Source organism: Mytilus californianus, unplaced genomic scaffold (assembly GCF_021869535.1).
Source record: "Mytilus californianus isolate M0D057914Y unplaced genomic scaffold, xbMytCali1.0.p SCAF_14, whole genome shotgun sequence".
NCBI lineage: Eukaryota > Metazoa > Mollusca > Bivalvia > Mytilida > Mytilidae > Mytilus > Mytilus californianus.
This window is the reverse complement of record NW_026262626.1, coordinates 22,707,076-22,779,164: the sequence shown is the minus strand read 5'-3', so window position 1 is coordinate 22,779,164 and position 72,089 is coordinate 22,707,076. Positions and strand designations below refer to the sequence as shown.

Below are 72,089 nucleotides of genomic sequence, written 5' to 3'. Positions count from 1 at the left end.
TTAGAACGTATTCTGACAGTTCTAATGTTTGACTGTCTGGTATAAAAAAAATCGTGAAACATTTAGTAAAACAATAATAATTCTTAAGAAATGTTTATATATATGTTTATGATAAAGTTTAGATACATTCAATTTGTAAGATTCAATTACAAGTTTCTATAGTCTCTTCAGTTATTTTACATCACAGGAAACAACTTTTTTCTGCTCTTTGTAAGTTTCCAAATTGTGATTTATCACTTTAACAAGCTACAATACAAAATAAAACATTCTATATTACGTCGCAAACATGAAGTTTCCAATGCAACACAATACAAACCACAAGATACATGACTATTTGCAATGTGCAAAACAAATTGTAGATACTTTAAACAGTAAGACAATTAAGTATCTTTATGTTTTAATTACTTAAATATATATCATTTTCTCGCTTTAGTAGAACGAGCTGTATACTTTAAAGACGACGATGATTGTTGGCTGTTTAACGTCCAGCGGCAAATCAAATCAGGACGAGAAGTTCGACACGTAAAGGTAATGACATAAAAAAAAAAAAACGTTTTGTGCTGTACCGACACGCTGATCCGGATTCATAACGTGCAGGTCTAGTAACCGCTTGACTATATCCGTCCGTCCGTCTATCCTTTCTGTAGTAGTTCCGTCCTTCCGTTCGTCCGAAATAATTTTTTCGTCAAGGTTTTCTTGCCTTCTAGGAAAGGAAATGATTCAATTTTTGGTCTTCATCTTGCCATTAGTCAGTACTTTGGTGCTAACATGATTAATAACAAACCTTTCTAAAATTGTCCGGAAATTATTAGAAACTAAGGTTTCAACTCCCTCAGGCAAAGTTAACCTTAGATGAATTTTGCTTTTGTTTTAAGGTCCTTTTTGGTAGTATAGCTCTTCTACTGTTTCGGTTCTTATACATCTTTGATTTTCAAATATTCGGCTTTGAGCGTTTTGTTTTAAGTAAATCAAGAAAAGCGCTTCGGACGCATTCAATTTATAACGTGTTGTTTTCTTTTTTTGATAATGATGAGATGAAGTGAGTAAGCATGTTTTTACATATGCCGTGTAGCCACAGTGACTTCTTGTTTTTTCGATTTTTTTTTAAATGTTTAAATACTCATTGTACAAGTAAACTTGATTCAAACTTTTCTTGGCTCCTATTGAAGTGAATGTTTTTTAATATTTAGACTGGGAATGATAATTCATGTTTCGGTTCACATGTTACCTCAATCAATTGCATGAAGCGACGCAGGTCAAAACCCGGCTTTGATCTTGTTAATAATGTTGATTACCACACGTGTCCCAACTTTGTTAACAAGCGCATATTATCTAGAGTAAATAATGTGGACGGATATTAACAGATTGAACTTGTTTTTACATTACATGTATGAGGTTGACTTGGGCTTATGTCGTATGAGCCATGCGATGGGGCAAGTTTTGTTTTTGCATAGTTATACGGTCACAATTTTATTCTTCCGACTGCGATAAAACCCGTCCCAAAGTGTGGTGTCTGTTTGCATTTTGGGATGATTATTTCGAATGGGGACGTTTAATCCGATGCCTTATGCATATAGAATTTCACCCTTTCTGCGCGATAAAGAGCTTTGCATCAACCTTTCGAGTGATTACAACTAGACTGTTGCGAAGCAAAATTCTGCTCCTATTAATTGTTTTACAGTGGGCTGGCACTTACAATAATACATCCTTCCATCCTGTTGTCCCATTTGGCAAAACCTACTTATTGTATGAATCATGGGTAATGTCCGTCCGGAATGTGCATGACTGAAATCATTGCCAGTGGATGGGAGGCACGTAACGATCAATCAATCAATTTGAATATATTTACAAACTCATGTTGCCTGACGTAAATAATGTCAATTAATTTAAAAGATATGCATGTCTTTTTATAAGATTCTCATCTATCTGGAACGACCTGTGCAACTATCTAGTCTTTCATCCTGGGATATATCTGGTGCGACAATATACCTTAAGAGGTGCTACAAATGTGTAAGTACTTAAAATAGCTACATAAAAGCTACCTCCGTCTCCATCAGCTATAATCGTAAGTTGGTATTGAGAGGTAAATACTATAATTTACAGGAGAGTTGCAATTTCGAATTCCAGAATTTATTGGTGTTCGAATTCTTCGATGATTCAATTTTCCCCCTGAACATAACCTTTTTGTCAAAGTTATTTCATTTTAAAGTATACAAAAAAAATAACAATATCTTGTGTTTGTGTTTTACGCCCGAATTATAGCAAGGACGTCATACTATATATATATGTAATGTTTGCAAAAGACAAGAACAACGTTTCTCTATTGTTTTCACTATTTTCACATTTCCCAACCGATTGTGAAAAAACTGTTCTCCTCACTACTGAAATAACTGTTCTCGGCAAATGATTGGTCGAAATTATGACGTCAAATTTTCTTGATTTCTTTTGAATTTCCTATTGTGACGTCATGATAAAAGGCGACCATGCCTCATGACGTCACATATAAAGAACACAACATTCTGCAAATCTTTGAAATGGAAGGATAAAAATCATAAGAGAAACAGATTCCACCACTATAACTCGTGTATTACGATATTTCTCCACTCTAAACAGTTAAATTTTAATTATTTTAAAAGCTCGACAAGCCTCGCGTTTTAATATTAAAATTTAACTGTCTCGAGTGGAGAAATATCGTAAAACACTCGTTTCAGTGGTGAAATCTATATTTCGCGTAATTTTCAATTCATGCAAATTTTACCCCGAAATGATAACTAAGATGCTCAGTTTTGTAGTTTTCTTTAGACTGTAGAGAACTGTATTGTATTTAAATCCTCAACTACGTAAATCTTTGTTTTCTTAGCGTACATACTCGTAATTCACTAGTTGCGAAGGTAAAACCTACGTTCTGTGTAGGCGAAGATAAAGATACTATATTGCTATTTCCAACAACCGATTAGAGCAAAACAGATGAAGAAGAGAAAAATGATAACAATAATAATCTTGTCATTCTAACATTTAATGATAATGAAATGATTTACCACTTGTAAGATTTGTAAGAACTTACTTGATCCAGATGTATTGAAGACATGTCTTGCCATTAGTCAGTACTTTGGTGCTGACATGATTAATAACAAACCTTTCTAAAATTGTCCGTTAATAAATTTGAAATTATTAGAAACTAAGGTTTCAACTCCCTCAGGCAAAGTTAACCTTAGATGAATTTTGCTTTTGTTTTAAGGTCCTTTTTGGTAGTATAGCTCTTCTACTGTTTCGGTTCTTATACATCTTTGATTTTCAAATATTCGACTTTGAGCGTTTTGTTTTAGGTAAATCAAGAAAAGCGCTTCGGACGCATTCGATTTATAACGTGTTGTTTTCTTTTTTTGATAATGATGAGATGAAGTGAGTAAGCATGTTTTTACATATGCCGTGTAGCCACAGTGACTTCTTGTTTTTTCGATTTTTTTTTAAATGTTTAAATACTCATTGTACAAGTAAACTTGATTCAAACTTTTCTTGGCTCCTATTGAAGTGAATGTTTTTTAATATTTAGACTGGGAATGATAATTCATGTTTCGGTTCACATGTTACCTCAATCAATTGCATGAAGCGACGCAGGTCAAAACCCGGCTTTGATCTTGTTAATAATGTTGATTACCACACGTGTCCCAACTTTGTTAACAAGCGCATATTATCTAGAGTAAATAATGTGGACGGATATTAACAGATTGAACTTGTTTTTACACTACATGTATGAGGTCGACTTGGGCTTATGTCGTATGAGCCATGCGATGGGGCAAGTTTTGTTTTTGCATAGTTATACGGTCACAATTTTATTCTTCCGACTGCGATAAAACCCGTCCCAAAGTGTGGTGTCTGTTTGCATTTTGGGATGATTATTTCGAATGGGGACGTTTAATCCGATGCCTTATGCATATAGAATTTCACCCTTTCTGCGCGATAAAGAGCTTTGCATCAACCTTTCGAGTGATTACAACTAGACTGTTGCGAAGCAAAATTCTGCTCCTATTAATTGTTTTACAGTGGGCTGGCACTTACAATAATACATCCTTCCATCCTGTTGTCCCATTTGGCAAAACCTACTTATTGTATGAATCATGGGTAATGTCCGTCCGGAATGTGCATGACTGAAATCATTGCCAGTGGATGGGAGGCACGTAACGATCAATCAATCAATTTGAATATATTTACAAACTCATGTTGCCTGACGTAAATAATGTCAATTAATTTAAAAGATATGCATGTCTTTTTATAAGATTCTCATCTATCTGGAACGACCTGTGCAACTATCTAGTCTTTCATCCTGGGATATATCTGGTGCGACAATATGCCTTAAGAGGTGCTACAAATGTGTAAGTACTTAAAATAGCTACATAAAAGCTACCTCCGTCTCCATCAGCTATAATCGTAAGTTGGTATTGAGAGATAAATACTATAATTTACAGGAGAGTTGCAATTTCGAATTCCAGAATTTATTGGTGTTCGAATTCTTCGATGATTCAATTTTCCCCCTGAAAATAACCTTTTTGTCAAAGTTATTTCATTTTAAAGTATACAAAAAAGAATAACAATATCTTGTGTTTGTGTTTTACGCCCGAATTATAGCAAGGACGTCAGACTATATATATATGTAATGTTTGCAAAAGACAAGAACAACGATTCTCTATTGTTTTCACTATTTTCACATTTCCCAACCGATTGTGAAAAAACTGTTCTCCTCACTACTGAAATAACTGTTCTCGGCAAATGATTGGTCGAAATTATGACGTCAAATTTTCTTGATTTCTTTTGAATTTCCTATTGTGACGTCATGATAAAAGTCGACCATGCCTTATGACGTCACATATAAAGAACACAACATTCTGCAAATCTTTGAAATGGAAGGATAAAAATCATAAGAGAAACAGATTCCACCACTATAACTCGTGTATTACGATATTTCTCCACTCTAAACAGTTAAATTTTAATTATCTAAAAAGCTCGACTAGCCTCGCGTTTTAATATTAAAATTTAACTGTCTCGAGTGGAGAAATATCGTAACACACTTGTTTCAGTGGTGAAATCTATATTTCGCGTAATTTTCAATTCATGCAAATTTTACCCCGAAATGATAACTAAGATGCTCAGTTTTGTAGTTTTCTTTAGACTGTAGAGAACTGTATTGTATTTAAATCCTCAACTACGTAAATCTTTATTTTCTTAGCGTAAATACTCGTAATTCACTAGTTGCGAAGGTAAAACCTACGTTCTGTGTAGGCGAAGATAAAGATACTATATTGCTATTTCCAACAACCGATTAGAGCAAAACAGATGAAGAAGAGAAAAATGATAACAATAATAATCTTGTCATTCTAACATTTAATGATAATGAAATGATTTACCACTTGTAAGATTTGTAAGAACTTACTTGATCCAGATTTATTGAAGACATGTCTGGCAACCGTCGTTGATAGATAACACCACCATCTGCTTTTACAGTAAAATGATCTTAAAACATAAACAGATCTTAATCAAGAAAAACTTGCTTTAATATGGAAATCCGCAGTGAACCCCCCAATAAATTTTATTTTCCCCATAAAAAATGCATTAAAAAAAATTATCGGCGGACTTAAAAAAATTAAACAATTGTTTGCTATCTGGTGGTAATTAGCAGAGCGCCCTTCGATTCGACATTTTCCCCCAGGAGTAATCGAATTTTTACCAATTATTTTTCCGCATTGTTACAATAACACCTTGTGAACGCACGTTCTCTATGACTGTTCTATTGGAAGTTATACTTGATAGGATTATTTGTCATCATGTGTAGTTGACCATATCTTACCGACATATTGCTTTGGATATTTTATTAGAGTAATGGGACTTTTACCATATTTTGACTATCGCAATTCAATGACACCTAATAACAGCTCTTCATGTATACAGTGCGAAGAATAGTTCGCTACTTATCTTGTTGATGTTTCCGATAAATTTAAGTGTGCATACCAATGTTTTTGCTGGGATCGTTGTTCTTCCATTATTTCTGCTGGAAGGGAGAACAACAATTGTCTTCTCTTATAGGTTTAATCTATTGTACTAGATATAATTTTCTAAAGTTTATATTTACCTGGGTTATACCAAGGGATATCGTTTCTTATATCAACATCTGGAAACTTATCACATATCAACTTGCTAAGATGTTGGATCTCTTCTTTATACTTTACAACTAACTTAAAGCTAAAATAAATATTACTAGTTACTAGCGAAGCTCGAATCCCCATATGGAATTTACTGACCCCATATATACCGTATTAGGTCACTAGCACACTATGTAACGAATTTATCTTAACGACTATCTTAACGTGTGAAATTAAGACTAGTGACCTATCAAAATGAGCAAGTCTTCAATACCGTTAGCATTAAGAAACTACTTCCATTGATCCTACAAAAACAGATGCCAACAATAACAACTTGTTAGGTTTAAATGTGTTTTATGAATTTATTTCAATCTTCATCATCAATTTTCTTCGTCTGTTGAAACCTTTAAGATTTTTTCTCAGTACCGTTTTGTTTTTATAAAGGGACGTAACACCACTACTAACCGTGTATGAAATAAGCCCCGCCTCCCTACTAACCTAATATGGAATATACACGGTCTCCACGCGGACGCTTTTAACCAATCATATTCCTAGAAATGTATAGGAGGTAAGATAAAATGTAATATCACGAGCCGTAATTATCATTTTGGGTGATGCATATATAACAAGAGACGCTTACCCCGTTTACAGGCACGATCTCGCTACAATTGGAATTTATGCGATTCCCTTATTTTTTTCGAATTGACCGTGGTTTGCTCCTTAATGGGTTTATCTACTATTGTGTTTCATTTCAAATTAAATACCCTTTTTTTCTTTATCCTATTTTTTTTCAATAAATTTAAAGAACATATAAGTTAAATATGAGGGGGATACCCTTTTCTGTTAACCCTTTTGGGCTATACCAAGGTGTTGTTAACTGATATTTGAAATCTATCAATATATATAAACTGTTAACTGTTTTCAACCCACTGTCTATTATCTGTTCTGTTAAAATTGGCAAATGTTGTTAACTGTTTTATATGAAAATGGGATTCCTGTTATCTGTTACTTCACACTAAAAGTGTTCACTGTTTTTGACATAATTTATCTCTGTTAACTGTTATTTACAAGAATTTTCAAGATTCACACTAATCACATTAAATTTGCTGTTAAATAAATTCTTTTTTTACGGTGCTCCCTCGTAGGAGTAACACAAACAGCATATATGTAGTAACTATGTGACAGATCAGAACGCCAAAGATGTATAAAGACAATGGGACTATACTCAAAGGCTCATTAAAAATCAATATCGTTTTCATTTTAAATTTGCTTTATCACGATTTTTTCACCACTTTGTTTGATTTGGTTTTTGATTTTTGGTGTTTTAACGCCACTTTTAATCACCGCTTTTGGGCTATTTCGTGGCGGTCAGTTTTTATTGGTAGAGGAAGCCGGAGGGCCCGGACAAAAATACCAACCTTCGATAGGAAAACTGACGATCCTATTCAATTAAGATTGGAGTCGAGTGCACCAGCACGAGCGGGGTTCGAACTCACAACCTCAGTGTTGACTGGCAAGTGATTACAGTAGTAACTACTTAGACCACTCGGCCACCGAGGCCCCTTCACCACTTTGTAGGTTGGCTGATAATATGAAGGTTAAGGTTATTACATGTGTAACCTACAAACATAAGGGGAAAACAGACAAAATCGCGTTATATACAAACAAAGTGAGATCAGATGAGTATAGCATGTATAGAGAGGATCGGTATTTGTTGTCTTTTTTACTCTTCTTGAGATTCTAATGTCATATTCAGTAGCAACCATAATGGTCTCGATGGTGTTCACAGATTAATGGGCAAAAAAAATAAAGATTCGAAGAAATGGTAATAAAGATCAAGAATAGAGAAGAATGGATTATTAAAAAAAAGAATAGAGAATGATGGACAAAAAATATAAAGATATGAGAAAAATGTTTTTAAAATTGATAATAAAAAAAAAAAGAAAAAAAAAAAAAAAAACAAAAAAAACAAATAAAGACCTCCCATCGAGACCTTTAACTATCACGAATGCAAATACAAATTTAAAAAGGTACCTACCGAGGGTGCAATCAAAAACAGTAGTATAAATGAAATATATACAACACCTTGGCCAAAATGGAAGCAACAAGAGTTTTCTATGTTCAAATAAAAAAAGTAAAAATCCATTTAAATTAAAGGTACCAATTAAGGGATAAAATTGAAGGAAAAGCAGGATCTTCAGAAGTAGTGCAGTCGCCTCTTTAATATTACGGGACCATACATTACATGTTGATTTACCGTAAATATTCACATACTAGTAGAAACATAAAATAAAAACCTACAACTTACAAGAAGCTGTTAAACCAAGAGTTCCGAGTGGTGAAGTTGAAATCATCCCTTTGTAAAATTTACGGACCCAATCACGAGTTGATAGAACTATGGGATATCTGTTTCATAGATTTTGACGTTTATGTTTCAATTGTCTTAATTAAAATCCTGTTCTCTCTACCCCGAATGTGACCTACCGAATAAGACTTACCACCGTGTTTGTACTTACATGAGCAACACAACGGCTACCACATGAGGAGCAGGATTTGCTTACCCTTCCGGAAAACCTGAGATCATCCTCAGTTTTGGTGGGGTTCTTGTTGCTCAGTCTTTTGTTTTCTATGTTGTGTTCTGTGTACTGTTGTTTGTTTGTTGGTCTATTTCTATTTAAGCCTAGGTGTTGTAATTATTTTCGACTTATGATTTTGAATATGACGTCCCTTTGGTGTCTTGCGCCTTTCTTTAAGATGTATTTCATATAACATAAAACTAATCTTACCCATATTCTATAATCACATCTACCTTTGTGAACGTTTCATCTTGATCCATTTTGTTCCGTAACATGTATAGTTGTAAAGAAGACAAATCGCAATATTTATATAATTAGCCAAAAGTATTGAATTTGAGCTTTCCGAATATTTTATACTAGCTGCTACTACGAAAATGTATATGCGTACAACATTTCTGAGAACGAATAAGTAAGGAATGCTTTTGTCATTGTGTTTTTTTAATTTTTTATCTCGGAAATAAAATTAATGTTTGTTATTTTTTCTTTTGTTTTGAAGAAGTATCATATGAAACTATTTTTAGAAAACTATTTACCTTTTCGGTTGTTATATTGCACGTTATTTGTAGAAATAAATAATGAAATAAATAGAGCAAAACAAAAAATGTTGTCATATGAATGACACCGACATATCCTTTTTATATAATAAAATGTCTAAACAAATCGTGAAAGTCATAATTGTAATATAAACTTTATCAAACTGTATGTCGTCATCACGAACTGTTTAACGGTACAGGTTGTCCGTATCCCGAATATCAACAGACCGTGTCACTATGACAACGACTACTGTCCTCCGATTCCGAACATGACCTCCACGAGAAACACGTCTACTGTCCCGCGGGACGCATGAGCTGCTTAAACTTCTGAATCACTTCCATCCTGACGAGGTTCGGGTTTCTAATTTATTCTAGTTTTCTATGTGAAATTATCTTTGTGAATTTTTTATGTTCTTATTCTCGGGTTGACACTTCGGTTTTCTTTTCTATTCTATACGTTCTTGTGTTGTTTTCTTTTTCATTTCATCTCTGACTATACATCAGGTGTCATATTTTGTGTCTTTCTAACTTCCGGAATATGTTGGTGATTGATATGTCCTTAACGCGATATATTTTTTTTTAGTATACACATTCATACACTACAAAAGTCAAAAAGTCTGAAAAGACCAGTTTTTGTCTGAATTTGCATGAATTTTTACTCGACATTCTTAATTTGTCTGAATAATTTTTAAAAATTCTTGACATAGTATGAATTTGTCTAATAAGGTTCTTGATTTTTCTTGACAAGTGTCTTGACAGTATGAACATTGTCTTAAAATTTCTCGACACTTCCTGTATCATCTGATAAGAGTCTGGATTAGTCTCGACCAATTCTTGACTGTCTTAAATTTGTCTCGATCTGTCTTGACATATTCTTGACATTCTTAATAATGTCTGAATATGTCTCGACATATTCTTGACATTCTAAATAATGTCTGAATATGTCTCGACACATTCTTGACAGTCTTAAATATGTCTTGACACTATCTCAACAGTATAAATTTCGCCTGAAATGTGAACAGACTTATTCTGCACTGTTAATGACATTCTATTGCTGTTATATACTCCTTTTTATTATGGCTAAACTAAACTTTGAAAAATCAAGGATTAATTTGGTATATAAAGTAAGATACCCTTTTGGTGCAACTAAGTTGTAATACCCTGAATAATCCCCCATGTAGTTTAATTTTGATTTATTTTTATTAAACATTTAAGTAATTGTTTTCACTTGGAATATAAGTAGAAGGTATTGACAAACAGCATTTAGATTTTTGCCGTTCGCAAAACTGCCAGTCAAATTTGCTTTACTAAAATAGGTGTCTTGTATCTCTTTTGGACCCCACAATTCATCTTTTGGGTTTGTGTAGCTAAAAAAAGAGGGAGGGGGGGGGGGCTTTCATTTAGGTCAAAGAATTTGTTCCAATCTTGATTCAAAAACCTTATTCATTTTTTAGAACAACCCAAAAACATTTTTTATTCAAATTTGAGTGTTGAATTTTATAATTTTTTATCAAAAATAAATATTAATAAATAATAAAAAAACTCCTTCCTGAAAAGAAAAAATGTTTAGATATATATTATGCATGTCTGTTTGAGAACCATTTCTATAGAAATCATTGATGGGACCCATTATAAATACATTTTTTTTATTATTCCTGGAGTAGATAATAATTTTCTTTTAATCTTTGGGAATTATTCAATTTTTATTTATGTTAAAATAATTACCTTCATAATTTTGATGAAGAAAATCCATTTCAATACAATTTTTTTTCATCAAAATGATGATTTTCATTTTCATCTATCAACAAACTTTTTAAATTGTAGTGGCATGGTCGGTCAACTGATAAGTTGTATGGCTGATTACAGGTAAAGCAATAACTTCTATTTGACAGTTGCGTGTACTCTGGGGTGTGGAATACCTTAATTTTATGGGGAACATCCTGTCCATGTGTAATACTTAATATATTCCAACAGATGACATTACACAAAGTTTTCTTCTGTTAAATGAATGATTTGTATATCATCATAATTTGCTATTCATATAAACCACATTTTGGTATATTATTATTTACCATATCAACATTGAATATTATGAATGTAGAATGAAATATGTCTACAGTATGATTGGTTTGAATCATTTAATTTATAAGATTTAGGAATCAAAATTTGTAATTATTTAAAAACCCACATTGAAATTGTTTTATATCAACACAACCACATTTGAATTATTTTATACTTTAGATTTCATAGCCATATTTGCATTTGTAAAAATATTGATATACTCAAATTTTCAATTATTTTACATGCCCAACTTTTATTTTTGTTGTAAATAAGTGTAACTTGAAACAACAGTATATCATATAAAGAGAAATAAAGATTAAAGTTATATCATGAATATTGGTCATGATTTGTAAAACTCAGAACTGTCAAGTAAATTTAAGACACGATTCAAAATGTTCAGAATATGTCAAGCCATACTGAGAAAAAATAAGAATGTCGAGAATATGTCGAGAAATTTCAAGACAGTATTGAAATGTCAAGAATTTGTCAAGAAATTTTAAGACCATATTCAGAATGTCGAGAATATGTCGAGTAAATTTCATACAAATTTAATATAAATGAGAATTTGTCAAGAAAAATTAAGACACAAGTCATACTTTTGGAGAATGTCGAGTAAAAGTTCATGCAAATTAAGACAAAAACTGGTCTTTTCAGACTTTTAGACTTTTGTAGTGATATTATGACATTATGCTACGCCCTTGGATTGGATATCTTGGTTTGTCGGATCTGTTCTGAGCTCGTAGTCTGTTGTTGTGTTCTAGCCGTATTAAAGATCAAGCTGTTACTCTGATTTTTTTCATGAGTGATATTGTGTGATGCTATGGTGTTTGTTCTTTTCCTTCTTATTGACAAAGTCCATTTTGTTGTTACTTTTGGAACCAAAAAAAAAAAAAAGAAAGAGATCAAAATATGAAGTATAGCGTGTAAGGGTGCAAACCATTTAACTTAAAAAAGTGATGGGAGTTATGGTTTTTTGTCTGAGTCAGAAAATTCAAATAATTTTATTTAGTTTTTCAACAATATCAATCAGTGTCACATCATTTTTTCAAAATTTAATACTATAAGGTATTGGAAAATCTGGATTCATAATTTGTTTTGTCATCTGCTTGAACAGAATATTTTATTTCATCAAATTGGGGTTCAGACTATTTTTTTAGGAAAAAAACCATACCCCCCTTTTTTTGAAGTTGAATGGTCGTTCCCGAAAATAGACACGTTAGTGCATGACCTTACTTTATTGGCGCTAAAGTCGACTTGAAGGAACATCAAATGAGATCTGTTGTTTGCAAATCGAGTCACAAAACTATATTATACGGTCACCGGCATTATAATGTCACACTCAGGTAGTTGTAGACAACACAAGGTATCTATTTGTTATGTAGAGTTCGATTTTTTGGGGTCAACCCAATGATATCCAACAATTCATGTTAAAAAAGTGATAAATTGGTAGAGTTGGTTTGCTATATTTCACAGAAATCTGTGTCCTGCTTGAAGATCAAACATCATAATTGCCGTCTGTAGAGACTTCTGTTTGCCTTTTCAATAGACATTAACAAATTGTTCGATTAACCATTTATGACTGAAGACAGTTTTCCCCCTTTATTTTCTTATTATTGTCCCCCTCCTTTTCCCAAATTTATCAAAGAAATAAAAATTTCAACGTCTCAATTATGAAATAAGATATAGAGGCTCTCATTACTCAATTTAAGTAACAAATCATTTACAATCAATTAAAATAAAGAGGCTCGTATTACTAAATTCAAAAATAAACTTTATTTTAAGTAACACATGATTTACAATCAATTCAAAGCAAATATCGTTGTTGTCAAACCATTAAACTACTAGTTATACTCATCATATACATTCTTTACTGTTTTTGAGCCGACTACTATCTGTCAGTGTAGGTGTAGATAGTTATTGGAAAAATCTAAAACATTTTTGAGTGGTAAACTACCAACAACAATTACAGTATGCACCAGTAATCATGTCTATGCTGTTTCTCATTCCTTCATCGACCCTTGAAACTTTGTTTCATTTTCCGACAACAATATCTTTCCTTTTTTATGCAGACTGTGAATATATACTTGACGTAGTACCCCAGTACCTAAGGATTTAGAGGGGAAAAATTGTATGCTTTTTATAAATTTAACTTTAAAGTATTCTTTAACGCGAACAAAATGTTGAACTCTTAATACAAGGAGCTTTTTCGGGTTTAAAATTCCAAGTCGACCGGTGGTCTTCTTAACTATTCGACCATTAATAATATTAATTATTTGATAATGCTTAACTTCATTGCATGTTTTCAATTAGAGAAAACAATTGCGAATGCTTTACAGCAAAGATAACACAGTCATGTAATACTGAATTAAACATTTGTACTTTCTTCAGGTTGTAGTGGCAATCTTCTACTTACACATCAACTGTATCGGCTAAACTGGACCAATGCGCATTTCGACAACCAAGTGAATGCTTTCATATCATGCACTTTTAAAAGTTTTACAATTGTTTTCGATAAGTCCAATTTGGTACTCGTATAGACTTTACTTTGATCTGCTATTCAAATATTGAGCAACAGTTAGTCTTAGCTTAATTGCACTTATGCTGCATATTTAAACAAGTTAAATATGCTTCATAGCTGATGTAATACCGACACAACTATAACATATATAAACATGACATGTGTGCTACAGGATATGCTTAAATTTGGTTGGATTAAGTGAAAATTTGTAAGGCATATCAATATGTTGTTTTGTCCTTTTTGTCAAAAAGTAATGGTTTTTGTGTGTTCCAGGTTGTAATTATCATGTGTTATTCATATCATGTTTTTTTAAACTATTTTGTTTTATTTGACAATTTTGATGGTCTATAGAAACTACTTTGATAAGTCTCACCTTTGTATTTAATATGTTTAATTAATTAAAACACATACATCATTTTCATAGGTATAAGAAGATCATGTTCATATTGACAACCTAATTTCCACATGTTCATTAACCGCCTACTTAATAAAAACGTTGATTTACTTTTCAATTTCTAAGAAATACCAATACAAACTCTCACCCATTTTCGACTCTGACATCTACTTTCCTTTTTCTTCATTTCCGAGAAAAGATAGCTTCAGTATTATATTTTATTTATAGAAATACATGTATATTTATTTAGAACATTGATTTGTTAAAATGTCATGTTTCTCGGTAACTTAAAAATTCCAGGAATATATATTATATTCAACATGTTGAACCTTAGGCCTATGCCTATGTGTATTATTTCTGACATGTGTTGACATATTTTTGTCGTTTACTTTGTGAGAAAAATCTGATACGTGTATTTGATATCTTCCGAAGGTTGCACAACGGTAACACAAAGATTGAATAAATTAAATCTAGATCGAAAATTGGTTAAAAAGGATCCATCCTAACAAAATGATTAAAAAATGCTCGTTATATATGTATGTTTGAAACCTATATGCCAAAAATCGGAAACAAGGTTTATATATGTTACATTTACAATGTTTCAATGAACGAATGATTTATTCTTTGTTTTACATGAGTGATTTATCGATTAAATCCTAAATTATGTTTTCAATATAACCGTTAACACTCCTGCCCTTTTTTCACTTTCAGTTCATGTACACAACGGACCCTACGATTTTTTTTCTCCAGCTATCATGATTATACTCCACATTATGAAGGGTCACTTTATCAAACATTTCGATAATTTAACTGCCAAGCCATCAAGAAGTTTTGTGTAGTTATAAATTTAAATAGGTATCTTGTTTTTGTATCCTATCTTGCGTAATTGACTAAACTTACTATCGCGAATTTTATCTAGTATGCAAGTTTGCAATGTATCCATGAGACCTAGCTTTGAAAAAAGTAAAAGGTATCATAATTTTAAATTTGAACAAAGTAGAACAGACAAAACTCTGACAGATAAACATTTTACTGTATGCCTCTTTATCAATAAAAGTTCACCATTTCTGCATTAAATGGCCAGCTTCGAAATCGTGTCACAACACTATCAACTCTACCATATTTCTAACATAATTTAGCTAATAAATGAACTAAAAGTGTTAAAACAAAGCCATATTTGCAAAAGTTGTATGTATGAAGTTACCAGTGCATTCACTAAACAATTTATAAATTGACTGCTAACATCTGTTTTTGCATACTTTCAAAACATCACAGTTATTGTTTTCTTTACAAAAGACAGTTATAATAATAAAATCAGCATTTATAGGTTAAAATATCTGTTTTAGGACTAAGATATTTCCATCAGAGACTAAATGATGTTGAAGGAATCATTTATAGATCACTGTACGAAATTCAACAATGAGCAGTCCAATACCGCACAACAAGCCATAAAAAGCCCTGAAATGACAAATGTTAAAAAATCAAACTAGAAAAGTAACGGCCTGATGTATGTACAGAAAAAAAACAATTAACAACAAATATGATATTCGACAAGAAACAACAACCACTAAACTGAAGGTAGAAATCTCAATTCTTGAAGCATTTTTAATGTCAATATTCCATAAAGATTTGATATATGATCAAGCCAATAAAAATATGGTCTTATGAATTAAATATCATATTCTACTAAAAAGGAAATTATTAGAACCTTCAAGTCAGTTAAAATGTCAAACAGGAATACATAAAAAAAAAAACATGACATTTCATGATTTTCAGAGATCAAATTTGCACTGAACACAGTTGTATACACACAATACTGAAATCAGCAACCTGATTTGCGAATTTATTTGCATAAAACATAGCCTATAGGAACTATAAAAAAGCTTTTTTTTCTTAGCATAGGATCAAAATTACCTTTGGTTCGAAACATAATTATATACAATGTATCATGTAAATGGAGTTATTCAGGTTCTATTATTCACAAAAAAGTCTACAAATATCCATATTGGACCTTTTGATCAACAAATTCTACCAGGTATTAGAGAAACCAAATTTTAAACATTTGTCAAATGCTGAAACTCGGGCAAATGTATCTTCATAGTAAAAGGTAGGCACATAATGCAACCATTTACTGGATAGTTTTTCCAAGAAAGCACAGTTTAACAAATACGTGAATTTTCTATAAGCCTTAATGTGCAAATTTCAGCTTTGTTTATACTTTCAGTGACATAAAAAATATGTACCATAAATACAGTTAGTTCGTAAGAATTACTTAGGAAGAGGAGAAATAATCCTTAAAAACTAACTGATGTCAAATGAAGAATCATATCAACATGATCAATGTATGAATTGAATTTGTCTTAAGATATTCAGTAAATCAGTACATGAATGCTAACCCCCGACCTTATTTTCGCGGAATTATAGTTAAAGTATCACGAAATGTTCGTACTATTAATGTGAATACCCTGGTAAGTAGGTCACTGAATTTATAATAAAAAACATGTTTAGATTGTTTCCATGAAAGCACAATTTTATTCTATTAATACTTTAAATTTAAAAAAAATTCAATGTAGATCAAAATCGGAGATTTTAACTAGTTAAATGTATTGTTAGGTTTAAATATGATATGTTTACACTACAGCGAAAAAATAACTGATGTCATAAGAAGAATCATATATTAAATGAATGAAAAGAATTTCAATTGCGAAATTAATTAAATCAGTACATGAACGCAAACCACAACTTTTTTTTCGTGGAATTATAGTTTGAATATCACGAAATTTTCGTCCTATTGGCCTGGAAACCAGGCCGATTAATCTTAAAATTACAAAGATGTTTAAAAGATGTTTTCCACGAAGGCACAATTTCATATTATAAATACTTTCAATTTAGAAAATTTCAATGTAGATCGAAATCGAAGATTTAAATAAGTTAATTGTATTGTAAGTTCAAATATGATATGTTTACACTACATCGAATGTTTATAATGGTATTTTTGACGTCACAAATATCGAATAACTATTTTTTTTGTGTTGCACTTTAAGAGAAAATCTTAATAGGTTGGATATTTTTTTTTTTTTTTTTTTTTTTTTTACTAATGTTCCTTTTTCAAAATGGCCTAGTGAGCTTTTCTCATCACTTGTCGTCCGTCGTCCGTCGTGCTTTAACTTTTACGAAAAGCTTCACCTCTGAAACTACTTGGCCAAATAAAACCAAACTTGGCCGAAATCATCCTTAGATATCTAGTTTAAAAAATGTATCCAATGACCCCGCCAATCAACACAGATGGCCGCCATGGCCAAAATAGAACATTTGGGTAAAATGCAGTTTTTGACTTATATCTCTGAAACTAAAGCATTTAGAGCAAATCTAAAACGGCGTAAAAATGTTCATCGGGTTAAGAACTATCTGTCCTGACATTTTCAGACAAATCAGACAACCCGTAGTTGGGTTGCTGCCCCTGAATTGGTAAATTTAAGGAAATTTTACAGTTTTTGATTATTATCCTGTATATTATAATAGATAGAGATAAATTGTACACAGCAAAAATGTTCAGCATAGTTAGCTCTACAAATAAGTCAACATGACAAAAATTGTCAATTAACTCCAAAGGAGTTATTGCCGTTTAAAGTCAATTTTTCACTATTTTTCGTAATTTTTTGTAATCTTTTACACAAATCTTATCCTCTGAAACAACAGGGCCAAATTAAACTTAACTTGACCTAAATCATCATTAGGGTAATTTGTTTTAAAAATGTATCCGACGATCCTGCCCATCAAGGAAGATGGCCGCCATGGCTAAAAATAGAACATGAAAAAGGGGGGGGGGGGTTGTAAAATGCAGTTGGGCTTATATCTTTGAAACTAAAGCATTCAGAGCAAATCTAGTCATCAGGTCAAGATCTTCCTGCCCTGAAATTTTCAGACTCATCAGACAACCCGTTGTTGGGTTGCTGCCCCTGAATCGGTAAATTTAAGGAAAATTTGAAGTGGAAAAAATTCATCGGAAGATACCAAGACCTTGTTGAAAAATATTCAGTATCAACATCACAAATAATACACGATGGTCTTTAATAATAGATTGTAGGTACTGACGTTGTTAATCATCTTAATAACGTGTTATAATATTCTTTTATCTGTCTTTGTAAATTATTACTATTACTGTTTAGTCTATTTTTTGCAATATCCATTTGACGTGGCTCGGTACTTATACATCCCGTCATTGTGTTATTGTGCTATGGTAAATTTTTCTGGTCTTGTTTTTCATTTTTGGTAATCTGCTTTGTATATATGCCTTTTGTTTATCTTTGACATATTTGCTTGTTTTTATAGTGATTAAGATTATAACATAATGTTGTCTGCTGTACCCCTATTTTTAACATTTTACCTATTATGTCTGTTTGTTTTGTTCACACATCGTTTTCAATATAAAGGAATTTAATGGACTGTCATACAAGTGAAAGGTTTAGCTAGCTATAAAACCAGTTTTAATCCACCATTTTTATCATAAGAAAATGGCAATACCAAGTCATAAATATGACAGTTCTGCCATTTGCTGTGGGAATCTCCGTTTAGAATTTTTCTCCGAGTTCGGTATTTTTGTTATTTTACTTTCGTAATTTTTCGGTATTTTATTTTTTGAGATAATATCTCGCAATGGTGATATAATTTTAACCACTTCGTTTAACCGAACACATATAGATGATGCAGGAGAAAGTGAATTGTATCATTGACATCTAAAAGAACAAATAATGTGAATTTTAGACGCGGTTCCTATCAGGATTTCAACCTAAATCATTAATTTTACGTAAAGACTCTACTTGATTTGTAAATCTCAATATAAAATTATAATTTCCTTAACATGCTCAAGTCAAATAAAAAAAGGAAACTTTCTTTTACCGCATGAAAAAATTGGACATTCAATAACAGATGATCCGATTACGCTACGTGACTTTAGATCGACGTTTTCTTATTATGACGTTTACCGCCATAAGCCTGGAAAGGTCATTGCGGGTCACATATGCAGTTAATTCGTAAAAAAAAAGCTTAGGAAGAGGAGAAATGTTTCTTAAAAACTAACTGATGTCATATGATGAATCAAATAAATATATGAAAAGAATTTCGCTTAAGATATGAAGTAAATCAGTACATGAATGCTAACCATGACTTTATTTTCGTGGAACTATAGTTTGAATATCACGACATTTTCGTACTATTAATTTGAATACCCTGGAAAACAGGTCACTGAATTTAGAAAATAACAAAGATGTTTAGATTTTTTCCACGGAAGCACAATTTTTACTTTATTAATACTTTAAATTGATAAATTTGAATGCAGATCGAAATCAGAGATTTAAACTAGATAAATGTATTGTTAGGTTTAAATATGATATGTTTACACTACAGCGAATGTTTATAATTGTATTTGTGACTACACTAAGATCGATATTTTTTGGCACAATAGTCAATGCAGGTTAAAGTCATGTACTTAACTTATATATATAACATCGCTGATCTTTTCAATTTAATAGGATAAGAGAAAACGTTTTAACCGTTTTCAGAGCGGTATCTAGAAATATTTCGTCACCAGCCAACACTGCACAACTAGATTTCCTATAGCAAATGTTGTTTCTTATTTAAGTTTTTATTTTATTTATAAGGGCTGCTGCGTACAACATGTACAAGAAAGATACTAAACCAAGAGTCCTAAGTACATGTAGCAAGGTTGAAGTCATCGTTTCGAAAATTTTACGGACACCATCATTGATTGACCTTTATGAAATATTTGTTTCACATATGACGACGGATATTTTCCAATTGTCAAACCACGATTCCGCCCTCTTTTTCTCGAATGTTACCTACTGATCTAAACATATCACCAAATGTGTACTTACATCCGGAACACGAGGGATGAAAAATATGAAGCATAGTCACCTAACATCACAACCATTTTTGTCTGAGGGTTCACAAAAAACCTACAAATTTCCATATTGAACAACCAACGATTGATCAACAAATTTTACCAGGTACAAAAAAGAAAAAAAAACAACTTTAAAATTTCAAATGCTGAAACTCGGTCAAATGTTTCTTCGAAATTAGAGGTAGGCACATAATGCTTACATTTACTGAATAGTTTTTCCTAGAAAGCACAGTTTAAGAAATACGTGCATTTTCTATAAATGAATAAACTTCTTAAGCCGTAAGACGTGATGTAGAAATTTCTGATTTGTTCATACTGTCAGTGACAAACAAATCTGTTCCATCTTTGTAGTTTATTCGAAAGATATACTAAGAAAGAGGAGAAATGATTCTTAAAAAATAACTGATGGCATATGAACATGATGAAGAATCATATATATGTATGAATTGAATTTCGATTAAGATATAAAGTAAATCAGTACATGAATGCTAACCACGACTTTATTTTCGTGGAATTATAGTTTGAATATCACGAAATTTTCGTCCTATTAATTTGAATAATCTGGAAAACAGGCCGATGAATTTAGAAATAACAAAGATGTTAAGATGTTTTCCACGAAAGCACAATTTTATATTATCAATACTTTCAATTTAAAAGATTTCAATGTAGATCGAAATCGGAGATTTAAACTAGTTGAATGTATTCTAAGTTTAAATATGATATGTTTACACTACAGCGAATGTTTATAATTGTATTTCTAACGACACAAATATAGAATAACTATTCATTGCTATTTGCTTGTGTTGCTCTTTATAAGAAAAGATTAACAAGTTGGATTTTTTCCTTTTTTCACAAATCTTCCTTTTTCAAAAGGGCCAAGTGAGCTTTTCTCATCAATTGGCGTCCGTCGCCCGTTAACTTTTACAAAAATCTTCTCCTCTGAAAATACTGGGCCAAATAAAACCAAACTTGGCCTAAATCATCCTTAGGTTATCTAGTTTTTAAAATGTATATATCCGATGACCCCGCCCATCAACCAAGATGGCCGCCATGGCTAAAAATAGAACATGGGGGTAAAAGACAGTTTCTGGCTTAAAAATTTTCATCAGGTTTAAATCTATCTACCCTGAAATTTTCAGACGCATCAGAAAACCCCGTTGTTGGGTTGCTGCCCCTGAATTAGTAATTTTAAGGAAAGTTTGCAGTTGTTGGTTAATATATTGAATTTCATAATAGATAGAGGTAAATTGTAAACAGCAAAATTGTTCAGCAAAGTCAGCTCTACAAATAAGTCAAAGAAAATCAAAATTGTCAATTGACATTTTCAGGAGTAATTGCCCTTTAAAGTAATTTAATCACAATTTTTCGTAACTTTTGTAATCTTTTACAAAAATCTTCTCCACTTAATTTACTGGGCCAAATAGATATAAACTAAGCCACAATTCTTAAAAGGATATCTTGATCGAAAAATGTATCCGATGGCCGCCATGGCTAAAAATAAAACATAGGGGTTTACTATAGAAGTCTATGAGAAAATTGTAAAAAATAATTTCAAATGGTCACAACTTGAAAACTAATTTAAATAATGATAAGGGGTCTTAAGTAACTATTGTAATACTACAATTGGATGACCTCCTTTAAATTTAACTATTGGGCCGAATTAAACCAAACTTGGCCACAATTATTATTAGGGTATCTAATACTATTTATTATGATTATAACCTTATTTTACATGATTTCCAAAACCACAGTAGATACAGGTGAGCGACACAGGCTCTTGAGAGCCTCTAGTTTTATTTTTCACCTGTATGTTCATCTATTATACTTTTCTTTGAAAATTGTCTCATATTGTTTGGGATCGTTTGGAAGAGGGTGTTATAGTCTCTTTTTAATTAATGAAAAAGTGATTGTTGCTTTAATAACTAAAAACCATTTCTTTTAGTGACTTAAAGTGAAAAATATTTTGTTTACTTTCTTTTCAAAATTAAAAATAATATGACCTAACATGCTAAGTGATTACCTTTGACGAAAACTTACCGCTTAAAACTGCTTCGGGGAAGGAAATAAATATATGCATCGTTTATGTATCATTGTAGGACCTTGATTTAGAACAATACCTAACCAACACTTAGACTCATGACTGTTCCCACTCGCCTTACATTGACAGCCCCTCTGGCCATGTTATTACTGGACCTAAACATAATTCAACATGAACATCTCCGAAAGGTGATATCTCATGGTCGTAAGTTTTTGAGAACATCAACACATCATTTGGAACCATAACTTCAAAATAATTATGGATTCCATTGAGGACTACGCAAGAGCATGGGCTAAACGAGAAGAAGTTGAACTGGACACTTTGTCAGAATGGGTCAAAACAATCAGGTTTCTGATAAAACGTCGCATTCAAAAGTTGAAAAACTGTGTAATGATCGACCAAAGTCCATTTTCAGAGACCAAGAGGCTGTGAATTGTCTATCGTCTCTTCACGATAAGTATGTTGTTGTTACTGCGGACAAAGCTTCAAATAATATTGTCTTTGTATGTAAATCGTACTACTACGATTTTCTTGTAAAAGAATTAGGAATAAATGAGCACTCAGGTAATCCCACATACAAAAACATATCATATGACAAGGATGAGATTTTGACAAATCATAAGTCCTTCACGGCTTCAATGAACATTACATTGAACAGCAAATCGGATGACTTACCTTGCCTGTATTGGATACCTAAGTTTCACAAAACTTCGTACAAACGACGGTACATTGCCGGCTTGACTGCATGTTCTATCAAGACTTTTGATTTTTCAACCCTGTATACCACCATTCAAAATGTGAAATTGAAAAATCGCCTGAAAAAATTAATCTACAATGCTTTTCAACATAAAAATGGTATCATACGCTATACATCTATTACTTTGGGATAACAGACGGCATATTTTGTTAATAATGAACAAAAAGATTAAACATGCTACACAAAGGAACGAGTGATCAGTATGCTTGAGTTTCTTATTGACAGCATATTTGTTGAATTTGGAGGTAGACTTTTTCAACAAATTGTCGGCATTCCTGTGGGAACGAACTGTGCGCCTCTCCTTACCGACCTCTTCTTATTTTCATATGAGTCGGAGTTCCTTCGGACACGTGTCAAAAACAAGAAGATCAAACAAGCCAGATCATTTAATTTCACATTCAGATATATTGATGATGTTCTTTCCATTACCAATCCAAACTTTTCTGATTGGGTTCCAAAACTTGAAATTAAAGAAATAACAGACACGGCTTCCTCTGCCTCATTTTTAGACTTATACCACGAATTTGACATAAGCGGTTATCTCAGTACCAGAATCTATGACAAACGAGACGATTTTGATTTTGAAATTATCAATTTCCTTCACCTTAGTAGCAATATACTAACTTCACCTGAATATGTTATCTACATTTCCAAACTCAGTCGGCATTCAAGAGCTTGCAGCTGCTACTCAGACTTTGTAAAACTTTGGTAAACGTCACCAGTGTCTGAACAGAAAATTAATGAACCAGGGGTGTGTCAAAGAACGTCTCGTCCTTTTTCTAAAATAGTCCATCGGAAGATAACAAGACCTTGTTGATAAATACTCCGTATCAACTTCACAAATAATACACGATGGTCTTGAAGTATAGATTCTAGGTACTGACTTTGCTTTTTATCTAAATAACGTGTTAGAATATTAATGTTTTGCCTGGTAAATTATTACTTATTAGTCATTGTATCATTGTGCAATGGTAAATTTGTGTGTTCTTATCTTTCGTTTTTGCTAATCTGCTTTGTCTATATGTCTTTTTGTTTATCTTTGTTGACATATTTGCTAGTATTAAAGTGATTAAGATTATAACACAATTTCGACTGCTGTACCCCTATTTTTGACATTTTTACCTATTATGTCTGTTTGTTTTGTTCACACATTGTAGCTTTTGAGAGGTTTAGCTAGCTATAAAACCAGTTTTAATACACCATTTTCTAAATAAGAAAATGTCTTTAACAAGTCAGGATTTTTGACAGTTGTTATCTATTCGTTTGATGTGTTTGAGATTTTAGTTTTGCCATTTGCTTAGGGACTTTCAGTTTAGAATTTTCATCGGAGTTCGGTATTTTTGTTATTTTACTTTTTATAATTTTTCGGTATTTTATCTTTTAAAATAATATCTTGCAATGGTGATATCATTTTAACCATTTTGTCGTTTAACCAAAAATATATAGATGATGTAGGAGAAAGTGAATTATGCCATTGAAATTTTAAAGTTATTAAACCAAATCATGTGAATTTTGAACGCGATTCTTAACAGGATTTCAACCTAAATCATTATTTTTACGTTAATACTTTACTTGATTTGTAAATCTCAATATACAATTATAATTTCCTCAAGTCAAGTGAAAAAAAGGAAACACAGATCAATGAATTTAAAAATAACAAAGATGTTTAGATTGTTTCCAAGAAAGCATAATTCTATTTTATTAATACCTTAAATTTTAAAATTTTCAATATAGTTCGAAATCGAAGATTTAAACTAGATAAATGTATTGTTAGGTATCAATATGATATGTTAAAACTACAGCTAATCTTTATAATGGTACATATTTGTGACGACACAAATATCGAATAACAAGTTGCTTGTGTTGCTCTTTATGAGATAATCTTAACAGGTTGGATTTTTTTCACACCAGTCAATGTATGTTAAAGCCATGTACTTTATATAATATATATAAAACGTATAAATCTCTGATCTTTTCGATTTAATAGGATCAGATGAAACGTTTTAACCGTTTTCAGAGCGGTACCTGGCAATATTTCTTCACTAGCCAACATTGTACAACTAGATTTCTTTCTTATATCAAATGTTATTTCTTATCTTAGTTTTTGTTTTATTTATAAGGGTTGATGCTTATAAGAAAGATACTAAACCAAGAGTTTGAAATAGCAAGGTTGAAGTCATCGTTTCGAAAATTTTACGGACACCATCATTGATTGACCTTTATGGAATATCTGTTGCACATATGACGACAGATATTTTCCAATTGTCAAACCACGATTCCGCCTTCTTTTTCTCGAATGTGACCTACTGATCTTGACTTATCACCAAATGTGTACTTACATCCGGAACACGAGGGATGCAAAGTATGAAGCACATTTCTGCTTTTGTTTAGGATGTTAGTGACATGATAATAATCTGTACAATGTTGTAAGAATTACTTAAGAAGAGGAGAAACAATTCATAGAAACTAACTGATGTCATATGAAGAATCAAATAAATCAGTACATGAATGCTAACCACGACTTTATTTGTGTGGAATTATAGTAAGAGTATCATGAAATTTTCGTCCTGTTAGTTAGATTACCCTGGAAAACAGGACAACGAATTTTTAAAGAACAAAGATGTTAAGATGGTTTCCAAGAAAGTACAATTTATTTTATTTATGTTTTTGAATCGAAGATTTAAAGTAGTTAAATGTATTTTAAGTATAAAATATGATAGGTTTAAATAGGAAAAACAGTAGTATTGCATTTTCACGACTTTAGGTTGGACGTTCGTGTACCCAAGGCAGGTGAATGAAGTCAACTTAGGAGCGTTGTTATTGGATGTATAGGTACAATAAATTATTTTTAATTTACTCATAAATAACTACTGCAGTGTGTATATGCACATTTTGAATCATATTGAAATATTTCTAGAGAATTATTCGAAAAGACTTCCAAATTTTCATATATTTGATCTAAAATGACGGTGGGCACGGATACAGTAAACAAGCTCCGTTCGAAGATGGTCATGATACCATTTGACTTCAATTACTAGAACAGAATGATAAAGCACTAGTTTCACACTTAACTATTTTTTCTAGGTTTTCATTATAAAAAGTTGTACATTTAGAACATGTGAGTATTGTCGCCTATAGAGGAATAAATACTACCGTTTTCACTATACTGAAGATAGCAAGCGAAATCAAAATCAGAGTACAGTTACATTGCAATGTTTTAAAGCTTTTGATTAGTCCATTTAAATTTTATCACCAAGACTAGAAATAATTCACCGATACCAATACTGTGCTGCGAAGAGTGCTAAGTCATCACGATAAGTCAAAATGATGAGTACTGATATAATATGTTAGTCTATGATTCCGATACTAGTTATACGGAACCAAGCTCGAGTAAATTTGTATTTATTTTAACCTTTCCCAATGATTGATTCAATTGGAAACAGCAGAATTCAAGTCGCGACAAATATTTTTTATTGACATATTTGCCTTCTTAGCTGTTAAATGCCCTAAATGTATCACTAAGGTATTTCCCAAGGCATACAATCCCAGTCATGTAATCTATTAAAATTGGAATTAATCAGTTTTAGTTTATACTGTTAATGGAGTAAGGCAATATTTGAGAAAAATGGAAGCATTTTCAGTGTTAAAGTTGTCCATCTCAGGAAAAAAAGTGGCCCTCTTGAGGCTAAACTTAAATAGAATTTATACTCTCCTGTGTAAAGAATTGTTCATATTCTTGGCTGTTCATGCAGCAAGTATTTCAATAGTGTTTCATTTTGTAGTTTGTATTTTTTATTATATCACACATATCTAATTTTTTCTTTCCTGCGTTTCGAAGGACTTAGGGACATAATCCTGCTTTTCTATAGAGTAATACAGGCAACAGAGGCAACTTTACAGCTGTGTTTGTTGCATATTTATGATTTAAGTGTCCAACATCTTTGTGTTTATAGTCTCAAGACAGACTAATTGACAAGCTCTAAATTTTAGAACACAATATGGCATTTACTAAAGCATAGAATGGAGATTAGTATGAATAGTCTTGAGCTTGTGCTTATGTTGTACATTTTCGGATAAAACGTATACAAAATTACAATTGAACAGTCATTTTCAGCTGTTTAATTGAAACTATTTTCTATTCTTTTTAAATAAGATAAGAGATGAAATTGAATACAGGTAGTTTATCATGTTTTATCTGAAAAAAAGTACAGAGAGAGGTAATCCAGCATTTAGGGGTGGTGACATAAACAGACAGTCGGTGAAGGAAGTCGACTTAGGAGCGCTGTGATTGGATGTAAGGGTACAAGATTTTTTGTGTGTATATTCAAAATATAACTTTTAAAACACACTGAAATATTTTCTCCAGAATTCTTCGAAAAGGCTGTCAAATTTTAACAAATTTGATGTAAAATGACGGTATGGATATGCTGGCTTGACTTTCAATTTTATATAATAAATTTCTAAACTTGCGATGTAACCTATAGCTACCTAATATATACTCGAAGTTGTCCTTTTCTATTTTCTTTATTCGTAGTTCTTGACATCATGCTCTTTCTTTTTCTTCGCATTCCCTTTCATTTTGTATTTCTAATTAATATTTAAATCTAAATGCTCATTCTTTATGTTTGGTATGAATTTCTTTCAATATTTTATCTTATTTTATATCTGTCTTTATTTATACTTCCGTATCTTTGTTTTTGTTCGATTTTGCGTTCACTGGTTATTGTTGCTTATCTTTGCCTTCGCGCGATCTTTTTTTCTAGTTATGATATTTGAAATTACCTACTAGTATTTTAAGTTGAATCTCTGATCGTGTAAATTTAATAGGATCAGAGCAAAACATTTTAACCGTTTAACGGACCCTTGCAATATTTCATAAATATGAAATATCTGTTTCATAAATATGAAATATCTGTTTCACAGATGACGATGGATATATCCAATTGTCGTAATCAGAATTCCGCCCTTTGTTCCTCGAATGTGCCGCACCAAATGTGGACTTTGTACTTACATGAGTCACAAGACGGTGGCAAATGTGAAACAAGAGCACCTGCCATCACAACCGGCGTTTTGTTGGAGTTCGTGTTGCGCAGGTTTTAGTTTTCAATGATGTGTTTTGTAGACTGTTTTCTGTCATTTTGGCATTTTCGTTTTTTGCAATAGCATTTACAATATAAAACCAAAAGCATGTGTGATTGCCAATGAGACATTTCTCCACCAGACCCCAAATAAACTATAAAAGGCCCCGAAATGACAAATGTAAAACAATTCAAACTAGAAAACTAACGGTCTGATTTATGTACAAAACATAAACGAAAATCAAATAAGATAACCGACAACTAAGGACAACCACTGAACTGCAGGCTCCTGACTAAGGACAGGCAAATAAAGAAGTAAGTTGGCGGGTTAAAAATGTTTGCGGAAGCCTTGACTAGCCTTGGACAGTGCTGTAACAGCAAATTTAATATTAAACTATTAAATTAAGTTGAAAGGGCTTACTTCATTAGACCGATATAAAGCTCAAAAATAACTAACAAAAGACACACAGAGTTTGGATGTCCTTTTAATACCTTTCGCCTCTCTTTAACGGGCTCGGTTAACAATAATGCCGTAAAAGATGTGCTATACCATTTTACAGATTTGTCAAATTTCCAGATCTTTGTATAACATGTATAAATGAAGGAATTAGTAAGGTTTGTACTAATTTGTGGTAACGAAATTCTTGATTTGATCCCAATTGTGAACTTTCCTTTTCTATGTAGCATCATTCCAGCAACGCCGGCATATGGAGTTTATATCTCCTAGATGATAAGATATTCCAGAGCTTGCTTTTCCTTTCATGACTACCTGATTAAGGGGGGGGGGGGGGGGGGCGGTTGCTGATCACTAAGAAGCTATTTAACCAAGATTTCAAGTGGTGAAGTAGAATCATTCCTTTGAAAATTTTACGGACGCCATCACGAGTTGGTTGACCGTTTTGGAATTTCGGTTTCAAATATGAAGACGGATATGTCGTAATCACAATCCCGTCCTCTTCCCTCTAATGTGACCTATCGAATGAGACTTGTCATCTGGTTTTTACTTTCATGATTATATGAGCAGAACGACTGGTGCCACTAGTAGTGTAGGATATGCTTACCGTTACGGAGCACCTGACATGAGTTTTTTAGGGGTTCGTGTTGCTCAGTCTTAAGTTGTCTGTGTTGTGTTTTGTATACGGTCGTTTTACTTTCGTCTTTTTTTGTGACGGCCTTTTCAGTTTATTTTTTTTACTTATTGACTTATTGACTATAGACACGGGCATAGCGAATCAGTGTGTATATATAAAAACCGTTAGATGTTGCCGAGGGACATCATCGTCCAAAAAAAGAAAAATAACAATTGGGAATGAAAAGTCGTCTCTATTGTCGCAATTTCTTGTATATATTTTCCCGTGTCAGACTCAAATATGTGAATCTACGGTAGAACCGATAATGCGGTTTATATATTTGATATATTTAAGATATGAAAGAGGGACGAAAGATACCAGAGGGACATTCAAACTCATAGATCGAAAACAAACTGACAACGTCATGGCCAAAAATAAAAAGACAAACAGACAAATAATAGTACAGATGACACAACATAGAAAACTAAAGACTAAACAATACGAACCCCACCAAAAACTGGGGGTGATCTCAGGTGCTCCGGAAAGTTGCTTTGGAAAAATATATGCGGTATATCTATGAATCAATACAAGAACAAGTCTGCTATTAAATGGGTGCAACTGATGCCCATAGGAATACATACAACCTGTCGGTAATTTTTATTGTCAAAACGTACATGTTGTCACGGAGAACATTTTGAGCTTTGATTATTTCCTCGCACCTCCAGTAAGTATATCTAACACATAATCTTTATGAGTTGCAATCATATTTTTCAAACGACCATTTAATTGAAAGGAAAACTTTTATTTGGTTGAAATGTGTGGAAGAATAGTGTAGAAAGTCAAAAAGTCAAAATTGTCTTGAACGATGTTAAGGTCCCTGTGATAAAATGGTGATAGGGATCATATCTAAAATTCGATGATTATTAGTTCGAAGTTGACGGAGTAGTGTTTTGTTTATGACATCTTAAGTTACTGTCCTGTAACAAAAAATAATAAACTCCTACTTAATTGTTTTATGTAAAATAATTTCAATCTCTCTGTGTATGTTATCAAAAAGATAGATATTAGAATTATTCAATATACTAAATAAGTTATTTATAGAAGTTTGTTTTCGACTGATGAGTATGAATATCCCTTAATTATCTCCCGGCTTTTTTTAACATTAGACGTGTTGACATGCATATTAAACTGTTGCCATTCTTGTATTCATTCAACCACTGTTTGTACTTTAAGGATGTTCGCTACTCTGTTTCAAAACAACAAGCGTTTTAAAAGACTTTTTTAAAATGATAGTACATAGATAAAGGAACTAAACCAGCAGAAAAAATGAAGCTTGTTTTTGAGATATAAGCCATTAAAAATTTGGCGGGAAATGATTCTCTCTAGATTTTTCATACCTTATCATTGGCCGCTTTTTGCTTCAAAAACTATGAAAAAATAACAAGGATTTTATAAGATTTTTAAATATGTCTTTTTAAACTATATGTTATAAAATAATGAAAATAAAAGAAGGGGTTAGCGGGCAATACATGGATAAAACCAAAGGATTCCGAAAATCTGGCAAAAATTCAAAAACAAGAGGAGCAAACATCCTTAACCTCCCCTTAGGTCTGAGCATTTAAATGACTTTTATGTTAACACCGTCTATATTCAATTAATCTGTTTGATATAACTGTATATAACCGGATGAAAACACAAGGCGTCACAAAAAAGAAGGACAACAAAAATTATTTAAAGATTGTCAGAACATATCTGGTATTGGCCTATACTCGATGCTGAAGTTGACACATTAGACTTTAAATGTGGATCTCGTACCAAAACACAAAAAATGATGTAAAGATTTAATTTATTTGTGTATCAATTGAATATTGTGTTTAAACTACAAATTACCATAGTATTAATGTCCACGTATATTTCTTACTTAAAACAGACGCACGCCCCTTTGACATCTTTATTAAAGGGAATTTCAATAAAAAATCCTGATGAAACAATTGTTCCCCACGGTAGCAAGTCATTTCGTACCTTTACCAGTTCGTACCTCTGTCATTTCGTACCCAAAATTACCATTTCGTACCCAATATTTACAATTTCGTACCCTATGTGCAAAATGCATCTACAATTTCGTACCTCATGGACTAAATACATGTTTACTATTTCGTATCATATATTTGTAAAAGTTATCAATTTTTCAAGATATGAAACATTTTGATATGATGTTATTTTGTTTTAAATATAACATAAATAAAATTCATCTAGCCTTTTCTGTCAGGAAAAGCAGAGAAAAGAAACACAAGCTTATATAATATATAAGGTACGAAATGAATCACATCAATGAGACAGTTTTAACCAAGAAATCAGAAACATATAAACCTTCCATGAGGTACGAAATGGCATTCATAAATCTTCCATGAGGTACGAAATGGCATACATATAAACTCCCATGAAGTACGAAATGGTATATATAAAATTTCAATGAGTTACGAAATGGTATACATGTAAATATTCCATGAGGTACGAAATGGTCAAAGTACGAAACGGTCAGAGTACGAAATGGTTTTTGCCAGGGTACAAAATGAGGGGTACGGAATGGTTAGGGTACGAAATGACTATAATTCATTCATGCACAGTTTTTATTCATATTGAAATTTTTGAGGTCTGAAATTGTTTTCTCCCCTGGACCAGCTGTTCAAATAGTCCGAAAAGTACTGCCTGTCTGATGCATGTAAAATCAAACCTGTACTAAGAGACAACACAAGGGAAAACGCAAAAATTGTATCTTTATACATGTGGTCCTTGAATACAGGTTCCCAATTTGAATAGAAGGAAGCAGTTATGTGCATTTTAACTTTTAAACGTACTAGTGTAAGAAACAATACTATATTGGTCTCTTATGTATATCCACTATGACTATTATGAGACCTGTTTATTATGTAATTAAATTTTGTCATTGCCTTTTTGTATTTTCTTTTAATTTGTTCATACATCACAAAACAGGGATCTCGTTTTATATGTCCAATATAATTTTTGTGAAAATACCCCAGGGTGCACAGTCCTCACATGTCCTTCAACATTTAACATAAATTGCCTCGAGTTATATGAAAGGACGTATATTCGTTTTAAATCTTTGGCTATGTAACTCTGACAACAGTATTACTCCCCAGCCTGAGAAAGGACTTTATCACTGATTTCGAGACTTTCAAATACGTTTTCATTCAATTAAAAATATTGTTTGATCGCTTGTTACTTATAACTGTCAAGAAAAGTTTATTTCTCTAACCATGCAAAAATATATTGTGTTATCATCAACTTCTTCGTCATTTTGGGCAATTTTTGTCACAATAATATAACTGCTAATAGCTGCGTGTGATAAATAAATTTCACTCCAAACACGAGATGAACTCTAAACAAATAAGCAATAAGCGATCTTTGGCTTGGTAATAGACGTCCTGATTGTTGAACTTTGTGGCAATCAATCGTCTAAACTTCGTCAAGTCCGTTATAGGGGATTCACTTGAGACTTGTCGATTGATTGAATGTCAACAATCGGCAATCCTCAAGTGAATCCGCTACTCTCGCAACGAAATCGTCCTAGCTTAAACGAGAAGAAAGTCAACATCGACCATCGACACTTTTTCGAAAGCTGATCCCTCCAAGTAAATTGTGGTCGTTTAAGACGGTGAGTGTGGTCATTTTAAACACATTTGTGCGCTCGCTGGTCGCGTTAAGCAGGTGTTCGCTTAAAACAGTTTAAATGTACAGCGAAATATATTGGAGGTTAACAGCAGGTGGTTGTTTAATAAGGTGGTCATTAAGGCAGATTTGACTGTATTTTCTTTGCTTATTTCGTTAACTGTAACTTCAATTAAGTTTTAAGAAATCAGTTTAAACTGAAATTGTAATTCCTCTTATAAGGGTTGTATGTAGAATGTGACTCAATTTTCGCCTGTCTGACACCCTAAATACAATACACATTCGTGAATTTATGTATTTCTTTTCGAGGTTTCTGTCAATGTCACGAGTGCAGACACACTTTTTTGTGAAATGATGCACTAAATACTTTTGAATCCAACTTAGAAAACTGACGACAACTGCGTGGTTGGTGGCATAAAATTCCCACACCGTTTGCGACAACTGACAACACATTTCATGCAATATAACGACAACACAAGGAGCCTCGGGCACAATTTTATTCTAAAAAACACCTTTGAATACATACACAGGTTGACGTGGACAGTAGAAATCAGATAAGAATCGCACAGTAGTTTCCTAGAACAGGATGATGCTCGACAGTAATGTAATGCCTTCAATTGTCCAGGTATGGAATAAGGTTCCCCCAATATGTTGTCATCTTATGTAATAAAATATACCAAATATAGTGTTCCGCTTGTAACCTCTGTAGGTGTCCTAAACTTAGACCTACATGTAGACCAAGAACAGAAAGAGTATAATGTAAAAATTGCAATTATCATCGGGTGTCGGGTATATGTGGAACACACTATTAAAGGCATAAAATAATGACCTGTGTGAGGTCATTATTTTCCTTGATAAAAATGCAAACTATAATTTACTTCAAAATTATATTCGTCTGATATTTTCTGTTTCCGATTTGGGAATTTATTTTTTAAAGTTCAATCTATGATAGGTGTAAAAAAAATCGTCATTGCCCGAATTTTGATTTTAGAAACAAATAATGTGAAGTTTTGTTAATGTATCGCTACAATACAGAGACATTATCATATATGTGACATGAATTTTAATGTAAAACTTTCTAAACACTTTAAAATAAAGCCAGATTTAACATATTCGTGTGTAAGATTTTGAAAATCTTATTGATTCACACTGAATAGGTTGATTTATTGATGGTTACTTAACGTCCAGTGGCAAATGTTTCATGCATGTTCATGCCGATACACACTGAATAGGAAATCATACTGTGATCTACATGTATTGATTTTCGTTTTCGTGTAACATATACATGTATCACGATTTTGTGCCCCCTTCGTGTCAATTCTTAACTTTTTTACATTTATGTATACCTTTTACTCTATCAAATGATTAACTAATAGAATATTCTTATATTCTATTGAATAACATTCACGTACCTCACAATGAGGTCGGGTGGGGGGAGGGTATATAATTTATATCCTGATTATCTGTTTAAAAAATGTATTGCTATTCAAAAGAAAATCATTCTGAATATTTCATTCGATTCAATTAAAATTGTTGAAAAAATAATAACTTTTCCGCGATAAAATGTCATTACAAATAGACAAAAAAACATAGCACCTACAAAGTGTCTTGTATTTTTCATACACCGTCATCGGATGGTAACAATTCATTTGTGTCTTACTTCATGCAGTTACAGTAATATTTTTATTGTGTATGGATAATAATTTCTAAGGTTTATATCTAGATTAATTAGTGAGTTTTATTTCACATTCTAAATGAGCCGTAGGGCGTATTAAAACTTGAACGCATTAGAAAGGAATATCCTACTTTAGTGTGGTCGGTAAAATAGGATGCTAAATTTTGCAAATCTTTATAAAAAACAATATTGTTTTGACGGTATATAAGTCAGATAATGCATATTTAAAGGTTTTTCTTGTCGTAGAACACACTTCGGGGTGTCAAGATTGCCCAAAGAAAGAACTCCCTACGGTCGGTCTTTCATTTGATCAATCCTGACACCCCTCGGTGTGTTCTACGACAAGAAAAACCTTAAAATATGCATTATGTATTAGATACAATACAAAGGTAACAAAGAAACAGGCCGGTAACAACCGTTGCCGGATAGTTTTTGTGCACGAGTAGCCAGGTGAAGGTCCGAGGCGATAGCCGAGGACCTTGACCTGACTATAAGTGCAGAAAAACTATACGGCAGTTTGTTTCCGGCCTGTTTTTTTGTTACCTTTGTTTTGTATCTGACTTGTACGACGTTTCAAGAAAGAAGTAGTACATTTTGCATTTAGAAGAGGTAGCAAAATTAATCAGATTAGAAACTTAAATGGCCATATACCAGTTAATGTAAGTTACAGTTTAAACAAACTTTTTTTTTCACTTCCCTTCAGCCGAGAGTTTTTTTTTCTCAAGAAATTCAAGAATCTAACAATTTTCTAAAAAAAGAACCATGTCAAGTAAAAGATGAATGTCGTACACATTTAAGACTTTTTAAAATGCAACTTCGCAAGTAAGTAATGTATGAAAAGGATTTCAGTGGTGTGCAAGCTAACATTTGTTTTTTTATTTGGGGAAAAACGGAAAAAAGGGGGGATAGGGTAAAATAAATTTAAAATAAACAGACTTGATCCTTTTTTTATTGAAAAATACAGGATGTGCCATTCCATTCCCCCATTCCCCCTTAAAGACTAATAAAAATTGTACGTTTGCTCCTAAATATATGAATTCAATAAATATGAATTCAATAACAATAAAAATGTATAAAAAGAATGAATTTCCTATTCATAATGAAATGTTATGAAAAAATTGATTTCGTCATGTTATCAGATATATATAGGCATATATTTTGGATTTTTTTTAATTGTTTATGCTTTTAAGTTTTTATATGTCTCTAATAGGGATGATCAGGATTAAACACGTGTCACAATATGATCCAATCGCAGCTTACCGTCCAAAATTGGTGACATAAGTTGAATAATTTTTATTCAAGATTTGCTGCCTATTTGAACATGTATTACACGAACACTTTTTATTTATAGGATCAATCGTGCATTGGTGAGTTGATAGGGATTTTATCTTTTGATTAGATTTGATTTTTATATATATATATTTCCTGTCTTTTTTATTGAAATATAAACGTCGGTACCAACATTTCTTTACTTTTAGCATTGTCCAGAAAACTATTCATGTCCATATATTGAAAAAAATACATTTACGGACCGACCATTTAGCTTCTAAAAAAGGGGGGGGGTATGTTTTTTCTGAGTTAAAAATTATTAAGTTTTTCAACGCTATCACCCTAATATTTGTTTTGGAAAAAAATACTACTACATGTATACACGATATTCAGAAAATCAGGAATCAGAACAGTATTTTGTCATCTGCTTGACCACAATACATTTTTTCTCATAAAATTGGGGATCAGAATATTTTTTTAGGAAAAAACCATAACCCCCATTTTGAAGTTAAATGGTCAATCCCTTAGTGTACTGATATGAATAGTAATATACTGGAATTGTTTGAAAAAAATATAGTTATTGATGCTAACGTAAATATTCTAATAAATAGACAGGAAATATGTCGGTGAAACAAAAAATTCAAATCTTATTGAAATTTAAAGTGCCCATGAACTCATTGATCATACACGAGTGATTCTATTCATAAAAAGTGTCATAAAAACTCTGTTTGGAGAAATGCACCGAACATTATCCGTGGTTTGGTCCAGGTACAAAGTTCCACCTTCTGCAGTAATGTGTCCACACCTTCCGGAGTTGAACATCAGCTGGGATACGAAAAAAACTGATACCAGTGCCTTTCTTTGCTTCATTGTTGCACCCGTTAGCTGCACAGTACACCATGGCTGGTTTGCATTAATGTCAGTGTCCCACGAAATCGTATTTTGATTCTTTTTTCTATTGATAATGATGAGTGATTGATGCTGTCAGTCAGAATGATCGTAAAGTGCCTGTGACGTCACAGACTCGAGAGCCTCGTTTTCGCAATGAATTTTTGCATATTTCACAGGTCAATGAGATGTCAATCAAATTGACCTATATATACGAAACTGGTTAATTGTAGATGAAAAAACCTTAACACAAACCTCTTTCAAGCCAAATTATAGAAAATAAAGCAAAAACCCGATTTCGTGTCAGGTCTCCTTTAAGGGAAAATAAGACAGACAACATGCTTAACGACAGACCAGACACATGTTGAGAAAAAAAAAAGACTAAAATTGAGGTTGGCCTTCTATGCTCGGGTAAAAAACAAGTCGGGTTTTACCTATGATTTACAAGGTTCACAGTCTAACTTGTTTGAAACTGAAACTCAGTCAAACGATTCTTTGAAAACAAGTGATGAAACATATGTTGGTAAACAATGCAAATATCTCATTGGATAGTTCATCAAAGAAAACATATTAACTACTGTCACATTGATTCTACGAATATATGCATTTTCTTTTGAATGATTCAATTTTCTAACTTAGAAAGAAAAGTTATAAAGTAGTACAATTGAGCAGGTCCAATAAGACCCCGTTTTGGCCCCAAAATATAGCAGTTTTACAAAATAGCTAGAATGTAAACTTTTTGGTATTTATTGGAAAGTAGAATTCTTCTGCTACATAAACATGGGCTGTTTTTTTACAATACAATGCACATATATCGGGTACTAGCATCATTAAGTCATGCTAAATTACTGAAATCTTCACAATTTTAGCATTTGAGTTAAATTTTAGACAGTTTCCGTCTTAAATGGAAGTGGCAGCATTTCTGTTCAATCTTAATATTTAAATGTATAAGTTGTATTTGATGATAATACATAACATATACATTGGTTGAGAGTGAATACGGATGCGGCAACTTTCATTTTTAAGAAAAACCATCTGAAAAGTGATATAATATAGCATATTTGATAGATTTTTTTTATATTTAAGCTTGAATTTGAGCGTCTGAAATGATTTATCAGTTCAAATCTTTCACACAAGCTAATTGAATTGACTGAAGTAGACATTTAAGTTTTTAAATGTGTCCAAATTTCGTTCATCAGATGAATCTGAAATTTGAGGCCAAAATCGACCCTTACCGCACCTACTCCTTTAAACAGAAGGTACATATTTCTGATTTGTTCATGATGTCAGTGAAATATCATAGCCCTTTTATTTTCAAATATGAAATTTTCAACATTTGATTTATTAGTCATGTGTGATGATTATATCAAAATGAAAGATTTGAGTTGCTTGTATATTAAGGAAATATACAATTTGTTAGCAAAGAAGAATTGGCAACACGAATTTAATGCCACGTGATGATGTACAATAAAAAAAAAAAAAAAAAAAAAAAAAAAAAAAACACCATTCTTGGTTGAACAGGCTGTTGTCAAAAATAAAACTCGCATCAGGATATCAAATTTATAAGCCTTTTTATCCTTGTTTTTTTTATGCAATGCATATTAATGGTATTTCTTGATAGCGTGATCTGGTTTAATTGCTATAACACATCAATATGTTTCAACATTTATTCCAAAACTATATGGACAATATCGGTAAATACAATACTAATACTCTCATTAAAACATGGCAAAACTGTAATTTTAAAATAAAAATTGTAGAAAAATTAAGCGTTAATCAATTATATTAAAAGAAGGTCTATTCAAAATCACAACAAAACACCTTTTAGTGGTAATGCAACTATTAACGTTGTATTCACATAAAATATAATTAAGTATTCAACTCATAAGTCCTGCAAAAATTTATGATATTCATGTATCACCAGTACACGTTTTGGTATATGGTCAGGAAAAGCAACATTTTGTAATTTGTCTATTGACGTATTGTGTAAGCAGCTACAAGAGGTTGTTCTTCAACCAGTACCACCAGCCATCTCTGTCTTTTGCTTCCTCAAGGCCGTCTCTGATCTCTTTTATTATCTAGAAAGTAAAGCAATATATTGTTATCAAGGCGCTAAAACAATCGTATTCCTCTTTCATAAATGTATTGCCTCCGTTTATATTTATTATCAGTTTCTCTGGTTTCAAATACATTGTAGCTAAGTTTAAGTGTTTTGTTATAAAAATAAAATAAGGAAAACACCGATTATATTAGCTGCAAGACACCCCTTGAAATAGTAGTGGTTAAAAGCAAACACATGGGAATCGTGTATATGTAATATAAGATTAGTGACTTGGTGTGTTTTATTTTAAATAAACGTTTTATGGGCCAGCTTTAATGCAAATAAAATGTAAGTAGTAGAGTTATGATACTATCTGTGCTTGATCTTGCCACATATGGAATTTAATGACCCGCATGCATCGTATGAAGTCAATATCAAACAGTTTAACTAATAGTATATTTCTATGAGGTAACAAGCTATGTTCACATTAAAATTTTAAGACATCGTTTATATACATATAAAGCGGTTGGGTAAGATTGCCTGTGATGCGATCTATAAAGATCAAAGGACACATATGCTACACAATATATGATAACATGAATTTGGACAGGCTCATGAAAAATATTTTGGCAGAAATTTACATGTTATGAGAAATCAACTCTCGCCTGACCTCGGAATTTGATGAAACAGCATATCATTACAATAAATAATATAAAGGGCTCGAAATATTACAACAACACCAAGCACAAAAAAAAAAAAAAAAAAAACAAAAAAAACAAACAAACAAGCCGACCAAAGAGTATTAAAATTTTTAAAAGTCAGTTCAAATCTCAATTTCAATGAATACAGTAAACAAATGACAGTTCTCCAACATTGATTGTCCATCTCCAATAAATGAAATATCAGTCGGTCAAACTATAAAAACAACTGTGTCTCACAAAGTTATGAAAACATTTACTACGTTCAGTACACTTACGTTTCATTATTTCAATGATATGCAGCTGCAGATATTAAAGATGAAAAATTATAGATTGTTTGTTGAACATATGATGTAAGTTACAATAGACAAGAAGAAGAAGAAGAAGAAGAAGAAGAAGAAGAATAATACACAAAAGGGACCTAGCTCTTACATAGTTTGCGTCTTATCTTTTCAAGCTAGGTTTGTAAAATTTTTAAATGAAGATGAATTTTTTATTCATTCCAGTTTCTTCAGTAAATTGGTCGTCACATTGGTAAAATGGGAAAGCAAAGTATTTGCATAAATCTAAATTTCTTTGTGCGCATCTAAAAGAGTTTGATAGTGAAACTCTCTCCCGATTTAATTTCATATGAAACTCATTTCCAAAACATTTTTTTACAAAAATAACAGCTTTGATGTCCGCATTTGTTGACGGATGGAGATATATCATCTTTGCTTAATTTTGCACTGGTGAGTAACTTCTTGATTTTGACTGTCTTTTACGTTTTATAATTTTCTGTGTGGCAAGGGCTCGCTTTATTCTTTGATCAGTGTTACCATTTATTCAATAAAAATACAGTAGGTAATAACATGCTTCAGCCAATTACATCATATCTATTAGTAAAAGAAGTATTGTTTTCCGATCAATAAGTCTGGTGACGACCTGTCTTTCAGGAGGAAAATAATGCATTACCTGATCTATTTGACAGACATATTTTCCTTTTTTCTGATTTGTTGAACCGTTTGAAAAAAACAAGCAGATTATACAAGGATTTTGAAGTTAAATTACACTCAATGCCATTCACGATCCGATACCAGATATTTCACGTTCGCAATAAGTGTCCACCGTTAGTTATTCTTACACAATAAGTTTTCCCGATATACCGAATGACTACCATGACTTACCTGGTCGCAAAATGTATTCGACCGCCAATTCACTTCAGTACAATATTTACGTTTTCCTATTGTAACAGTTAACCACTCATAAGATCTGAAGGGACCACCAACTAAAAATATACATATAGATAAAAGTAGTTGTGATGGAATAAGTCAATCACGCAAGATCTTTCGTAAATAAGTCTATAACAATGTAGTAGGTTTCATATTGGTACTTGAAACCACGTAGGAGGAATTCCGCGAACAATGTCGATTCTGTCAAAATTTCTACGTTTACCAGGGCATAACAACAAAATATCAATGGACCAGGAAATCCTACCCACATGCACATGTTCATATTATGATATAGCAATGTGAAGTTTCAAGTTAATGCGATCAACAAACAGAGTACGAGGTGCAATAACAAAGTTGGTTCTGTAATAAGTTTACCTCATATCACCCACTTTCTTTTTCATATAAGACTAAGGAAGATCATAAAAGGTCATTTACTAAAGTTTTAGCTGATCCTAGAGTTCTTTTTATTACGATTCGAGAACCAAATTCTACCAGTGCTAAACATAAACAAACCATCCGATTTTCCCCCACCATTTGAAAAAAAAATAAAACGTCTCGAAATGGAGTTCCTTAACCTATCAGTGTTTTGAGTTTAATTTGTTTTTTAACTGATGCTTTTCTGATTATAGTATCAATTCTAAATTCCAGATTTTTTTTTCATCTGACTACATCCTTGAGTAATTGCATGGCTAAATTGGAGCGAAATCAGGAGCGTTGGCAAGGTAAGCATCTACAAATGAACCTCAATACATGTTTACATAACCAGCCATGGGAATCAAGACAAGATGAAAATGACTTGACTCGAGTAAAAACATTATTGATCGGACGAATATTTTTGTGTTTCAAGATCTAAAACAAAAAAATCGTACAATCATGTTTGTCTAATGAGATGTTCACGAGCATAGATCCATCGCATTGGTCGATCAATTGGTGACGGTAGAACTTTCGAAGTGATTTCAGTTGCGTTTCATAATACCTATATTTATACGTTCATTTTACGGTTAAATATTTGGAATCACACATTTGTGTTGTCAAATGCAAAGTGCACATACGAGGCTACGATACTTTTACGTTCTGACGTGTCTAGGAAACAAGAATCTACATTGCTAACGCAAACGTATGCCTACACAATATCAAGTTTTCTTCATGAGCAATTGGATGATCATATTTCTATTATTATATTAACGTTAAATGAATAATAGTACATTTTTACAAATATTTATTTAGACAGAATATACATACCATCATAAACATCCCGAATTGAATTACATTCTATATTAGCATTTGGAAATGTTTTATCAATCTTCTGTTTTAGATGATAGAAACTGTTCCCATCGTCGTAGTCGAAAAAATCATTGCTAGAACTAAATATGTATATAAATATGAACATGTAGAATAAATGAATGCTATATTTAAAAAAATCTGTAATGCATTTTCGACTATATTTCAGTATTGCTTATATTGTATCTCTGCATACATTCTATAATTAATTATGTTCCTTTCTCGTAATTAAAGTACAGTGTGAGATGTATATGTCTCCCTTTAACTAAAACAAACATTCATTAAAATGTGTGCCGGTTTTTGTCTTCTACCTACCTTTCAAGGTAAAACTACATTTTTTCTGATCGTTTGCAAATAATACAATAATACACATCAAATTTTAATTTTAATACATACGTTCAAATGTGTTACAACTTAAACACAAACATTCTGCGTTGGATAACCTGTGGATATATAGGCCTTACACCATGATTAATAAATACTTCGTCTCAAATGTTGCTCAATAATGTTAGATCTTCACTAAGCGGGATTCTAAACCCTGCATTTGAGACATTGTATATATATAATTCGTCTAAACATCAGCCCAACAATTTAGATCTGTACATTTGCTTTCGCAAATTTGTTGATCTTCCCTGGCCGGGATTCGAACTCATGCTACTGAGATATCGTGGTACTTAATCGCCTTGTACTGTGCCCGACGCGCTAGACAACTTGACTACATAGACTCTACATTACTAAAGCTTTCGGTGCCGGGTGGTACCTTTCCTCGTCAGTTTCAATCTAGCGTCGTAACACTGTACTTGATTTATAAGGCATGAAGATGAAATTGTTACAGATCAGTTGAATTATCGAGTGTTCAGGATCCTACAAATTAATGTACGTCTGAACCAGTGACGACTATTTTATCCATCGGATCACCAGTGATGGTGATACAAGACTGAAAACACACACATATATATAACTACACTAAATATCAGCACATCAATGCTAAATCTGAAAATTTGCGGAAGCAAATGTTTGTTCTTCCCTTCCCGGGATTCGAACTCATGCTATTGGCATATCGAGACACCACCGCCTGCACTGTATTCATCGCTCTAAACCACTCAGCCACCAAGACCTAACTAAAAATTCAGCTTTGATGGCCTTTTGTTACCTTTCCTTGTCAGTAGAATCTAGCGTCGTAACACAGTACATGATATAATAGGCATGTAGATTGAACTGATTGCAGATTAGCTAAATACCTATCGTAAAGGATCGTAGGATACAGTCACAACAAGTGACAAGTCTACGACACTATATATATATTGTTTTCAATTTAGACTTGTATATATATATATATATATACTCGTCTAAACATCAGCCCAACAATGTTAGATCTGTAAATTTGCTTTCGCAAATTTTTGTTCTTCCCTCGCCGGGATTCGAACTCATGCTACTGAGATATCGTGACACCAAATCGCCTGCACTGTATCCGACGCGCTAGACCACACGACCACCTAGGCTTCAATAATAAAGCTTTCGGTGGCCATGTGTTACCTTTCCTCGTCAGTTCTAATCTAGCGTCGTAATACAGTACATGATATATAAGGCATGAAGATGGAATTTTTACAGATCAGCTGAAATATATACATATATATATGTATAAACGCCTAAAAAAGTGTACACAACAACACCAATGAAAAATGAAAAATCGTTGACTATTATTCAGACGTTTTATGTATATAAATATATCTGAAAATTGAACCAAACAGTGTTAAAATTAGATTTTTATGCTGATAACTTTGTGTCCCTCGACGGGATTTGAACTCACACCTTTGATACACTACAGCACCAATCGCTTAACCTCATGTCCAGCGCTCTAGACCGGTCGACCACATCTGCTATATAAAAATATAAGTACAATAGTCATAGTATTACCGTGTCACGTAAGGCAAATCTTGAGATGGACATAATACATGTGTTTTAACCATGTGTTATTTTTCTTATACACAATGTATTTTAATTTGGGAGCAATCTACCTATACAATTTTTCATATGACGTATGTGATAATGATTCCTCTTATGACCTAGACAAGAAAGCATGAACATATTTCGCCGATACTGGCTGCGTTACATTAGGCAGCAGTCCAATATAGACATCAATAAAAAGTACTTGTATATGTGTTATATGCATTGAATGGTATCGGTCCTGCTTACAATGGACTTTCGCGAATCTGTCAACATTAATGTGCCTCATTAATTGCTCAGCGGCATTTCTCATTTACCTTCAAAACAGTTTGAGTCAATGGAAGTCCCTAGAGTTTTTATATTTCAGCAAAAAACATATTTTGATCGCATTGCTTTTCACATGTTTCAATATCATTTGATTAACATATTACTAAATTGAGACATGAAATAATCATATTCTTCTAATGCAGAATGTTTCTAACTGCTTTTTATTCGTTTTGTATTAATTTCAATTCCAACAATGTGTATTCCTTGTCAGAGCTTTTACCATGATTTTTTAGATTGTTTAAAACTTTATTATTTGGTTCTAATACATATTTCCGAAATGTTTTTTTTTCATGGTAGACTTTTTTTTTTTTTTTTGTCAAATTTTTGCATCTGATATATTGTATGTTTTGTCTTGATTTTCAGGCTGCAGGAAAAAGCGCATTACCGTTATTTTTTTTAACATAGAGCGCTATATAAACTTTCATTATTGTTATTTTGTAGACATTCCACAAAGACACCAGAGTTAGGAACTATTGTTAGAATAACCGCATGTCAAATTTAAATAACCAAACTAAACGATACATTTAAGACTGTAATTTGTTTAAATATTTTATTTTTTCTGCCAAAAATGTAACTTACAAGGTAAATTAAGCTTACTGTTCTGGGGATAAATCTTAATCAAAGAACTGCTCTAAAAGGGAGATGTAATATACCAAAAGAATAGTTTATGCCAATACAATTGCCTTACACATATTGTGTAAGCTCTAACCGAAAACAGATTCGGAAAGTTGTATGCTAGAACTGAACCTGACAGTTTTAGCGTAGAACTAATCCAGACAGTTCTTCCGTAGAACACATTCTGACAATTCTAAGGTAGAAGTGTTCTGATGTAGAACTAATTTAGATCTTCAGAATTTCTCTGACAGATAATTCCGACAGTTCTATCCGAACTCTATATCATATATATAGGACTCTTAATCGAGAGGGTACTTCGATGAAACTATGGTCACGTTGAAGTGCGATGGTGGCATTGCGACGCTATCTTGTAAATAGCTATGGATGATATCCAAACAGTATACGATTGATTGATTGATTGATCGTTTTGTGTTTAAAGCCACGTTCAACACTATTGTGTTATTTCGTGGCGGTCAGTTATTTTTGGTACAGAAAGGCTGAGTGCCTGGAGAAAACCACCGACCTTTGGTAGGAAAACAGACAATCCTAGTCAATTAAGATTGGAGTGGAGTACACCTGCCCCGTACGGGATTCGATCTCACAATCTCAGTGTTGACTGGCTAGTGATACAGTAGTTCGACTACTTAGACCACTAGGTCACCGAGACCCCTGCAACAAACATAATCGATAATGACATACAAGTAATTCTTCTGTGTATGGTAAACAGTCTTATTGTACATGTTGTAGGAACGGTTCTTTTATATCAACCATACACATACATATCTTTTATACCAACATGCCATAAATTCTATTTGGACAATAATGAATGTAAAACTTTATGCTAACGAATCAATCTAATTTTGAAAACAATAAAACAAAAAATGTGTATACTTTAAACTAGCTATACTACGCGTCTCATAGACCATCACACTTTAGCTGAAGGACCATCACACTTTGATTTAGACCATTGTACTTTAACGTCTCCGTCGCACCGAGTCCGACATATATGTGTTTCCTAGTAATTACATTTTTTTTTTTCTAAAACAAATAAAAAGACTTACTGGTATACTACAAGTACTTCAAAGACCATTTTTATCTTTTATGAAGTAAATAATTCCGTATAGTTATACTTCTTCTTAGAAGTAGCAGTAGTACACTGAGTGGTAAGATTTGTTATGAACAAATCAAAACAATGAATGACTATGTATATATACATTAATATATAGGCCAGTTCTAGGAACCTTTTACATTCTGAATAGACATTTCAAGGTTCAACGCTTATCCGTTGTATCTTTAACTTTAGAATATAGTAAAGTGCTCTAGACCAATGAAATTGAAGGATTTGATGTATGTTAATTATGAAGAATGAATGTAAATCATGTTCGTAGTAAGGGATTGTCTTATTGTTTAGATCTATATACAGTTCAAAACAAAGAGTTTCTATAATTGAGACACAACTGCCACGAAGCGTATTAATCAGATTGAAATGGTTCGTCACAGTGATTGAAACTGACTAAAAGTTGAATTGTGAATCCAACAACAAAAAAAAAAGATAGATTGAAGTTTACTGGTCCATAAAAATTGTTACCGCTAATGTCATGAATGTTATGAAACTATGTGAAAATATTAGCAACTTCAAATTACAAAAAAAAATTAATAGTCAAAATAACCTTTATCTTAAGTTTTCCCCAATTCTGATTACTGGACCAGTCTTTTATTCGGTCAAGGATTTATTTTACTATAATACAAATCATTGCTTCAGTCTAACGAACAATTCCCGCTAGTACAATGTAAATACAATTTGTATTATACCAGAGATATAAAATACATGTACCAGAGACATATACATGTAATACACGTAATACATGAATTATATGTCTCTGATTATACTGTCTAGTGACACTAATTGGAAAAGACGTGGTTAAATTCACGATAATTAAAAGTATAGCATTATGTAATTTTAATCGTTTGATCTTCACTAAAGTGTTGTTTGGCCTCAAGGGAAACACATAACCAAAAAAAATTATAAAAGTGGAGTGTGGATTTGTGACAGAAAAAAAATATTTGGGGAGGAATATGGTGGCAAAATACCTAAATCGCCGTTTAATAAATAGATTTTATATTTTTTCGTAAGCTCACTCTTTAAATAACATGAATAAGTAGGTGATTATTTTGTTGTAACATCGAAATTCTGAATTACTTTCAATTAAACAGTTTTATAAATAAAATTTACCCACGAAAACCAGCGTATAAACCAAAAAGGTCCGTGGAACACTTATCAAATCAAAATTTCAAAAAGTTTTGAAATTTTAGATTTTAGGAATTTTGATCAAAGTTTTAAAATATCAGAATTCCAAATTTTTTTAAAGTTTTGAAATTTTGAAATTTTCACCAAATAATTAAAATTATAAATTCTAAATATCGTTTTTAAATTTGATAGTTTAGATATTTGATCAAACTTTAAAAGTACTAAACTTAACGTGCAGTTTTGATTATTTCGTTTTTTGAAAGTTTGATTTTTTAAATTTTTGAATAACATATCAAAAATAGAAAAGGGGCGAAAAGAGGGGTACCTGTAAACACGGCTCTGACTATGATCATTCTTAGTTAGGATTAAAAGCACGAAGTATATCAAATCAGTTTTAATTACAAACTGAATTATAAAAGAATTCGGATTTTTATAAATCAAAATAGACATCACAGTATCATGAACAGATAAAGGCAACAGTAGTATACCACTGTTCGAAATTCATTAATCGATTGAGAAAAAAAATATCCGGGTTACAAAATAAAACTGAGGGAAACACATCAAATATAAGAGATGAACTACGACACAACAGAAACACAACATTAAAATGTAACACACACAGAAACGAACTATAATATAACAATGGCCATTTTCCTGACTTGGTACAGGACATTTTAAGAAAAAAATGGAGAAATTGTTAACGTTGTGCATCTATTAAAAAAAATTAAACCTATTTAAACCGGCTTCAAACAAGTTGATTTACTTTAAAAAAATATCTCTAATATTTGGTGTCCCCAGCGCCCAACATTTGGGAGTAACAGTGAAAACTGTCCAACTCGCAGTAAGCCAAATAATATTATTCGACTTTTGAGCGTTCCTGATGAAGGTAGATCCAAAAAAAGCGCTTTGGTTGCATGCAATTTTTAACGTTTTGTTTTTATTTTTTATCGATTGCATGACGATAATATATTTCCTTTTATGATTGATTTCACTTCCAATAGATATAAGAAGATGTGATATGAGTGCCACTAATGAGTGAGACAACTCTCCATCCAAGTCACAATTTATAAAAGTAAAGCATTATAGGTCAAAGTATGGTCTTCAACATGGAACCTTGGCTCACACCGAACAGCAAGCTATAAAGGGCCCATAAAATTACTAGTGTTAAACCATTAAAACGGGAAAAAACCGTCTAATCTATATAAAAAACAAAAAGCGAGAAAAACTTATCTGAAACAATAGTGTAACATCACAACATAGAAATACACAAGTATTGATACAGAAGGAATACTGAATTTATGGTGTCGCAATGAACGCTGTGATAGGCGTGCTTCAGCTAGCCCATAGACAAAAATGTGTACTAGTTCAGTGATAATGGACGTCATACTCAATTCCGAAATATAACAATGAACTTCAATTACAATCATACAAGACTAAAAAGGCCAGAGGCCCATGAATTGGGACAGGCGCACAAATGGGCGGGGTTAAACATGTCTTGTGAGATCTCAACCCTCGCCTATAACTCTAGCCAATGTAGAAAAAACTAACACACAGCAATACGCACAGTAAAACGCACTTTACAAGAAGTCCAAGTTCTACGTCAGAATAGGAAACAAAAGAAACTAATCAAAATGCAATGCTATATAAATTAACAAAGGACTACTAGCAGTTACTGACATGCCAGCTCCAGACCTCAATTAAACTAATTGAAAGATTATGTCTTAATCATATGAATATCAAGCACAATCCCTTCATGTTGTATTTACTGCTAATTTGTTATCTTCCTGAACATGCATGAAATATTTGCCACTGGCAACCAACAATCGATCATTTAAAATAGTTTGTTTACATACAAATTACAAAGAAACTTAGGTTTTAACTGCCTCGGGCAAAGTAGCCATTAGATGGATTTTGATATGGTCAAACACCTTTTCAATTGTTTCGGTTCTTATATTTACTTGACTTTCAAATACTCAGTTTTCAGCGTTCTGTAGGTGAATGCTTTAATTAAAATTCAGCGTTTTACATTGTCCTGGTTTTTCGAGAGCAACATTGGTGTATGGCCAAAAATTAAAAATCCATCATACAGACAGCGTGGTACTCTCTTTACACGTCCCATTTTGACTGGACAGGTACTTTTTCTTTGCTGAAAGTTGATTATCGTATGATAACTTACAAATGCACAAATAATAAATACGGAACTATCCCTTTATACAAAAAAATCCCGTTTCCTTTTATATGCTATTTAAAAAAAGTGGTGGGTTGAGGACCCCTAACCGAGCTACGTATATGATAAATGCATATACATTTTACAAGCATCAGTCCAAACGTCGTCTACAAAATAATCATTTAACTTCAAAAGTGGGGGTATGGTTGTTTTGTCGAGGTGAGAATTTTTTTCGCGCTAAACGCGATCAATTTTAAACGTAATTAATCAAATTATTTGGTTCATAAGTTAACACTATATGGCATGAGGAAAATCTGGATACAGAATATTTTTTTTTTGTCCTCTGCTTGTACAGAATGTTTTGTCCCAATCAAATTTGGGATCAGATTTTTTTTCAGGAAAAAGACATATTCCCTTTGAAGTTAAATGATCGTTCCCTGACTAGGCCCCATCTTTTCAAATTCATTGATCCGCACCTGAAAAATATATCATTACTGTGGGAGGTCAAATATAGTGTCACCTTAGTGACAATATTTATATTTCGGATTCCCAAATAGATTACAATTTATCGCTGCTATAAACTTTTAAAAATTAATTTCAATTTTCAAAATGCCGACACCTACAAATGGATAGATGAGCGTTTAATGTACAGCGGCAACTATTACATAGGTATTGAGGCTGAAAATAATGTTTATATGATATGAATGTGTTCAGCTTTAACAAAACCAGAACGATGAGTTTGATGTTAACGTTTACTTTATTTGGCCTTTTTAATTTTATTTGACTGTATTAGCCTTTTGAGCTTAATTTGATTCAAGCGTCAGTGATACGTCTTTTGTAGACGAAATGCGCGTCTGGCGCAAATTAAAATTTTATATCCTGGTATCTATCTATGGTGAGTTTATGTAGACAGTTTATAACAGTATCCTGGCTTCAAGCAACTAATATTTTGTCTTACTCTTAAATTCAGCGTAAAAAAAATATCAAAAACCACCCACATTCGAGGCTAGCACAACGTTCATTGAATTAATTTTTCCTACTGTACCAATACTTAGAACTAAAATCAACTTACAAGGCAATATATGATCGTCATGCAATCGATAAAAAATGAAAACAAAACGTCAAAAATTGCATGCGTCCGAAGCGCTTTTCTGGATCAACCTTTATCAGGAACGCTCATAGCCGAATATTTTAAGGCCAACAATTTATAAAGAACTGAAATAGTTGATTAAAAGATTAAAGATGATCGTTCAAAATGTACAAGCAATGACTTCATCTGCCGATATGATTGCAGAAAGTGAGAAGTCGTAGAGCAAAACAGAAAAATTGAAATCAAATTTGAGATAACACAACGTGTATTGAGCCATTTTATTGCTTAAAGTTCAGTAGAAAATATATATACATACTCAACCTAACCATACTATTTGACCTATTTCGAGTTGGTCAGTTTTCACTGTTACTCCTAAATGATGGGCGCTTGGTAAACCACATAGTTCTGAATTATTTATCTGAAACGCTATAAAGCTTATGTTAGAGATTTTCAAAACGTAAATCAACTTGTTTGATGCCGGTTTAAATAGGTTTACATTTTTTTCTCAATAGATGCAAAACCTTAAAATTTTCAGGATACTGTTATCTCATGTGATGTCCAATTTGTTTAAAAAAACTTCTTTTTTAGATTATTTATTTTGCACTTAAAAATGATTTGCTATATTTCGTGCTTTCTTTTCTAAGGTAAGAATCATCATAATCAGAGCCGTGCGTCTTGTTTTAAAATGAATTCTCTTCTTTTGAGAAATATTTATTTTGCTATCCAATTTTTAACCGCTTTCAACTATCTGCCTCTCGTTTTATTTTATAAATTAACTTTTAAGTAACAGTAAATTTTCACTTCATTTTGTTTCGATTCGTTACGCTTTTATTTCGTTTCGGAGTTAAAAGGTATACTTTGTGCTTTTTATTCCTAACTAAGAATAATCATAATCAGAGCCGTGTTTACAGGTACCCCTCTATTCGCCCCTTTTCTATTTTTGATATCTTAATAAAAAATTGAAAAAAATGAAACTTTCAAAAAGCGAAATAATCAAAACTGCACGTTAAGTTTAGTACTTTTAAAGTTTGATCAAATATCTAAACTATCAAATTTAAAAACTATATTTAAAATTTTTAAATTTTAATTCCAAAAATCTAAAATTTGAAAACTTTTTAAAACTTTGAATTGATAAGTGTTACACAGACCCAAAAACTGTCCTATTTTAATTTCTCATCGGTAACCTTGAATATTTGAATATGCAGTGAAAATTATCAGTTACATTAATATAGTTTTGTCCGTTCAAAGCGATTCACATTTACCTGATCGGGAATGCCCTTATTATAATATTTTAAATCTCACAACGTATAAATACTTTAGTTATTTGACCAACGATATTTAAAAAAAATTAACAAAATCAATTTAACGTCAACTTTCCTTTTTTGAATGGAGACAGACCGGTTCATTCATTCATAAACCCACTCTTAACCAGAGACATATATGTGTCTGTCTAAACTGACAAGAATACTCCTAAAGCGGACAAGGAGTATATTCTTTAAATTTCTATGATTTAATACCAAGAAAGAAAAAAATCCCGAAATTAATTTGATTGAAGTGTGAATGTAATAAAACCTTGATATATCAGAAACCATTATAAATGTGAACCTGTATACGTAAGACCTCATGGGACGTCACCTAACCACATACAGATAAAATATAAGTAGCTCTTTATACCCTGAAATGTCAAGGTTAATCACTACCGATACAGAATGTACCAATGCATAGAAAATTCTAATGATTGTGAAGCATGACCATTCATGATTTAAGAGGATCCTTAGGTGATTGCTGGAACGATTTAAATTATGACTATATTTTTTTTTCGCAATATAAATCACTGAACTAAAAAAAATGAAGAAAACTACGTCCAAGAACAGAATTCTACCTGTTAAATTTATAAATACAACGTTCTTATTTTGTAACTTCCAATAGCCTTGACACACAAACAAGTCAGACGAATGACACAGAACTTAACAACTATAGGTCACCGTAAGGCCTTCAAACAATTAAACGAGACAACTAACGGTCTAATTAATGTACAAAAATTTAAAATGAACGAAAAACAAATATGAAACACATTAACAAACGACAAATACTGAATTACAGGCTCTTGACTTGGGACAGGCACATACATACAGAATGTGGCAGGGCTAAACATGTTAGCGGGATCCCAACACTCGCCTAACCTGAGAAAGTGGTGTAACAGTACAACATAAGAACGAGCTGCATGTCGGAACAAGACAATTGAATTTTCCTCGGAGCTCAGTAATTTTGTGATCATTTTACTTTTTTTGTGCTTTTTTTGTTAAATATTTGTTTGTTTTGAGATTGTGACACAATGTTGACTGCTGCACCCATATTGTGACTATTTTACCTATTATGTCTGTTTTGTTCCCGCATCGTTGTAAATATAACGGAATTTGATGCGACTGTCATACAAGTGAGAGAGATTTAGCGCTATAAAACCAGGTTCAATCCACCATTTTCTACATTTGAAAATGCCTGTACCAAGTCAGGAATATGACAGTTGTTGTCCATTCGTTTGATGTGTTTTATCATTTGATTTTGCCATTTGATTAGGGACTTTTCTGTTTTGAATTTTCCTCGGAGTTCAGTATTTTTGTGATTTTACTTTTTGATATAAGGTGCTATTAGAACAATGTTCACAATATTATACATCATGCCCAACAATTGTGATGATGGCGAATTTCTTAAACTGTTCGAAATAATCTTATTGAAATATAAATCTGTGGTTTTACTATGTCCATAACTTGGATGAACCGAAGCAACTTAGATATCGACTTGTATTTAAATCAGATTGGTTCTGGATGTTTCTCTCTTATATTCAACATGTTCAATATACATGTATATATTTTAAAATGCAATAGTCATAACTCTCTATCTAGGTGTATAAATCAATGATCGGCAAGTGCGTACATTTTGTTATTTGTATGTTTCAAAATGTCCATACTTATTGACAACGAGTATATACATTTGTACTTACATTTTCCCCAATCTACACTTGGAAAATATGTAAATAGATTTTACGAATTCGTTTTTGGAATTATTTAAATTTTCATAAAAATCATTCTTTACACCAGAAATGTTATTTATAAACAAGCGTATGAATTTAGTAATGACTAGTATATCACTATTGGACACGCAAGACAAAGATGTATATTACACTTGATAGTTTCAAAATGGAAAGTTACAAGTTACCGGCCGTGTACACTGTTTATTGCCCTCAGAAAAGAAGCCTTGCACGAACTTGCTATTTGTATTTGTGTAATAAGAGTTTTAAAGCCCGACAGGAAATCGCTTGAATACCTGGACGTGTCATCTCTAAATACCTCTGGGAACAATTCAATTGGCCATGCTGGTGATCAGATAAGGGAAGGTACGAATTTATTTAATAAGTTTATTACATAAAAGAATTATGAACAAACTATATTTTTGAAAACAATTCTACACGAAAAAATTATTTATGACTTTGAACTTTGACTTTTTATCTTGTTTCCATTCAAATTTCTTGTTTTGAAAACTTAGTTAAAAAAACAGTTCCAAAACGACAGACCATAGTACTTGTTATTTAAAAAAAAATACATTTTTCGTATCAAGTAAGGTAGGAAAGGTTGCACAACTATGTCTATTATATTCATTTTTGTGACCCGGGAAACTGTTTATGCTTTCCTTGTCGGATAAAATAACAGTACGCTTGACAGGATATTGACACTCAATTACGGCTACGTTAGATTACTGCTTGTTTTGGTCCTTTGTGGTTTATAGATATGCCGAGTTTTCTATACAGGGAGGATGTCAAAATGGCCGCATGCGGAGAATTGATACTCTAAATTTAAAATCGTTGGGGATCTCTTTTTTTAGCAGAATAAAACTTTCATATTTATGAATGTGTGCTTTTTATACATAATGAACATTATATATATTTTTTTATTTTTTTTGCAAAGTTTCCCTCTAAAGCAAATTTTTTTTATTAGATCAATAGTGTAAGGGATCTCGGGGATAATTCCAATTGACGTAATACAAATTGTACTGAAATTTATTAGTACAATATCAGCCAATCAAAATGCGAGACATTACTCTAAATCAGAATAATAACATTTATAAAAATGACATTTGCACTACAGGTGATTACCTTTCGGAAACAGATGATTTCACCGTTGGATTAATGAAAATTGTAAGGAATATCAATTATTTATTTTTTGTCCTTTTTTTCAATAAAGTAATGCTTTTGGTGTTTTCTAGATTGCAGTGATCATGTGTCTCGCGTACTTTTAATTTTGTTGTTTCATTTGACCATTTTGATAATCTTTAGAAAGTATGTTGATAAGTTTCACCGTTGTATTTAATATGCCTAATAGAATTAAAAAAAAAACATACATTTTGATTCATATTAACAAACAAATTAACACATGTTCACTATTCGCCTACTCAGTGGAAACATTGATTTATTTTTCAATTTCTAAGAAATACCGATACAAGCTCTCACCGATATTTGACTTCCACATCTACTATCCTGTTCGCAAGATGATTATTCTCAATTTCCAGGAAAAGGAAGCTACAGTATTCTATATATAGAAATATCTTTATTTAGATCATGGACATGTGAAAATATCATGTTTCTCAGCTACTTAAAAATTCAAAGAATATACATTTTGTATATTAGATTCAACATGTTGAACCTTAGGCCTAGGTCTATTTCTGATGTGTGTTGACCCATTTCTGTCGTGAGAAAAATATGATACGTGTATTTGATATATCGTCTGATGGTGGAGCAACGGGAATAAAAAGATTGAATAAATTAAAACTAGATCGAAAATTTGTTAAAGATGATTAAAACATGCTCGTTATCACATAGTGGTATACACCAAAAAAAAAAATAATGTAATTGGCAATCTGATTTGAGGATTTATATACATTACACTATGGCCTATCAAAGAAATAATTAAAAGGTGTTTTTCTTCCCAAAGGATAGGATCAAAATTATCTTTTATGTGAAACATATACATGCTGTTGTTAAACTACCCAAGTTATATTATTCACAATTCAATCTATGAACTTCCAGATTGGACTACCACCGATTGATCAATGTATTTTACCTCGCACACAAAAATAGTTTACGACTTTATTATTTGTTTACATATGATCTGTTTACACTACAGAGAATGTTAATAATTGTACAATGTTATATTTGCAACTACATACACATCGAATGACTATTCGCTTGTGTTGCTCTTTATGCGAAAAAAAAATAGGTTAGATTTTTCTCTTTTGCACAATAGTTAATGCATATTAAAGTCATATACCTAAAAAAACATAGATCATCTCTGATCTTTTCAATTTAATAGAGTCAGAGAACACGTTTTAACAGTTTTCAGAGCGGTACCTGGCAATATTTCCTAACTAGCCAACACAAGATTTTAAATAGCAAATGTTGTTTCTTATCTTAACTTCCATTTTCAAAGGGCGGCTGCGTACAAGAAAGATACTAAACCAAGAGTTCTAAGTAGTAAATCATAGTCATCATTTCGAAAATTTTACGGACACCATCATTGATTGACCTTTATGAAATATCTGTTTCACATAAAACGACGGATATTCTCCAATATTAAAAACACGATTCTGGTCTCTTTTTCTCGAATGTTACGTACCTATCTAGACTTATCACCAAATGTGTTCTACATCCGAAACACGAGGGATAAAAATATGAAGCATAGCCATTTGAAATCACAACTGTTTTTTTTTCTTGTGGTTCACAAAAAAAAAAAAAAAAAACAACAACAAAACAAAAAAACACTATTAATTTTCATATTGGACAACCACCGATTAATGAACAAATTATACCAGGTACAAAAAAACCCTTAAATTTCAAATGCTGAAACTCGGTCAAATGTTTCTTCGGAATAAGAGGTAATCACATAATGCTAACATGTACTGAATAGTTTAACATATACGTGTATTTTCTATTAATGAATAAACGTCTTAAGCCGCAAAACTTAATGTATAAGTTTCTGATTTGTTCATACCGTCAGTGACATAAAAATGTGTTCCATATTTGCAGTTTATTCTAAAGATATACTAAGAAAGAGGAAAAATTATTCTTAAAAAAATAACTGATGTCATAAGAAGAATCATATATTAAATGAATGAAAAGAATTTCAATTGCAAAATTAAGTTAAACAGTACATGAACGCTAACCTTGACTTTGTGGAATTATAGTATGCATATAACAAAATGTTCGTCCTATTGATTTAAATACCCTGGAAAACAGGCCGATTAATTTTAAAATTACAAAGATGTCTAAAAGATGTTTTCATCGAAAGCAGAAATTCATATTATTAATATTTTTAATTTGGAAAATTTCATTGTAGATCGAAATCAAAGATTAAAACAACATAAACAAGTTAATTGTATTGTAAGTTCAAATATAAAATGTTAACACTACATCGAGTGTTTATTATTGTATTTTTGACGTCACAATTAGGGAATAACTATTTGCTTGTGTCGCTCTTTATGAGCAAATCTAAATAGGTTATATATTTTTGTTTTAACTATTAATCCTTTTTCAAAGGAGCCAAGTGAGCTTTTCCCATATTTTGGCGTCTGTCGTCCGTCGTTCGTCGTCTTGCGTTACTTTTACATTTGTATTGTGGTCCTGTCATGTGATGTTGTCGTTTTGGTGTTGTGTTTGACGTTGCCATAAAAGCGGGAGGTTTGGCATGCCACAAAACCAGGTTCAACCCACCATTTTTTTATTAAAATGTCCTGTACCAAGTCAGGAAAATGGCCATTGTTATATTATAGTTCGTTTCTGTGTGTGCTACATTTTAATGTTGTGTTTTTGTTGTGTCGTTGTTCTCCTCTTATATTTGATGCGTTTCCCTCAGTTTTAGTTTATAACCCGGATTTGTTTTTATCTCTATCGATTTATGAGTTTTGAACAGCGGTATACTAGCTACTGTTGCCTTTATTTACAAAAATCTTATACTCTGAAACTACTAGGTCAAATAAAACCAATCTCAAAACTTAGATATCTAGTTTAAAAAATGTATCTAATGACCCCGCTAATCAACAAAATGGCCGCCATGGCAAAAAAAGAAATGTGGGTAAAATACAGTTTTTGACTTATATCTCTGAAACTAAAGCATTTAGAGAAAAACTGAAAGGCGTAAAATGTTCATCAGGTAGAGATCTATCTAATTTTCAGACAAATCAGACAACCCGTAGTTGTGTTGCTACCCCTGCATTGGTAATATTATGGACATTTTACAGTTTTTGATTATTATCCTGAATATTATAATAGATAGAGATAAACTGTAAACAGCATACATGTTCAGCAAAGTTTGCTCTACAAATAGGTCAAAATGACAAAAATTGCCAATTAAATCTAAAGGAGTTAATGCCGTTTAAAATAAATGTTTCACTATTGTTTGTTATCTTTTACACAAATCTTATCCTCTGAAACAACAGGGCCAAATGAACCTGAACATGACCTTAATCATCATTAGGTTATCTTGTTAAAAAGATATATCCGACGATCCCGCCCATCAATCAAGATGCCCGCCATGGCTAAAAAAAAAAAAGAAGAAAAGAGGGGGGGGGGGGGGGGGGGCATTTAGAGCTAATCAAGTCATCAGGTCAATTTCTTCCTGCCCTGAAATGTTCAGGGGCATCATACAACCCATTGTTTGGCTTCTAAACCTGAATTTGTAATTTTAACATGTTGAAGGAAAATTTGAAGTGCTTGGTTACTATCTTGAATATTATTACAGATAAAAATATATTGTAAACAGCAAAACTGTTTTGCAAAGTAAGCCTTACAATTAAGTCAAACATGACCAAAAGTGTCAATTGACACCTATATGAGTTATTGCCCTTTAAAGTCAATTTTTCACAATCTTTCTTAAATTTGTGTAATCTTTTACAAAAATCTCCATTTGATCTAGTGGGCCAAATATAATGAATTTTTTAGACTTATACCTCGAATTTGACATAAGTGGTTATCTCAGTACCAGAGTCTTTGACATACGAGACGATTATAATTTTGAAAATTATCAATTTCCCCAACTTAGGCGCAAGGAACCAACTTCACCTCCATATAAGATATCATTCGGTACTCAAGAGCTTGTAGCTGCTTCTGAGACTTTGTAAAACGACACATACATCAGTGTCTGAAAAGAAAGTAGATAAACCAGGGGTATATCAGAGAACGTCTCGTCCTTTTTCTAAAAAAAAAAAAAGTCATCGGAAGATACCTAAACCTTGTTGATAAATATTCAGAATCAACTTCACAAATTATACACGATGGTCTTTATTCATAGATTCTAGGTACTGACGATGTTTATCATCTTAATAACGTGTTATAATATTCTTTAACCTCTCTTTGTTAATTATTACTATTGCTGTTTAGTCAAGTTTTTTTAAATATCCATTTGACATGGCTCAGTACTGATACATCCCGGCATTGTGTTATTGTGGTATGGTAAATTTTTCTGGTCTTGTTTTTTTTTATTTGTGGTAATCTACTTTTTCTATATGACTTTTTGTTTATCTTTGACATATTTGCTTTTTTTTATAGTGATTAAGATTATAACACAATATTGTCTGCGGTACCCCTATTTTTGACATTTTACCTATTATGTCTGTTTGTTTTGTTCACACATCGTTGTCAATATAAAGATATTAAATGGACTGTATGATACAAGTGAAAGGTTTAGCAAAAAAAAAAACAGTTTTTACCCACAATTTTTAAAATAAGAAAATGGCCGTACCAAGTCATAAATATGACATTTATTCGTTTGCTGTTGGAGTCTCTGTTTTGTTATACTACTTCCATAATTTTTCGATATGTTTTTTTTTTTGAGATAATATCTCGCAATGGTGATATAATTCTAACCATTTCGTTTAATCGAACACATATACACTACCGTGCCTAAAGTAAAGATAATTTAACGACGTCGTGTCAATTACGGGTTGGAAGTGACAACTTCTAAAGCCGTTTTCTCTGTAAATAAGTTGGAGTTATCTCTCCTTTTGCACAATATGAACGTTATGAGGTCGGTCATTGACCTGAAACGTCACCGGAAGTTTGGAATTGTCTGCTTTGTTTACCTTTCGTATAGTTTTTAGAATGGCCCAAAAACGGAAGGAACTGTCATTGTCGGTAAAAATTCCATTGCAGCATTACATATAGCTGGTGTAAAAGGGCCTGATTTTGCACGGCAATTATGGCATCCACTTCCAACTATTTATGGGGTTTAGAATTGTTTTAAAGGTCGGGGGAGTTTGGAAAACAAGGAGAGAACGGGAAGGCCAAATCTTCTAATACCGCGGGATACTCGCAAACTTTGCACCATGTCAAGTCGGATAGAAAACGTCCACTGCATGAAATAACCTATGTTTTTAATGAATCTAGGGAAGAACCATTGTCTAAGCGTACTGTTCAGCGGACATTGTATGAAGAGAAGGGTTTAAAAAGCACATTGTAAAGAAATCCATCAGAATTCGTGCTGCAAATGTCAAAAAAGGCTGGCATGGTGTAAATTGAACAGGCACAAAACTGTGGAAGATTACTGGAGACGGGTCATATAAAGTGATGAATTAAAGGTCAAAATTGGAATGGATAATCGTGTTTTAGTCTGGAGACGGCCCGTTGAGGAGTGGACTCCTTCTTGCTTAAATCCTGGCCACGGTTGAATTAGATAATCCGGAGCTGCATGCCATATGAGTTGTTGGTACCATTACTGTTGTAACTGGTAATATTAACGCTTAAAAGTATATTGAGATTGTTGACAATTTTGTTTGGCCTGTTTCTGCTCGTCATTATCCCGGTGACAATTACATATACCAAGATGACAATGCTCCGGTTCATAGAGCCAGAGATGTGAAAAATATATAGTACAAAATCATCTTCATGGTATGGAATGGCCAGCACATAGTCCAGACCTTAATATTATTGAGAATATGTGACGTAAAATTAAAATTGAACTGCAAATACCGGTACATAACATCACTACAAAAGCTAAAATGGAGACAGGAATTTGGAACATGGACAAATATATCCTTAGAATTCATAAGAAAACTTATGGTTCGATTCCAAGACGTTTGAGGCAAGTGATAAGGGCAAAAGGAAACATCACAAAGTATTAGGTGGGTTCGGATCATTTTATTAAAATAATTACAAAGGTTAAAGTGACAGATAGTTGACAACTGTATGTGGCAGCCATCTTGGAATTATCTTCACTTTTGGCACAAGTCTGTAGATGATGCAGGAGAAAGTGAATTGTATCGTTGACATCTAAAAGACCAAATAATGTGAATTTTAAACGCGGTTCCTGACAGGATTTCAACCGAAATCATTAATTTTACATAAAGACCCTTCTTGATTTGTAACTCTAAATCTAAAATTATAATTTCATTAACATGCTCAAGTCAAATAAGAAATGAAAACTTTATTTCACCGCATGAAAAAAATGGACATTCAAATACAAATGATCCGATTACGTTACGTGACTTTAGATCGACGTTTTTTTCTTTTTTTGACATTTTTCGCCGTAAGTCTGTAAAAGTCATTTCGGGTCACATATGCAGTTAATTCGTAAGAAATGCTAAGGAAGAGGAGAAATGTTTCTTAAAATCTAACTGATGTCATTTGATGAATTAATAAATATACAAAAAAGAGTTTCGCTTAAGATATGAAGTAAATCAGTACATGAATGCTAGTCATGGCTTTATTTTCGTGGAATTATAGTTTGAATATCACGAAATTTTCGTACTATTAATTTGAATATCCTGGAAAACAGGTCACTGAATTTTAAAATACAAAGATGTTTAGATTGTTTCCACGGAAGCATAATTTTTACTTTATTAATACTTTAAATTCAAAAATTTGAATGTAGATTGTAATCGGAGATTTAAACTAGATAAATGTATTGTAAGGTTTAAATATGATACTGTTACACTACTGCAAATCTTTTAGATGGTACATATTTGTGACGACACAAATATCGAATATCTATTTGCTTGTGTTGCTCTTTATCAGAGAATCTTAACAGGTTTGATTGTTTTTCACACTAGTCAATGTATGTTAAAGTCAGGTTCTTTGTATAATATATATACAACATGTCAATCGCTGATCTTTTCGAGTTAATAGGATCAGATGAAACGTTTTGACCGTTTTCAGAGCGGTACATGGCAATATTTCTTCACTAGCCAACATTGTAAGACTAGATTTCTTATATCAATTGTTATTTCTTATCTTGGTTTTGCTGCTTATAAGAAAGATACTAAACAAAGAGTTTGAAAAAGCAAGGTTGAAGTCATCGTTTCGTAAAATTTTACGGACACCATCATTAACTGACCTTTTTGGAATATCTGTTTCACATATGACGACAGATATATCCAAATTGCAAACCACGATTATGCCCTCTTTTTCCCGAATGTGAACTACGGATTTTCACTTATCACCAATTATATCTGGAACACGAGGAATGCAAAATATAAAGCATAGTCACCTCACATCTCAACCGGTTTTTTCTTGTGCTTCACAAAAAATCTATAAATTTCCGTATTGGGCAACCACATAGATTTTACCAGGTACAAAAAAAACCCTAAAATTTCAAATGGTGAAACTCGGTCAAATGTTGTTTTTTTCAAAATTAGAGGTGGGCACATAATGTTAACAATCACTGAATAATTTTTACCAAGAAACCACAGTTAAACAAAAACGTTAAATCTTTGTAAGATTGTATTTTGATTGAAGATTTAAACTGAATTTAAACTAAACTTTTACTAAACTAATACTAAGTAAATCAGTACATGAATGCTAAGCACGACTTTAGTTATGTGGAATTATAGTTAGAGTATCATGACAGTTTCGTCCTTTTAGTTTGAAAACCCTGGAAAACAGGTCAAGGAATTTATATAGAACAAAGATGTTCAAATGGTTTCCAAGAAAGCACATTTTATTAAATTTACATTTTTGAATCGGATGTTTAAACTAGTTAAATGTATTTTAAGTATAAAATATGATAGCTTTAAATAGGAAAACATTTGCATTACATTTTCACGACTTTAGGTTGGATGTTCTTGTACCCAAAGCAGACGAATGAAGTCAACATAGGAGCGTTTTTATCAGATGTATTGGTACAGTATGTTGTTTTTAATTTATTTATGATTTTTAAATCACATTGAATTATTTCTAGAGGATCATTTGAAAAGTCTTCCAAATTTTCATGAATTTTATCTAAAATGACGGTTGGCATGGATACAATAAACAAGCTTCGTTCGAAGATCTAATGATTCTTTTTGACTTCAATTACTAGAACAGAATGCACCAATTTCACACAACTATTTTTTCTAGGTTTTTATTATAAAAGTAGCACACTTAGAAAATATGAGTATTGTTGCCTATACAGGAATAAATACTACCGTTTGAAGATAGCAAGCCAAATCAAAATCAAACTTCAGTTACATTGCAATGTTTTAAAGCTTTTAATTAGTCTATTAAGTTTTTATCAAAAGAACGAGAATTAATTCACCGATACCAATACTATGCTGAGAGGAGTGTTACTGTAAGTCATCACGATAAGTAGAAATAATGGGTACTAATCAGGGATCTCCATAACCTGTTTTATGATGCCGCACCAATGATCCCCGCCATCGTTACATTATCTTCAACCATCGTCAAATGATCCCCGCCATTGTCAAAATTTGTTTTCGTTTCGCTAGCCGCCGCCGTTTTTGTTAGCAATTATAATCAATTGCATGTTATTGCATAACCCTTATTGTATTATAATTCCAAGGTTCCTATTGATTACAGTTTTAAAGTCCCGAGGAATATCCGGCTAAAGATCGCTAATCACTTGTACAGGTAGATTGACACACCTGACAGGAGAACACTTGATCAAGATAGACAATTGATTGCATTATTTAATTACGTTTCAGCAAATGCAAACGAAAATTTAGTTGAAAAAAAAAAAATTTTAAAATCCAGTTACGAAGAAAAAAGTTTAACAAGTCGAACACGTGCTTTTATATTGACGTCTTCTTTCCGCTAAATACATATAAACTCAACTATTTAAAGAAAAAAAACAACACAAACTTATGTTTGTTGACTAGCTCGTGAACTGCAAATTATGAATACAATATCTTAATTGTTCAAGAAAAATAAACTCATGTTAACCCTTTGTATTTGAATAACTGAATAACTGAATGTTCCGTGGCCGATCAGGAAAAACCCATTTGGGAAACCTGTGTCCTTTTGTCAATGCCAACGAAACTCTACGTGTTGGACCTCTTTTGTCAAATGAGAAAAAGAAAACATAATTTTGTTTGTTAATATTGAAAATAGAAAAGAAATCGAGTCACCTTTTCTTGAAACCTGAATTTGCCGCCATAGTGGAACCACCAGACCTAAGCGAATTCAACCCAAGATTCAATTCAGGTGCAACTAGTTTTAATCTCTTAATTACGCGCTCCCTAACAGTAGGTTTGTTAATACTAATTAAAGCACTTTTTTTCTTACTTCTGTATAATGGTCGATTAAAAAACATATCACTATCCAAAGCTAATTCGGCTAAACTAACATATCTAAAAAACATAGTATTAGGACAAGCCAAATCATGCCCTTTGCAAACTAAAATCTCGTCACCTGATCTGTACTGGTCAGTCTTACTCCTCCTAATGTTAATAACTAAATGAACATCTTTTACAATAATATCGTTACATATTAGCTGACTTAACTCGTTAACACTTAAAAAAAACCACTGAAACCTAACAAAGTCATCAAAAGATCCCTAACCACCAGTAAATCTGTAGAAAATTGAAACATAGAACATAACCGAATTAAGATATCAGTAGTGACTGGATCTTTCTTATATACAACAGGTTTAGCAATTCTTTTAGCTGATTCAACTAAACTTTCAACAAAGGAATTATTTGTAGGGTCAATTTGACCACACATTTCATGTGCCCACTTAATTGAATAAACATCAGACGATACTGTACTGTCAGTAGATCCGGAATCTAACAAATTAGACAAATACAAAGAAACATGTATAGGCGAGGCAGGCATTGAAATTAAGTAATGTTAAGTAACAAATTTTTCCCACTTTAAAAAACCATAATAATATTTTTTGTAAGAACACCAAAAAAACACAAGAAGAACAACAGCAAGAAATCATACGCCACCTACACCTACAGAAAATATTGGACCTAAGAAATCAAAAGCATAGAATATTTTATCACTATCTTGTTGAACTATTGTATCATATTTCAAAATACTGTATTAATATAATTTATCAACAAACTGTACATTTAAAAGAAAATTGTACTAACAAATTTTTAATATATTTTTATATTATTTAAAAAAAAAAAAACAATAAAAAACATATAAATGGAAAAAAAATCAAGTTCAAATACAGAGTTTAATCTAAGTAATGATGAAATGTTTAAAAATATTGGAATGTTTTCAAATAAGATATGGTATGAAAAAGTTTATATGGTGTTGAAAACGATATTAATATGTAATATGTATTACTATACAACGGTTTGTCGTTATAAAATGTCAATTGACGATATTAGAAACAAAGATGTGGTGTAACATATACGATTTAACAGGCCAAAAGCTAATATATATTTTCAATATCATGTACAATCAGATTCTGCGTAAACATTTGTTTACGAATTATCATTGTTAAGAAAAAAATGTGAATCAGCTGTTTTTAAAAAACTTGGTTTTCCCTATGTTATATTTAGAAACATCAAACCACAGTGAAATTCTATCGGACAATAATGGTTATTCATGGACCGAAAACCATAGTTTATATTATACACTGTTTTGTTGCTTTATAAATTTCAGTCAAATATATTTAGCTGTTAGTACTGCACCAATATTATTATGGACATGGGTATGCAGTACTATCGTTCTGTTATTTGCCAAATGTAAATTGATTAAATTTGAAATGTTTATATCTAAAATGAAAACAACGTACAATAATTATGGTTTTATAAAACAAAGATCAACATGTGAAGTTGAGACTTTACACAGTTGCTATAAGATAGTGGATGAGTTCTTTATCAAATTCTATTGTATTAAGCTGATTACATGTACATTGTCAATGACGTTATATATCAAGCAATGTTGTGCTTATTTACCATGTTTACGATACCGGTTTTTCCAAGGGCTATGTTTAGAAAAATGTTATAGCATAAAAAATTATGTCATTTTTAAAACCCGTAAACATATGCTTGTGAGGCAGTTATTACTTACAGTGTACACACATTTTTATAATGGTATTGGGAGTGAAAGTGATTCAAATATGCATGTACATTATAAAGGCGATGCTTTTTGGAACTTATTGTTAGTTGATAACAAATACAAATCACTTGATGTAAGTGATAATAATTAAAAGTAATTTATAAACAAACATGTAAAAACAATATTGAACAGATATCCAAAATTACTTACCTTTTTAGAAATGTAATCTTCTTCAGAAAACAGTCGTTTCAAAATCGTAAAAGTAATCCAAAAAGACATTTAGGTATGAATTCTAAATTAGTTTTTAAATTCTTTCTAAATTCAGACTCAACTATAGTCTGCCACATATATAAGTGCACTTTTCAATTGCGACATACTCAATTCATTTGTTTAGAGTGTTTAATTCACACACTATTTTTATTACACTTAGTTTTTAGTGAACTGCAATATAATCCAACTAAATCGATAGCAGTAGATTTATTTATCCAAATTGAATGCTTTCCTATACACAATGTAGCATGTGATGAAACAAACCGTTTGTACCTGGGTACGCCCGTACTTCACGGGTTAATAATTGACACGAGGTTAAATAAGGTCACGTTTTTCTACCTATTATCGATTGAAAATTTGTATTTTAATGTTAAAATAGATCGTACAGATAAGTCAACGAAATTAAATTACCCTTTAAACTACACGTACAATGACAAATATTAATTTATGCACACTTAATGTTAATGGTATGAAAAATAAAGAAAAAGTATTAAAAGTTATAGATTGGGTTAAACGTAATAAGTGTTCCATTGCCCTTTTACAAGAAACACATCTCAATGAAGAATCAAAGGCTAGTCTTGAAAAGGATACGGATTTTATTTTTTACTGCAGTAATGGAACTTCGGCAAGTAGGGGGTAGCAATCGGTATTAACAAATATGCAGATATTGAGGTCATTAATAAATTCTGTGATAATGACGGAAGACTTATTTTATTAAATGTGAAAATGGACAATATAATTTTGTTTGTCTTTACGCGCCAAATTACAGAACAGATAGAAATTCTTTCTTCAAGAAAGTAAACAATTTTATAGAAGAAAATTCTATAGGCATTACTCTAGTTGCCGGCTCCTGTCCTAAAGTTTAAAACCATCCATTTAATGGTCAGTCACTTTAATTAGTGCCGGTTTAATTTTACAATATTCAACGAGAGATTGAAATTCTTTTCCAATTAAAATTAAATCGATCCTACTGGCTTGTGTCTTATCCTTGCTTCTCCATGTAAACTGTTGTGTATTTTCATGTAAGAAAAGCCAAATATCTATAAAATTATGATTTACCCTGGGTACTGGAAATTGAATAATTCTATTTTAAAAGATATTGAATATAAAAAAATAATCAACAGAGTAATTAACAAGTTCGAAAATCGTATAAACAATAGTGACAGTAGCGATATTCGTCTATTATGGGACAATCTAAAAATCGAAATTAGGGACGAATCTATTCTTTACTGTAAAAGAAAATCGAAATTATCAAGGGAGACAACAAGAAAATTAGAAAGAGAATTAGAACACTTTACGACACTTGGAGATGAACAATTAAACGAAGATGAAACAATAACAAATAATATTACACAATTAGAGTTACAATTGGACAACATTTATGAAAATTAGGCAAAGGGGGCTCAAATAAATTCAACGGAAATATGGATGGAACTGGGGGAAAAAAATAATTCTTATTTTCTAGGTTTAGGAAAACAGCGACAAGTTAAGAAATCTATTAACAAACTCAGAATTGAAAATAACGAGGTAACAACAAATCAAGAACAAATTCTAGAAATGATAAAAAACTATTATAAAGTATTATATACAACCACGAATCCAGATAAAAATCTACTACATAAATATGTAGGCGATACTGTCATGGAAAAGGAGATAAATGGAGACGACTTTAAAATTTGTGACGGGGAGGTTACTATAGATGAATGTACTAATGCTATTAATAAGATGAAGCTAAATAAATCACCTGGTCTAGACGGTTTAACATTAGAATTTTATAAGACGTTTTGGGAAAAATTAAAAACAATGTTAGTAAAAGTTTTGTATAAAGGACACGAGGAAAAACTTTTATAATATACACAACAAACAGGTGTTCTATCTTTATTATTTAAAAAAAATGACCCATTATCTTTGGACAATTATCGCCCAATATCATTATTAAATGTAGATTTGAAAATATTATCTCATGTTTTGGCAAAGAGACTAAAAGAGCTTCTTCCTAAACTAATTAATGAAGATCAAACCGGATGTGTAAAAAATCATTTTATTGGATTTAATTTAAGGCAAATCCAAGATATAATGGACTATGCAGAATCAAACGGAATAGATGGGGCTATTATATTTGTTGATTTTACAAAAGCTTTCGATTCTTTGGAATGGGAATTCATGTAAAGCGTTTTAAAGCATTTTGGTTTTAATGAATCATTCATATAATGGGTGGAAACACTATATAAGGGGATACAGACGTGTGTGATATATAATGGATGGGTATCCGAAATTTTTGAAAACTCTAGAGGAATTCGTCAAGGATGTACTTTATCGGCTTTACTTTTTGTTTTATCAGTCGAAATTATGGCCGAGCGATTAAGGCAAACCTCAGACATTAAAGGTATTAGTATTACTATAGATGATAAAACACACAGCATCAAAATATCACAATTGGCTGATGATACTGTAACAAAATTGGCGTCCATCTATTAAAGTTGTATAGGATTTTACGGATTTTCGCGTATGTCTCATCAAGGGGATATAGGTAGCGCCTTTCATGAATTTATAAGTCAACTGCGATTGTCGGTTCCCTTTGTCTCCCCCAAATTTGTGTATTGATACTGCTTTAATGGTACCGATACATTACTTTTTTTGTTATGTAGTTATTGTGTAAAGTATGGATAATTATGCTTTCAGTTGTTGCTGAATTTACCCTTATTTTGCATGCTCATGTGTGAAAATCCCAGTTCAAACATGGTTAACTGTTAAACTTTTATTATTCTTGCCTTTGGTTTTTATATTCGGAACACCTCTCTTTTGTTCATTTCAATTGAAGTACACAAACGTTTTACCAAACACCCCGAACATAATTTTGGTAATCACCAGTTCCGGTTTTGGTAATTTAGGTATTTTCCTAAATGGTAAATGGTAAACCAATTCGGTAATTGGTTTACCTAAGTATAAATACAGCGGAACATTCACTAAGTCTTCAGCTCATATTTTACCCTGGGCAAGTAACTTTTGCTAATTCCAAGCGTTATAATAAAATTAAGTACCAGTTACCAGACCAAGTCGGTAGAACCAGTTACCAAGCAGACGACAGATAACCATGTCTGAGGAGAATAGGTCCGTACATATTTTGGTTTGTTAATTCCTTTACGAGTTACACACGGAAATAACTTATTAAGTTAAACTTTATCTTTTGGCATTGAATTTGATTTACCATTTGCCGATTACCCAACTATAATTAGTAAACTTTCTGGGTATATTTTTCCGCTATCCATTTTCTTTATTTCACGATAGAAGGTTAATAATATATTTATCTATAAGATTATGATATAGTTAAGTTATTTAATATTTATCTGTATTGTTGATAATTAATGCATCTTAAAGTTAATATAAGTTGATTTTTATTTAACGAGTCTGTTATTCCTACAAACACAAATACGGAGAGTTACATACAAAACACACAAACACTTCCACAGGCCAAAAACATATTTCCAGATACACCCTTTTTTTTTTATCCAAGTCTTCACCTTACCAGAGTAACCAACTTAACCAGGGTGTAAAAAGAAACCAGGGTACCACGCTACCAAAGAAGGGTCTCCCGTCATAACTTTTATTTCATATATATAATTATGCATTCTTACAAGAACATTATTATAGCAACACACTGAGGGATAAACATTTATAGTTTAACACTAAGGCCCGACCGCTAGGTTTTCGTTACAGTGGTGGCAGCGGAGGCACGTACCTACATTTTTATATTCTTTAAATAAGTGTAATTATATTTAAGATAAGACATAAATAAATATAAATAAAATGGATAGCACGGAAAATCAATTTGAAACACCTAGGTTAACTGCCCAGGGTAGACCAGTGCTCCCCCTATCTCGGTCCTGTGAAATTTTCCATGATCTGACGCCGACCGGAGAGATAGGCATAAGAGTGAACCAAGATCAATGGCCCTCACAAGAGAATACGAATAGATACGAAAAGGATGGTATACATCATGCTGACAATAGGCCATTGTCAGGGGATCTATCACCATCAAGGAAAGTGGCCATTGACCAAGCGAAAAACCCGGAAGTTTCAAATAGGGCAACGGTTGTGCATTTGGAAAAAAATGCAGCGCGTACGGTAAAACAGAATTTTGGTGAAGAGTCAAGGACTCTTTTGGACCATGCTGCCAGAGGGTCTAGGTATGGGTTTTGGAGTCAGAAAGCAGGGGGTACTGCTGAGGGAGACTCCGGGAATACAAGACGAGTCGCGACGTCTTGTGAATCCGATGCTCGACGGGGTAGATGGGATTCGGGAGATTTACCTAGGACTTTGGACCGGGGCGTACCCCATAATCAGGGGGCAACGTACCAAGCATTACCTTTGACGTCCCGCGGACGATTCAGAGTGGGGGTTAACGGGACCGACCATGAACACCGAACTGATGAAATGACCAGTAATATAAATTATGCTGGCATTAGCAATGAACCAAATTATGAGCGTGATTATGATATAAACTTACAAAATACAAAATACTACAAAAAGAATCCAGCACTTTATGATGGGGAGGGTAATTGGGAAGACTATTTAGTTCAGTTTGAATTAATTGCAGCAATTAACAAATGGTCTGACATAGAGAAAGCTTTAGAACTAGCTACTAGCTTAAGAGGTACCGCCCAAAGTATTTTAACTGATTTAAGACCAGAGATGCGGACCAATTTTATCCAACTGACAGCCGCATTAGCTTCTCGTTTTCAACCAGAAAACCAAGCAGAAATGTACAGGGCGCAAATGAAAAGTAAAATACGCGGACGCACGGAACAAATACCTGTGTTAGGCCAAGACATAAAACGTCTAGTAAGATTGGCGTATCCATCAGCTCCAATGGAGGTTAAGGAACATTTAGCACGAGATTGTTTTATTGATTCCTTAAATGATGCTGACATGGAATGGGCTATCTTCCAGGCCAAAGCAAAAAATATTGATAACGCCATTCAAGTAGCTCTTGAATATGAAGCATTCCAAAATGGCAGACGTAAACACGGCACTAAGCCAGTACGTGCTGTAAATGATAATTTTGATTTAAATAGGGAAATTTATTTGTCTGAACAAGTTGATGACATTTCAGGTCGTCTTGCAAAAATAGAAAATGATGAAAAAAATAAGAAAACTTTTTCTTGTTACCATTGTGGGGTTTCCGGTCATTTTAAAAGGGATTGTCCCCTATTGAATAACCGATCCCAACGGTTTGAAGGTAACAGACCTAACAACTCATTTCCAAGAAAAGTGGCAGACCAAATGACTGGTCGGGGAAACTATTAGTGGCTGAAACTGAGGACAAAGTTTTAGCTGAGACTAATTATGATTTTGAAGAGTCCAAAAATTTTGAGAAATTGAGTCAGATAAAATCTACCAGTTCTGATAGCTTATATGTAATTGCCAGTGTTTTTGACATGAAATTAAACTGTTTGATTGATACCGGGTCCACTGTAAGTGTCCTTAACTCATCCATGTATAATACCATGTCCAAAAGTGTAAAGCCAGAGCTATCCAATGCATGTACTGGTTTACGCATGGCTAATGGAAGTGTAGTTATGCCGATGGGGACTGCTGTATTTCCAGTACAGCTGAATAAAAAAATTGTTTATCACCGTCTCATTGTTGCAGACATAGATATACCAATGATAATTGGATTTGATTTTTTATATAAAAATAGTTGTATATTAGATATGGGAAGGAGAACCGTAGAAATTGACGGACAATTTATTACCTGTCAAAGAGAACATTGTTTAAATTCTATTTTTAAAATTTCGTCTGTTGAAGATGTAGAAATTCCACCCACTTGTGAAATAATTGTCCAGGGAACAATATTACAGGGTACACCACATAAAGTAACTGGGTTAATTGAACCGGCAGGCCCTTTTCTCACCGAAAATGGCTGTCTTATTGCCAAGGCAGTGGTAAATCCTAGTCAGCAGTACTTACCTGTCCGCATTATCAATCTTAGTAAACAACCAGTTCAGTTATATAGGGAAGCAATTATTGGTCAATGTGAATTAATCAACAGTGATACAATAGAAATAAATGTACTGTCTAAACAATTAAATGCTAGGGATACACTGTATCAAATAAGCAACCAAGAAGATGTTCTTCCTGAATATTTACAAAACTTATATGAGAGGTCCATTTCACACTTAGAAAAAGAACAACAAGTCAACATTTTTAAACTTTTATCAAAATACAAAACTGCCTTTTCCAGGTGTAAATCAGATTTAGGTAGAACTGATATTGTTAAACATAAGATTGATACTGGGGATACACCACCTTTTAAGAT

General features: G+C 32.3%; 1 protein-coding gene across 2 annotated transcripts; it reads right to left on the bottom strand.

Moving 5' to 3' along the window:
• Positions 1–38,254: 38,254 nt before the first annotated feature.
• LOC127724415 (uncharacterized) lies at positions 38,255–66,488 on the bottom strand. 2 transcript variants are annotated; one of them, XR_007992492.1, is made up of 4 exons: positions 65,711–66,488; positions 41,794–41,915; positions 40,507–40,607; positions 38,255–38,679 (listed from the first exon to the last, which is right to left on the bottom strand). XR_007992492.1 is itself a non-coding variant. In XM_052231370.1 (4 exons), exons 1-4 carry the CDS (start codon positions 45,809–45,811, stop codon positions 38,596–38,598), a joined length of 336 nt encoding a protein of 111 aa, XP_052087330.1. In that variant the 5' UTR covers positions 45,812–45,902; the 3' UTR covers positions 38,255–38,595. The 2 variants fall into 2 exon arrangements, 1 of the variants encoding a protein (XP_052087330.1); XM_052231370.1 differs by lacking the exon at positions 65,711–66,488 and adding an exon at positions 45,783–45,902.
• Positions 66,489–72,089: the final 5,601 nt, after the last annotated feature.

Coding starts and splice junctions, on each gene's coding strand:
- LOC127724415 (XM_052231370.1), bottom strand. CDS start 45,811: ATGGTCTTTGAAGTACTTGTAGTATACCA. Junction 40,608..41,793: donor AATTCGGGATGTTTATGATG/GTATGTATATTC, acceptor GTATATTTTTAG/TTGGTGGTCCCTTCAGATCT. Junction 38,680..40,506: donor CGAATACATTTTGCGACCAG/GTAAGTCATGGT, acceptor TTTACTTTCTAG/ATAATAAAAGAGATCAGAGA.